The sequence below is a fragment of the Ostrea edulis genome, chromosome 1 (genome assembly GCF_947568905.1).
Source record: "Ostrea edulis chromosome 1, xbOstEdul1.1, whole genome shotgun sequence".
Lineage (NCBI taxonomy): Eukaryota > Metazoa > Mollusca > Bivalvia > Ostreida > Ostreidae > Ostrea > Ostrea edulis.
Genome location: NC_079164.1, coordinates 35,302,258 through 35,363,205, shown reverse-complemented (window position 1 = coordinate 35,363,205; position 60,948 = coordinate 35,302,258). Strand labels below are relative to the sequence as shown.

Below are 60,948 nucleotides of genomic sequence, written 5' to 3'. Positions count from 1 at the left end.
GTAGCATCTTTAGGACTTGTACCTGCAGAAGTGCAATTCTGTTCGACGCCACAGAAAGCTCTGTCAAGTTTGTTTCAGACCAGGGTTTCACATGCTCTTCTCGAATCTCGGTTGTCAATCCAAATGTACAATGAACTTGATTTACGACTAACTGCTGGATCGAAGATGGATCCGAAAATGTGAGGTTTGCAAGAACATCCAAAGTGAGTTGTTTGTTATTGGAGATGTCAAGATGTTGAAGCATGAACAAATGCTCAAATACACCTAAATCCACGGATTTTACTCCACAATATGACACAGATATAGACTTAAGGTCTGTGAGATTTTGAAACATATCTTTTCCTATGTGTTCCATATAACATGTTCCATCAGATCCCGAAAGGTCAAGTCGTTGAAGAGAATTATTATGGCCATCAAAAAGAGAAGAAACTGTTCCATGGTTGTATCCATTGTAGTCTAGTTGAGTTAAATGTACCAAGTTTTCTAGAAGCCCCACGAAGAATGAAGTATTTCTTGGAGTAAACTTATATTTCATTGAAAGCAATGTCAGATTTTCAAATTTATCAAAAACATTCTTTAAATTCGAAACATAGCTTAAATTGTTGTTATCCAGCTTAAGCGACTTCAGTGCGGTTCCAAAAGTTAATGTGTAGGTGTTCACTACATTTCCTTCTAAATTGTTGAAGCTCAAATTTAGATGGACCAAGTTGACAGGAAGAACAGTAGGAAAATCGGTAAGCTTGTTGTGACTCAGATCAATGGCTATTACCCCATTGTGGAACACTGGTAACCTTGACGATGTTAAATTCAATTTAGAACAGTCTGCAACAACACCTTCAATAGTTACAAAACACTTGCATTCACCCATAAATGTGCAGTTTTCTCCCGCCACAAAGAATTCCACAAAATGGAGTAAAAAAAGATACAACAGCATAACGAACAGTCAGTCCCTAGTCAGCGAGGAAGAAGCTTTCATTTGCGAAACTTGCGTGCAATTATCGGAGAAACTTGAAAGTATTTGAAGTCTTATTTATATCAAGACAAAGAACTTGGACTTTTTTAAAGCTTTTTTTTTTTTCAACTTCCTTATCGAGGTATGTAGAACAATAATTTGCAGTCGGGTAAACTTCCCTGTAACTTTTAATGTATCCTCTAATGGATATATCGTACTCGTATTGCCATTATATAGGTCATCTATAGTGGAAAAGAAATCAAGCACTTTTCTCATGCAAAAAGTGTGTGTGTGCACAAATATTGATGTCCATCTTAGTTACTATATGAATTAACCAATGGATATATACGAAATATGGTCTAGAGCAGTGGCGGATTTAAGGGGAGGGGCCACAGCCGGCGTGCGTCCCCCTAAATTTTTCAAATTTTAGGTAAATCGTGTTATCTTGTTTAGAAAAATGTACTAAACGATAATAGAAGCAATAATTTATTCCACTCTCGGAGAAATAAATGACAAAATATTTTGATTTCTTGAATTACTTTAGTATGAGAACTTAATTTTTGTTTCCAAAAACTCTTTAAAATTTGCGTCATTTTATTTTAATTTCACCTTATTAAAATTGATAAAATATAGTACAAATGACTAAATAGGAGACATATTTCAGGCCCTGTAAAATCCAGGAGCTTCCGGGGGCTTCGCCCTCTGGGCCCCCACCACCAGGGTTTTGCCCTGGATCCACTGAAGGGCTTTCAAGTTTGGTCAAATGAAGGACTATGCCCCTTCAAAGGGGAGATAAATAACAAAAATAGGGTGGGGTCATCTAAATATTCTCAAGAACCACTGGGTCAGAAGAAATTCATATGAATTAAAGCATCCTGACAGTGCAGATTCAAATTTGTTAAAACCATGCCCCCGGGGGTAGGTTGGAGTCACAATAGGGGATAAAAGATTTACAGGCAAATACCTAAGAAAAATCTTTCAAAATATTCTTCTGAGGAACCACTTGGCTAGGAAGTACATTTGCATGAAAGATTCATCAAAATTATGGCACCTGAAGGTACGATGGGGCCACAATAGGGGATTAAAGTCTTACATACAAATATACATGTATAGGGAAATATTTAACATTAATCTTCTTCTCAAGAACCGCTGGACTACAAAAGTTTATATTTGCATTTAAGCTTCCTGATAAAGTGCAGATTCAAGTTTGTTAAAGCCATGGGCCCCAGGGGTAGGATGGGCCACAATAGGGTATCAAAGATTTGTATTGGAATAACTAGGGAAAATCTTTAAAAATCTTCTTCTCAAGAACCAATGAGCCAGAAGAGCTGAGATTTACATGGAAGCTTGCTGACATAGTGCAGATTCAAGTTTGTTAAAATCATGGCCCCCAGAAGTAGAGTGAGGCCATAATAGGGGATGAAAGTTTTACACACAAATATATAGGGAAAACCTTTAAAAATCTTCTTTTAAAGAACCATTGGGCCAGAGAAAATTACACATATATAAATTAAGCTTCCTGACATAGTGCAGATTCAAGTTTGATAACATCACAGACCCCGGGGGTAGGGTGGGGCCACTATAGGGGATCAACCTTTTACATGAAAGGTGAAAATAACGAACAGTGATCAATTTCATAATTCTTATAAGCAATACAAAATAGAGAGTTGGGCAAAGACAGACCCCTGGATATACCAGAGGTGGGATCATGAGCCTTAGAGGAGTAAGCATCCCCTGTCGACCGGTCACACCCGACATGAGCCTTATATCCTGATGAGGTTATCCGTAGTCAAAATCAGTGTGCCAACAATGGCCTAACAATCAGTATGAAACACGTCAGACTGCAATTGACCTAATCATAATAGTATTGGCAAACCAGATCGTTATAACGACCATAGAATTTGCAAAATGCTGACTTAAAACGAGACTGTTGGAACCCCTGCACCATCAACTTGTTTGTCAGTAGCCTACCTCGATTCAAAAACTGACCATAAGCAGAACAAGTTCTTGCGTATTGAATCAGTTGAGATACATGTATATAAACACCAGATGCAGGTGATAATGAATATTTCTACATAAATATGGGAAGTTGACAATGGAAAAGCTATCTACTTTCAATAAAATATTGAAGTATGAAGCAGAAGTGGACGACTCTGTAATATCTTTTATTTCGAGATCACAGGGATATTTCGAATTGACATATGAATGAAAATTATTTTTGTTAATATATAAAACGTTGATATATATAGATGTCGAATTGAAGGCCACAGCAAGGAATTTTTTCTTCTCGCGTAGAAGATTTTGAATTAATTCTACGTCATAAGAATATAAAACGGGTCAGCTAACAAATATACAGGGAAAATCTTTTTAAAAAAATTCTTCTTAAGAACCACTGAGCCAGAAAAGTTTATATTTACTTGAAAGTTTCCTGACGTAGTGCAGAATAAAGTTTGTAAAAACCATGGCCCCCAGGGATAGGGTGGGGCTACAATAGGGGATCAAATTTTTACATACAAATATATATTGGGAAAATCTTTAAAAATCTTCTCAAGAACCACAGGGCCAGAAAAGTTTACATTTAAATCAAAGCTTCCTGACATAGTGCAGATTGAAGTTTGTAAACATCATGACCCCTGGGGGTAGATTGGGGCCACAATAGGGATCAAAGTTTTACATGTGAATACGTAGGGAAAATATTTAAATAGGGACCAAGGTGATTCAGGTGAGCGATGCAACCCATGGACCTCTTGTCTATGGATCCAGTCGTTGATGCATGAAGGGAATCTCTGTATTCATGTAATATTCAGCAGTGGTGGTTCAGAAAGTTTTCAAAGAGGTGGGTGTGGAAGGTATGCTAACCAAGTTTGTTCCTTTTCCGCCAAAAATGACAAAATATGGCAATTTTTGTTTAAAGTATTCAACCAGGTTGCAACCCCCATAACTCTCCTTTAGATCTACCACTGTCCCAAAACTTTCTAAATACATGCATTCTGAGTTCATTTACAACCAGAGGATCAATAAGTGTAACTTTTGATTATTATAAATTAACTTATCTTTTGTAGGAAAGATTTTGACATTTTGCAAGAACTATTAAACCATAAAAAAGTTAACAAAATCATGCAGAATTTTGTACCCTCTTTGGTCTGAACATTTCACCAAACAAGAGGCCCATGGGCCACATCGCTCACCTGAGTCACCTTGGCCCATATCTGAAGACTTTCCATATATATTTGCATGTAAAACCTTAGTCCCTATTATGGCCCAAACTACCCTTTGCAAACTTGAATCTACACTATGTCAGAAAGCTTTCATGTAAATGTGAACTTCTTTGGCCCAATGGTTCTTGAGAAGAAGATTTTTAAAGCTTTTTCCTATATTTGTATGTAAAACTTTGAACCCTCCCCCCACTTGTGGCCCCATCCTACCCCCCGGGGGCCATGATTTGAACAAACTTGAATCTGCACTATGTCAGAAAGTTTTCTTGTAAATATCAGCTTTTCTGACTCAGTGGTTATTGAGAAAAAGATTTTAACTATATACTTGTATGTAAAACTTTGATCCCCCCTTGTGGCCCCATCCTACCCCCGGGGGCCATGATTTGAACAAATTTGAATCTGCACTATGTCAGAAAGTTTTCATGTAAAAATCAGCTTTTCTGGCTCAGTGGTTCTTGAGAAGAAGATTTTTCCTATATATTTGTATGTAAAACTTTGATCCCCTATTGTGGCCCCATCCCACCCCCGGAGCCCATGATTTGAACAAACTTGAATTTGAATTATGTCAGGAAGCTTTCATGTAAATCTCAGCTTTTCTGGCTTAGTGGTTCTTGAGAAGATTTTTAAAGTTTTTCCCTATATATTTGTATGTAAAACTTTGATCCCCCCCCCCCTTGTGGCCCCATCCTACCCCCGGGGGCCATGATTTGAACAAACTTGAATCTGCATTATGTCAGAAAGTTTTCATGTAAAAATCAGCTTTTCTAGCTCAGGTTCTTGAGAAGAAGATTTTTAAAGATTTTTCCTATATATTTGTATGTAAAACTTTGATCCCCTATTGTGGCCCCATCCAACCCCAGGGGCCCATGATTTGAACAAACTTGAATCTGCATTATGTCAGAAAGTTTTCATGTAAAAATCAGCTTTTCTAGCTCAGGTTCTTGAGAAGAAGATTTTTAAAGATTTTTCCTATATATTTGTATGTAAAACTTTGATCCCCTATTGTGGCCCCATCCAACCCCAGGGGCCCATGATTTGAACAAACTTGAATCTGCAATATGTCAGGAAGCTTTCAGGTAAATTTCAGCTCTTCTGGCCCAGTGGTTCTTGAGAAGAAGATTTTTAAATGACCCCACCCTATTTTTGCATTTTTGTGATTATCTCCCCTTTGAAAGGGACATGGCCCTTCATTTGAACAAACTTGAAAGCCCTTCACCCAAGGATGCTTTTGGCCAAGTTTGGTTGAAATTGGCCCAGTGGTTCTGGAAAAGAAGTCGAAAAAGTGAAAAGTTTACAGACAGACAGACAGACGCCGGACAAAATGTGATCAGAATAGCTCACTTGAACCTTCGGTTCAGGTGAGCTAAAAAGCAACTCCCTTCTTGAATGGAAAAATATCATTTAATTTTGCATCCACCCCTGTCTGTCCCTTAGCTGCTATATACACAACCAACATAGTTTATCATTTAATTTTGCACCCATACCTTCATAATTTTCTGAATCTCTCCCCTGTTATATACACAACCGACATAGTTTAAACATCACACTTCCTATAGAACAATACGAATCTATAAGAAAATAACAATCTTTCTAGTGCATGTAATTTTATTTAAACTAATGCACATTTGGCACATGAAAGATGTCAAACTGAGTAATATCTTATTTATTATTACTATACTGCACTTCTGATATGTACGATATGAATAGAAGTGTTCCATAATAGCCTGATAGGTACAACAGTGGTTAACTCACTCTGTGTATAAATAGAAAGTAGCCTAATCAACAATGTATTGCAGCATCATTAACAATTTTTGTTTTAAATCCAACATAGCCAAACATTTTAGGTCTGCTTGTCTAGATTGCTGAATCTTTCAGAATCAATGATTTCATAGTTCCGGTTTTTATAGCGAACAATGTCTTTCACTCTGGTTTCATGGACATAGTCGTATAGATTCTGCACCACTCTAGGAATGAGTTCCACACCGGCTAAATCTGCCAACTCATCATTGTACCCCCACTGTCTGGTCCCCAGGACATGGGCGTATCGTACCAGTAATCCTTGGGACAACCTACTCTGAAAGTCCTGCTCCGTATCCAAAAGCATGTCTTCTTTTGATGGTAGTCTGAATTTTCCCGACAAGGAAGACAAGAAAAATCGAATCTGAACATCAAACTGGGGAAATGGGCAGATTGTTTTTGGTATACCAACAAATGCCATGGTGGGATGATCAATGTGAATCAAGTGTTTGTACAGAGGAGTAATTCTCTCATCAGAAATCTGAACCTGACAGTCTTCAGACAGGAACGGGAAGTAATAATGATATCCGGTACAAAGCAGTAGAACGTCTGTGTCTGTCTCGTCTCCGTTCAGGAAGGTGACAGAACGAGTCCCTAATTTCTTAATTCCCGGTTTTTGTTGCACATTGTCTGGGAGGTAGGTCTGTAGTGGGGGTTTGTTGTGGCTTAAGTAAACCTGACACAATAAATTAGAATAATTACTGGCATTGAAAACAAAATAACTACTCTCAACATATTGATCATCTTTGTTTCTTCCCCTTTTCAGCCCCTTACAAAACATGTACTTGACAATATACAGCTTTATAAATTAACAGCAGATATTAGATGTGCATTTGATAAACGAAAAGCATATCATTTCCTCAATGGTGTCAAGAAAAGAAGTTAGAGATATTTGAGGGTTCAAGATTATTGAGGTTAAAACACATCAAGACAACATAGTTGGGACTTCCAGCTCACATTTCGACATATCCACGGTATTCAAGACAACAATATTTGAAATACTCAAGTTCAACTGTAAATATTAATGGGAAATTCAGCCCTGTAAATTGCAGCAAGCATAGGCAGGAAAAAATCATTACTGTAATATAGGTGCATTATATCTTACTCAAATGAAATTTAGGATGACAGAAAAAAAACTATATGTGTCAGTATGACATGAATGGCTGTGGCCACAAACAAGTTTGAAATGTTATTGCTTTGTTTCCTTAAAATAATTGTTTTTAGTACAATTAGCAGTGCAAGGTGGATCTTATAAGTTAAACGAAGATGACAATCAAGATACTAATTACTAATTTAGTACTAATTACTTTTAAAATTACTAAGACACATTAATTAATCGATATTACATTTGCAATGTTTTTGCCTATAATTGATATCTTTACAAGCTGTAATGACAGTCATTTCCTCATGAATGTGTTACTGTACAATTATGTACAATGCATGTGTGAATCTTGATATTAATATAGTACATCTTATTTCAACAGATGGGAATTCAAAATAGAATGTAAATGTGAAAACGTACTTCATGAAGTATACCATCATGTATTTTCAAAAGTAAAATTTATTTCTGGTACATGCTAAAGTCCCAATGATACACTGATTCATGATTAAATGGGAAGGGCATAAAATTCCTGTTTTAAAATGCTTCCCTCAAAATTTATCAACTACATTTAATACATGTACAATTTCCTAAACTGTACCTTCCCCTGCTAGTTTCATAGCTGTAGTGAATAAGTAGAGTATTACAGAAAAACATTTTCCAAGTTATACAGCTTGTCATATTTGATTATAATATCATATAAAATGATACAGTTAAACTTTGGTATCTCAAACATCGATATCTCAAATACCATCGATACATTGAAACGAGCTGGAAGTCCCAACTATATTTTCTTCATATATTCAGTGTGCGAAATTAACCATAGACCGATAGACAATGTCTATAGAAAATCGAGTCGGTCTATAATGATCAAAATAGCTATAGACCGACTTGTCTATAGGAATTCTGAGTAAAAAAACTGGTTCCCCGCCACTTATTAAACATATATGAAAAGCAATCGGTGCACGCCCTGGAATCAAACGGAAAGTGGTCAGTACAACAAGTTTCAGCAAGGCTAAAGTCGCAGAAAATAATGAGAAAACGAAACGTAGTAGAAATGACTTAGATGAAGAATCAGACAGTGAAACTGAGCTGGAACAAAATAAAAAATAAAATGAAACTCTAATTGAAAAGCTTGTGCATGAAATTGAAAAAGAATATAATTAAACTATGAACAAATTACAAAATTGAATTTGTGTCTATTTATTTTATAATAACAACAAAGGTTGACCCTCTATTCTATATTTATTTGTAAATTTTATAGAATAGACGATGTCAAATTTTAATGAGAGAAAAATTTCCTGACGAGCCCATGATTACCATGATTACAATGAATATTGCATGTTAAATTTCAGTCTACAGGAATTTGTTGTGGTCTATAGGAAATGAAATGACTATGGACCAAAAGTCTATAGGACCTTAAAGTTACTTTCGCACACTGTATATTCTAACCTCGATATCGTAAACTTTTGGACATGTAAAAGGTTTTTCTTGGCCCCATTGAGATAATGAGGTTTAACTGTATATAATAGCTTGATGTGATTAGAGTTTCTATCAGCAATGTGGTTTTCTCTTCAAACCTTATTGATGCTGCATAAAGAACATCACACACAAAGGTCCTCCTCACCATTTCAGCTTTAGTAGAAACGTCCACCGCAATGTCTTGTCCTGAAGCGGCAGCTCCCAGACATACAACCCTTTTGTCTCTGAACGCCTCTGGGCTCCGGTAATTGTGACTGTGGATCACCTGACCCTGGAAGTCTTCCATTCCAGGAATTGTGGGATACAAAGGGATGGAATAGTGGCTGGAAAGGCATGTATACAGAATATAAATACGTCATAATATTCTCAGCTGTATAGATAAGTCAATCTAATTAAAATCAGACCTCTTAGATCCGAGTCATATACTCTGCATATAATATAGCTATAATTGTGAGCATATCTTAGGATCTGATTTTAATTAGATTGATAAATAAAAAATGGAGTTTTTAATTTCTTAAATATGATAAACTATTCCTACTCAAAATCAAATTCTTTATTAATGGGAAGTTTTCCATGGCTTGGATTCAATCCAAACTCGTAACCAGAAAAAAAGCTATTTAAACCTAATCTAATTAAAATTAACTGTTTTGAATCTGCTACCGCTTTTCTAACTTTGAGATGTGATAGCGGATTCAAAACAGTTGATTTTAATTAGATTGTTTAAAATCTACAGTACTAGAAGCATGTAGTAAAAATATTGTTTACATTTAGATTTACTGTAGCTTCCTAAATATACGCAAGGCCAATTTATCATTATTGCATAATTTAGCATTCATGAAATAAAATAAATTTACTTTTATTTATATATTACTGACATATATGTAAAAACTCTTGATCGACAGCCCACTCGCAAGTTCAGGTTCTCATGATTTGATGTCTAAAAATCATTTTGTGATCTGAAGCACTTGCGTAAAATAAGGAATCTCCATTAACAAGGTATGTATTATCTTTTAGATTATATTGCTTTCTGCTTTTTATAGTAACACAATGGTTAGAACAGTTCACATGAGCTCACCCATTACAGACAACAACAGCATCAAATTCCTGAGTGTGAACCTGCCCTCGGTCTGTGACATCACAGTATGACACGTCCCATGATTCTCTGTCTCCAGTGCAGGGTCTTGAATGAACTTTGGTCACCATTGTGTTTAGCTGTTATGATATTTTCCAGCATTTACAATAAACTCATACTATTACTATGTATCAGAGATTTTGACGTATAGTCTCCAACATGTGCAGATCCAGAATTTTAACTGGGAGAGGGGGGGGGGGGGGGGTTGTCCTGCATTGATCCAACCTCCACTTAGCTTCAATTTGCTTAGAATGGTCACAGAAAATTTCTTTCCCTGTATACTGGATCTGCACATATATATACTTTGATCAGTACTGTATGAAGTTTAAAGGCAATAGCATGATATCAAATTGAAAATTGAAACTCATGTATCAGTCGTTTGTAACAGAAAGGGGGAAAATGCAATGGACCAGACCGGGATTCAAACCCAGGGCCCTTGAATCTCTAGTCAGGTGCCCTACCAACTGAGCTATCTGGTCACCAGTGATTAAACCTGTCTGACCGCCTCATTCCTCCCTCCTTAAATTTCTTCACCCCTTGAAGACATCAACCCAGGATCTTTATCCCCTGGAAGGCATTTTCTCTTGTCATATCCTGGTCATGGCACCAAATGCAAACAAGGAAAAAATGCAACAGACCAGACTGGAATTTGAACCTGGGGCCCTTGAATCTCCAATCAGGAGCTTTATCTATCAACTGAGCTATCTGGCCACCAGTGATCAACTCCATCTGACCACCACACATAAATCATATGAGATACACCACTTTGTGATAGTGTGGTTTATGTAAGCATGCAGCAGTCAGACCTGGGTATGGAATCATGTTCAATGACTTACCTTGATAAATCTATATAGATTATAGTGAGCTGCATAACTCTGCAAGTATTCTAACACATCCTGATGCATTATATAGGAGGGTAGAGATGACTTAAATGGAAAGTTAGGGAAAGCCATCACTTCCTTTGGTAAATTTGTCCTGTAAAAAAATAATCAGAGAAACTCTATATTCTATCATCATTGTACACATGGAAAAGAGACAATTGATGGCTGAACAGGGACTCATACATAGGACCAGTGTAATAATAGTCAGGATTATAATTGTATATTGTTTAACGTCCCACTCGAGGATTTTTCACTCATATGGAGATGTTGCTGGTGAAGGGCTGCAAAATTTAGGCCTTTGTTAGGTGCTTAAGGCCTTTGAGTAGGGAGGGATCTTTATCATGCCACACCTGCTGTGACAGCTAGAGGGCCTAGATTTTTGCGGTCTCATCCAAAAGACCACCCCATTTAGTCACCTCTTACAACAAGCAAGGGGTACGTACTGAGGACATATTCTAACCCAGATCCCCACGGAATTTATTGGTTAGGAGCTGTAAACCACTGAGCTACAAAGACAGATATCCATGGTTCACTGATTTTACCACACCATACAGCAGATAACAAAGCCAAATTGAATAAATGTCAAAAAAATTCTGATTGGCTATTTATTTAAACGCCAAATATGGTCGTTTTAGTAACATGGGTTTGTTTTGAATAATTATTTCATTCTATATATACAGTGCTCCCGATATATCCCCCCCCCCCCCCTCATTATAATGCTACCCCCCAGTTATTGCCTGAAAATCCTGAAGAACAGATTTCTCCTATGTTAACTCCCCCGTTATAATGCCAACCCCGCATAATGCCATCTGCCACTGATTTTCACAAACAAATTGTCGAATTTTTTAGGTTTTACCCTGGATAATAATGCCTATTACCTAACTGTATCAACTACTATCTGTTATCACACCTGTACTTTGAGAGCAGTGTGGTTAAGTGTGATAATCTGGAAAAGGTATTCAGGTGTTCTGGTTAATTACAAATAATTGCTAAATTAAACTCAAGATTATTATTCTAAACGTTTATGCAGAATGGCATCCAAATAAATTTACAGAAATGAATTTCTTTTGACTGGTCAGTGAATTGTTTGTAACAGTGAATTCGTTATATTGCCATCCCCGCTTTATTGCCAAAATTGGTCTTGAACAAAAGTTGGCAATATATCGAGGGAGCACTGTATTTAGAATCATTCCAGGATCACTATCATTGCTGAATTTCACAGCTGATTATGTTGCTTTTATTCAGTGGCCAACTGCTGCAAGAGTGTGTGAATTAATGCACTAAATCTTTTGTGTGTTTTAAATATTCAGTGGCCAACTACTGCAAGCAGAGTGTGTTAATGCACTAATCTCTTTGTGTGCTCATGTTTAAATGGAAACATTGAAGAAAAAATGCATTGATAAACTAGTGCTGTAATAATAGTGTCATTATCATCTACATCAATTTCTAATTGCATAATCATGCTTAAAAATTAAATATAAGAACCACTGAGTCCACTTTCTCATGTGTGTGTGTACGTGCATGTGTGTGTGTATGTGCATGTGTGTGTGATCAACATGTATAGAAAATCCTTCATCAGAAGAACAATCCAATAGAACTGAACAAATAGTGTTGCTACTACCATGAATCTTGAACATTTTTAAAAGTCCTAACTAGCCAACCATTGCTACTAGTGCCCCCCCCCCCCCCCCCCCCCCCTGTCCCTTTATAGCCCTACAGGGCATCTGAGATCTCTATTTCAATGTAACTCTTTCCTATGTACAATCAAGTTATCATTTGATTCAGCCACTAAGCTACTTTGTTGTTTTATTACCTGGAGACATTTTACCTTTAGAAAAAAATTTTTACATCACAAGGTCAGGTTGTTTTAAGTAGGCAACAGTTTATTGGGGTGCTGTACTGTACATCAGTAAATCAGGGTTCTGTACTGAGCCTGCTGCTCTTCATCATCATCATCATGGAAGCCTTGTCAATGAAGCTGCGCACTGGCTGCCCTTGGGAGCTCTTGTACAATGACGACCTTGCCATTGTCAACACCTCACTCGATTAAAAACAGGAGGCATAAATAAAAATTTAATACCAAAACTTATATGTACAGAGAGCCTATAATCTGCCAGGGTTCTAACTGTGTCCACCTGGTCCACAGCTCCTCCAGTGAGGGTGCTGCTGTAACAGACTCTGGTAGATGGTTCCAGTCCCTAACTGACCGAGGGAAGGAGTTCTTACAGACGTGCTTACTTGTACGTGGACACCTATAGCGATGGTCTCCTCTAGTCCTGGTATCTCCAGGTGTGAAGTACTTGGCTGGATTGATGTCTAGTAGCTGGTTTGTCATCTTCTAGCAAAAGACAAAGTCAATGGTTAGACCGTCGATGCTGCAGAGAATCCCGGCCTCGTTAATCCAGTAGAGAAATGACACAGACTGGAGATGTATCTATATTGGTTAAAGACAAACCCAGCGGCTCTATGATGCACTTGTTCATAGTCATTAATCAATGTGGTTTGATGTGAGTCTCACACTGATGATGCATATTTGATGGACGGTCTGATCAATGTGCAGTATGCTGTTGCCTTCACTAATGGTTAACAATGTTCCTTCATACCTTGTAGATATCTCAGTAAGCGTGGTTTTTGGTTGGATTGCCTATCACTAACAATGTCCCATGTTCCTTCCTAGATATCCCAGTAAGCATGTTGCTTTCCCTATCGTGGTGTTAATGTGGCTCGATCACCCACTGTAGGTCTTGGTTGATGGTGATACCTTGGTATTTTCCACTTTCCACTACATGTACTTCCAAATGGTGGTTATATGCAGGGTTTAGATTACTTAATGTGGTTTACATCTGCAGGAGATCCTTATAACTGTACATGTCTCTGGGTGGAAGTGAATCTGCCACCTGTTCTCCCATTTCTCCAGAGCTGTATAAGGACCTTCTGTAAGGTATCAGCATCTCCCTGGTATATTATATTATATTTGTCTGTATAACTGTGTCTGATGTGGTGCACTATGGGTGATCGTTAATGTAAGCAAAGAACAGTAGTGGCCCTAGCACAGTCCCCTGGGGTACTCCAGACAAGACATCTAGAGGTGAAGAAGTGTGTCCTTCGAGGCCTGTGGCTGAGGAAGTCCTGTATCCATCTTAATGTGTTTCCTGACACTCCATAGTGGGCCGACTTCAAGATAAGCCATTGAAAACTCCAATAAGATAGCATTAATCTGGTGCCCCAGCTCAATGTTCTGTGCTATCTGGTGTAGTGTAGAAATGAGCTTGACTGAAGGGCCTGAAACCCATGTTCCTCATCACAGAGGATATTGTGCCTGTCAAAGTGATCCATAACTGTACTGTGAACTAAATGTTCCTGGAGGCAATGGATGTGAGGGATACTGGCTGGTAGTTTGAAGGTTGGTATTTCTCCCTTTTCTATAAATAGGAATGATGTTCAGGGCTTGAAACTGATTGTTTAAGTCACCAGCCCAGCCGGACTGATGGGGTATAATTTCAAACAGTCCGCAGAAAATTTTACCAGTTCACCACAGTTTTCCAGTAACAATTATACATATTTCGTTAATGTTATTAAAATGAAATAATGAAATTTAACTAGATATGCCTCAGACAATATTGTAACACTTACCGGTATGTGAGATTTATATTTACTAATCTGGTTTGTCTGATATCTACAGAGGAATGCCAAATGCATGTTAATTGGGAATTTCTCAATTAAAAGGAAACGCAAACCCGAGTTTAATGTAGCACAGGCGATGGAACACCACTGGCCAAGCACGATGCCAAAGAAGAGGAGATGTAAACAATGTACTAAATCTGGTGTTAGACGGGAACCTTTAAGTGGATGTACACAATGTGATGTGAACCTGTGTAATGACTGTTTCAGACCCTACCATTTGGACAACTTTCCAAACATTTATGGACAATAAACAGTGACATATGAAAATTTTTGTTGGTGAAAACTGTTTATTTTTGTTTTCTTTTGGGAAATGAACAAACACTTTTTATGGTAAGATAATAAATTTTATATGATTAGAATCAGCATTTATTCTTCTTTCTAACCTGAAAATTTCAAAAACATATGTGCATAATTAATGAAGTAGTGGCTATTTATCTATTGTCTGCTGATCATTCAGCAGCAGCAGGGAATCTGATAAAAATTTGCCTGGGGCACTCGCTGCAAAACACTGCTGGGGCTTATCTCAGATAACATAGCTGGGGCTGAATGAGTTAAGATTCCATATTAAGTATGTTTCCCAAAATGGCATTCCCAAAATGGCATTTTAGAAAATTGACCAGTCCCATTGGACTGACTAAAACAAATGTCAGTCAGTCCGCCAGACTTTTAACCAGTTACGGATTGACAGGCACATATTAATTTCGAGCCCTGATGTTTGTCTTCTGCAATTCGTCTGGTATCTTACGCTGGCCTAAAAATAGTTGGTATAATCAGGTAAGGAGCTACTGATGTTGTAGTCTGCTTCAAGGTGAAAGCTGGAATTTCATCCGGTCCAGTAGCTTTGAATGGCCATAGTTCCTTAAGTAATTTGATAACCCTTCTTACGTAAAGAATAATCTGGTTCATGGTTGGGTGGGGGCTAGGTCCAAGATCTGGGACTGCATGCAGATCCTCCTGCATACAAACAAATGGAATTGTTTGGTTGAGGATAAATGCTTTACTTGCTACATTACTGTGTAGTAGGTAACCATCCCTAGACTTGAGAAAGACAGTCTGTGAGAAGTCCTGCTTCCTGATTTTAACAACGGATTGGAATCTCTTTGTGTTCTTTTGAAGGCCTGGCTGACTACATCTTCCATGTAAGCATTGTGGGCTTGTCTGGACTATCTCTATGCAGCATAGTCAATCAACACTCTCCAGTCTTTCTGGTCTTGAGATCACTTGGCCTGGGTAAAAGCCAGCTAGCTGCTTTCTGTTGCTCAAGTTCATCCATGGATGAGTGCGCTGAGTGAGTGTACGTACCCTAGTGGGTCGGTACATGTTGCCTGACAGTATTCTGTATGATATCCTTAATTTAAGTCCACATGGATCACATCCCCGAATGTATGTAGTGTTGCAAACTGTTCCTCTGTGCCAGTAATAGTTATTTAATATTATAGCCTCCCGCCTTTGAGACACACAGAATTAAGGTGGCCTGGATGAGATGTAAAAAATTTAAGCAGGACGGTTCTAGAATGTTATATCTCGTTGGTTGGAATTATATTTAACAATATATCTGCTGCTGGTTGAAGGTCTGCTGACGTTCTCAAAAAGGCATCGTTGATATCGTTTGATGTTCGGGTACCTCCTACAATGGCATGATTATCCCAGCTATTTTTGTGATCAGATCAGAGTCACGCCTAAGTGACGCCTTTGAACCTCTCTTTATCTTTGATTCTTACATACAGTACATATACTCGGAATGACTGATCCTTTGAGTGATCAGTGAATTTTTATTCCATTTTTTATATTTACCTCTGAAAGAATATGACAAATTCTAACTCTATGTATTGTATAATAAGATATTGGTGTATACTATACATCTAGGCCTATATCAAATTACGTGTATTATGAAACTGACCTTACCTGAGATTTTTGTACATGGACGATTGGATTGGTAGACCATTTTTGTCTTTTCCTGTAGCGTCTGTATAGACCCACGTCCCTCCAACTACAGAATTTAGCTCAAAACAAACCACACTAAAGAGATCCGGGCTAGCACACAGATGACGGACGGCGCAGAGACCAGCTGCACCGGCCCCAATCACAGCCACTCGACTAGCCATTAGACAGCTGTTGGAGGGAGTGTAAAAGTGAAAGTAGAGCAAATTTAATGATTTTTATATCAGTACTCAGATACTAGACGAATTCATTCACATTAGAAAAAGAACTGCTGCACTTTTACATAAAAGTAAATTAGATATGCCAATATTTTTAGAGAAGTGTACATTTTCTTCACGAAATATTCCAAGTACGACAATGTACTTTCACTTTGTCAAGAACATCAACTGTCATGGCAGTTTGTGTAGCTGTCATTGCAAAAGAGGTAAAGTGTTAAGTAAATGTAATATTTTCAAACAGTGAGAGCAAAAGGGTCGAAATGAGCTGATTAAACTTCTACTTACTAAACACAAATGTGCACAGGTGTAAATGTATTCGTCTCTTGCTAACATGTAGATCTACCACTGAAGTTTTTTCATTGTTGTACACACTGATATTCTTATTTCCAGTTCTGTATCTGTATGGGGTACTGGAAAGTAGCTCACTACTGAGCAAAGTTTATCCAGGATGATTGAGTGCGCAGAAATGCGTTGTATTCTTTCATATTGATAATCAAGTTACCTAGATGTGTGGAACATTTCAAACCAACACGGCAACAGTGGGCATACTAGTCTCGACTTTTCTTTTCTTTCTTTTGTGATTCCAACTCCTTTACATTTGCCAACAGTGAGCAAATGTGTAACGCGATAGAGGGCAATCTTTTCTGATTTGTAAAGCAATAGAGGCAAATCTTTCTTAATGTGTAAAACAATAGGGGGCAATTCCGGCAAATCTCTTCTGATGTGTAAAGTAATAGGGGTGTAGTATTTAAAGGAGAGAGGAGAAAATCTTTTGGCTGGACCGGGAATCGAACCCGGGACCCCTGCATTACTAGTCAGGTGCTCTAACCACTGAGCTATCCAGGCCGATAGGCCACGGTCCGTATAGCCCTAATTACTACATTCCTCCCTCCTTAAATTGTCTTCGCCCTCAAAGACACACACAACCCAGGTTCTTTTCGCCCCAGGCAGGACAACCTGCAAGACCAGGGGTGGTCAACAGCACCAATGTAGTATTTTAAAGGAGAGAGGAGAAAATATTTTGGCTGGACTGGGAATTGAACCCGGGACCCCTGCATTACTAGTCAGGTGCTCTAACCACTGAGCTATCCAGGCCGATATCCACAGTCCGTATAGCCCTAATTACTGCATTGGCAAATCTCTCCTAATGTGTAAATTTTAAGCAATAGGGGGCAAATCTCTTCTGATGTGTAAAGCAATAGATGGCAAATCTCTTCTGATGAGAAAAGTGGTAATTAACTATTGCAGTTTTTAATTGTTTATGCTTTTCCTTTTCAGAACTACCCACTGTTTATCAAGAGCATCCCGACCGACAATGAGTTGAAGTTTTACTACACTGTGCACACCTCCCTGGATGTGGTAGAGGAAAAGATTTCCTCGGTGGGAAAGAATACAAATGACCTCCGTGAACTCTACCTCGGTCTGCTGTACCCCACAGAGGACTATAAAGTGTATCCTTCGCAGTCACAAACCTCAATCGTTCCTCTGCTCTTATAGATACTATTCACCTCAACCATTCCTCCACTATTATAGATACTGCTCACCTCAACCATTCCTCCACTATTATAGATACTGTTCACTACAACCATTCCTCCACTCTTATAGATACTACCATATCTTCTCGCCTATAAGTCGGTTGTATTTTTAAAGGTTATTTTGTAGGAATTTGCCATTGACCCGCTTATAAGTCGGTACAAATTTTAGTCAGATTCGGTTGACAATTTCAAGTCAATCCTCTAGTGTTTTACCTATGTTTCAAAAAATATTTTGAGAAATTAATAATTATGATGTGCTCAATATCCAAGCCATATCTGTTTGGGGTTTAAACGCAACCCTTGATCTATTATGGGCAATGATCCCTTGTGTACCTAAGCAATTATGGTCTCCTAATTTCCAGTACCTGACACCGTGTTTATTTAGTGGCATGCGTCTCGTGCAAACTGTTATTGTGGGATTCCGGTATAATTCATTGTATCAACAATAGAGTTTTTAAGAGTCAAGAATGATGATCTAAATTAACTGTTAACAATATTCAATCTTTTATGAAATATATTTCAGCCGGTATACATATGAATATTTCAATATTAAATCGGTTTCGTAATTCAATTTTACCGATAAACGGTGTGTAAATAATTTTTAACTAGATAAAAATATGTAAATACCTGTACTTTATACATAATTTTAAAATACATAAACAATACAATATGTCTTGATATTTGTGAACAATAATCATTTGTGTGGTAGTCCATGATAATCGTTGGAGTTGTTTAAAAAACACTACATTACGCCGCCCAGAAAAATACCAATCTTCTTAGGACGCGCCTATAAGTCGGACATAGAGTTTTGGACCAAAAAATGACTCCCAAAAATCCGACTTATAGGCGAGTATATACGGTATTCACTTCAACCATTCCTCCACTCTTATAGATACTATTCACCTCAACCATTCCTCCACCCCTATAGATACTGTTCCCCTCAACCATTCCTCCACTCTTATAGATACTGTTCACCTCAACCATTCCCCCACTCTTATTGTCTTATAGATACTGTTCATGAAAAGATTGGGATTGCAAGACCCTATATTTGCATTAAATTTTCATGCAACATAGAACAAAATATACAATAGCTGTCAAGGCACAGTGGATCAAGGTTTTTTTATGAATTCTTGTTCATTTATGATTCTTTTGAATAACTTCTCAAGGTCGTGTATGGAGCTTGTCATGTTTTCTTTTAATAATTCAAGATTGGTACACTGTAAAAGTGGTTATTTACGCGTGGGGAAAATTTACACTAATTATGCGGTCACGTAGTAAGCACATAAATTTTCCCCACGCATATAGTTATGAATAGTTGATATGATATATAGTATATTCAGTTCCCTCGTAATTTTTCCCCACACGTAATGTTGGATGTAGAAAAACACGTACTTAACCCCCAGCGTAAATAACCACTCTCACAGTATTATCTATCCTAGGGCTCTCTCGGCTCTTTCTCGATAGCCTTCTCCACCTCCTCTGATGTTATTGGGAAAGAATTAATTTAATTAATTATCTCTCCTTCTATACAACAGCCTTCAAGAATGTTGACATCTAAGTTTGCTGGTTTCAAGCAGTTTCTACTGGTTTCAAGCAGTCTGTGTCGGTTTCCAGCAGTCTTTAGTCTCTTCTAGTTTTATAATTCTCTTTCACCTTCATCCTCTGCACTAGAGGCAGATTTTGCTTCTTATCTCGCTCCCTCTCATATGATTATCATTAGCTTAGTAATGGCTATTATACTCTGTATGAGGTGGATTTTTTGTTCCACATTAAGATGAAGTTTTGAACTGGAGATCTTCCTTCTCTTTGGACATTGTTTCCAGATAAATTTTCTGCAATCTAACCATTCTATATGTACTAACCAGATGACGAAACCAGTCAGTCTGAGGGCCATATATTTTATTAGAACTATTACACGAAAACCTGAAATGAAATAAATTGTTAGATAGGTGTTTTAAATATGACAATGAATATCACAAGACATAAAATTAAGTTATAATGAATTGATAAATTACCAAACACTGGTACAAATATTCCCAGTATTGTATACTCTTAGATAAGTTAGCTGTCAACATCTTATCCCTTCAAAAGTAGTGCCGAGAGTGGGTGTCCTGGGTTAGTAAAAGCGGGAAAGTTAGTGAGTAATATAAACCGGTTAAACAAGTATAGGGAGGTCCATTGGTCAGTTATAAACACACACGTGGTCTGTCACACTTAAGCACAGAAATAAAAACACATATATGCAACAACAACAAATAAATTAATATTAATAATTTATTTACAGCTATTACATATATCATGGTCATTCCCATGTATACGACGCAATGGCGGTTTATATGAAACGCTCATTGTAGGTGTGCTCTCAAACAATATTCCCTTGTTTATTTTGCTGAATTTTTCTTCAGATCTTAAGGATTATATTAGCTATACTGATAGGTGTTATTTTGTGCATGATTGGATAGTTGAAAAAAATATCTGTCAGTTACAGCTTGTATTGCTTTAACTTTTCTTAACCGAAATATTAGATATGGCTATGTCACAAATACAAAAGTGAAATTCGTCATTGTCGTAGAATCTGTTAATTCCAATTTGCGTGACAATGAAATAAGAAGTGTAAGTATCGGAAATTTTATGTGGATCTGAATATGTCTTGCTGATATTTCACTGTCTTCTAAGCCATAGTAATGTTTTACGTGGAGTCTTTGTACTGTATATTGAATATTTCCAGATGTTTCGAAAATTACATAATGCATATGTGGATATGTTGTGTAATCCTTTCTATACACCAGGAGAAAATATTACGTCACAGTGAGTTACCTTTCATGTCATCTGTAGAATGAAATGATGAAACCAGTACCTTTTGTATATGTTACATGTTTGTGAATTGAAATTATATACTGGTACCTTTTATGCACAAGCTCGACATTTTAGATATCTTTAATAATAAAAAAATTATCTTCCTATCAACAAACTATTCACAGTTTGTTGGGAAGACAATTTTTTTATTTTAGATATTTAAAATGTCGAGTGCCTGTGTTTTTACGTGTTACATGTTTGTGGAATGAAATCATATTGGTTTTCTACTTCACTTGAGACATGTATAGGCTCCAGCTCTTCTGATCAACTGTTGTCTGGAATCTGTCTTTTGTCTTTCGTAAGCTTTCCATATATTCAACTTCATCTTAAGAATCATGGGATGAATGTCAATCACACTGTACCAAGTATCCTTAATAGGTGAAGGGTCAAATTAATTTACAAACATCCCCACATAATGCAGATTCAGTTTTGTTCAAACCATGATCTCTGGGATCAAGCCTCAATATGAAGTTTGACATAGAAATACTATTCGATTCCTATTAAAAATGGAGGAATTAATTTCTTCCTAAAATTGAGAGAAGCCACCCTAATGTATGCTAAAACTTCAATTTGTTTATTTGCAATTAGAATTATACTATTTATGGAATTATGATATGTGGATGGTTGAATAAAACTGCTAACACAGAATTTCTAGCTAGTCAACATTTGTTGTGTAGCAATTAGAAAATGAATTGAATATTTCATTGCTATCATTAATGATCATGTATTCATGGTAATTATTTATCATTGATGTAAATTTTTTAAATATACAATACCGGTAAGACTTTAAAGAAAATTGGTTGAGACAGCAATGCAAGAGAGATAACTCTTTCTTCCATTTTAAAAGATGCTTATAAGCGCCGGTAAGATCAACATCATATAATCATGCTTAATTAGATTATATTTGCTAAATGTATTCATATAAATTAGGAATGTCTCGTAAAACATTTCATGAAGGAGCTTGCCCCAAGCCACACTACTGTGTAAAGCAATTGTTATTTTCATCATATCCGTTCAAATTCTTGAAGATATCGTCAACTAACCTTTGTAATCCACCTAGCAGGAGTGTCTCGGGTCAACTTAAATGTCACCATAATTCAGGCTGTTACAAATAAGATGGATGACACAAAATATGAAGTCTGAATTCATAATATATATTTTATGTTCTCGCAATTTGAATAACAATAGCAAGATCTTGTGTAAAATTAAGGAATCAACAGTATAGAAGGAAATCGTTAAAAAAAATAATAATAATAATAAATAATAATAAAAAAACTACAAGGATAGAATATGTCAAATTAATGATATGCAAGTTTCATCATCAAATTTGCAAACTCCGATCCACCAGTTTTGTGCATAAAGTGATAAATTGAAAAAAAGATTCAATGTCAGTATTGTGACCATGCAATGTCATTGTTGTATATACATGTATATATGATACAAAAATGACTGTTATGCTGTTCAAAGTGAACATAACCTTGTACATGAAAAAAAAAAAAAAGATATAAAACACCCCTTTTTGATCTACTGTAAATTGTGGTACATGTAAATATTGAATCCCTGGTTCAGAACAATTTAATGTTAAAATCATTTTAAATGATGATGAAGTACATGTGTTCTATTGTACAAAATTTCAAGGCTATTCAATAAGCCATATAGGAAAAGTGTTCACAAGCTATTTTACACCCTCCACCCCTCTTAGATCTACTATAACTTTCAGGATAACAATTAATTGGATCCTCCTGTCCTGACAATATGCACATCTGCAAATGGCAATGAAGCATTGTACAAAGTTTCAAGTCTATCTAATAAGCCATATTACAGGAGGAGAAGCGTTCACAAGATTTTGTGACTGACAGAAAGTACAAAAACGATATCTTCCCTGAAAGAGGAGAGACGTGATTAAAATCTCTAAAGCACTTCCTATAAAAACATACAATTAAACACCAATCTAATGATTTTATTTACACAAATATGTAAAATGATTATAAAGGAACAATCAATATCAAAGTATCCTCATGTAGTTATGTATCCAAACCACGACCCCCCACCCCCCACCCCCCCACCTGGTTAACTTTTACAAAATGCAGTTCTTCCCATGTAATGTATGGAGTAAATTTTCTTCATTGTTTCACGACTCCCTGGGCAAAGATTTGAGCACATTAGGACATAACGTTTGAAATAAGACTTCTTATATATATATAAGAACAAACTTTTAAAAATACAGAGATTCAGTTTGTGAAGCTATTGATAGCATGTAGATGCAAGTAACCCAATTATAGATTTAAATTTGTTTAAACCACAATTCAAGAGTCCAGAGCTATTAAAAACTTTTACAAAGGATATGTTAGATTTTCTTTTTCAAAACTAGAAATAAGTCAATAGGACTTGACTGCCCCTCTGTGCTTGTTTAGAAAATAATTAAGCACAAAATCTAGACCTGTGAAGTCAAGGGCATAATATATGGAAGGTCAAGAAAAAAAAATTTAAAAATAAAAATGTGTGTTTATGGAGTATAATGAAAAAATCATAAATCATGAAAAGTCAATGTCCAATAAAATAGCAAGGTCAAGAAAAAATGTTCTTAAAGATAAATGTATAAAATATGATGAAAGTATCTTCTATATATTAATTCATTAAGTGAGCTAACTGCAAAATTGTACGTCACATGGTCTGGGCAGTGCATATAAGATTCAAAGTTTTAACTAAACTTACATTTTTTTTGGTACCAGTCTCTGTACAGGGTGAGCATTGTGGCCCGTATGAATAATGAAGTATCTTCCCATTTTACAGCAATGATTTCTATACAATAAAGTATTACTGTTTTCATCATGCCGATGCCATTGTTAGATGAGCATTCTGAAGCATTCTGAAGATCTAATTAAGCTACATACATTCTTTTTGACAGTAATATTGACGATGGTGTTTCTCTTACAGGACATTTGAGAATGTAGTTATGTCCATGATGCACGACTAGCAGTGATGTGGGACCAGAATTGTTTCCTGAGTTTGTGGATTGTGCAATAAAAATGTTCATAGCTGTACATAGTCAACTCTATCACATCAATAAATATCAAAACACTTCTCCATTGTCGTTTGAAGCTGGTGTGTACACTGCACTTTGAATGCATAATTTATTTTACATATATCATCCTCAAATAAATTGTAATAGGTGTCATCTACTCCTTATGCTGTACCAGTGTACCAAGTTTGGTGTCACTAAAGCAAATAATTCTTGTAACATAGGAGACAATATATTATTATGTCCAGTTTAACCTTTGACCTCAAAATCTATAGGGGTCATCTCCTGAAGATGTACCAGTGTACCAAGTTTGATGTCTGTCAAACAAAGGGTTCTCTAGACATTGAGTGGCCAGTATATTCCCATGTCCAGTTTGACACTTGACCATGTGACCTAAAATTCAACAAGGGTAATCTTCTCCTTGGGATGTACCAAGTTTGATGTCTGTCAAGCAAGGGTTCACAAGATATTCCGCGAACAGTGTCTTCCTATGTCCCGAGTGGATTGACCTTTTGACCTGAAAAACAATAGGGGTCCTCTTCTACTCATAACCAACCCACAAATGAAATATCATTATCAAGTGAATGGCTTAAGGATATGCGGGACGATGATAACGTGATGGTTGCGAATTTATTATAAATTTAGAACCGGACGCAGTGTAGTTAAGCTTCCCGAGAAAAATCACAATACTGTACAGACACACTATACGACGTCATAATAAAAAAAAAGTACCTCACGGCGTTGTATCGCGGGGGAAATGTCATCATATTTTGTTGTAATTTGCTACCGCTGTCAAGTGTTTTGTGTAAATCTGTTATTAAATGAATTCTTGTCAAATGATAATTTTCATTTTATTTCATAGTGATTACAAGTCTCTTTTTCATATATATACATTGCATATATTATATATATGTATAGTATGCGCCACAATAATTTTGATAGTATAGCCTACAAGTCACCGAAATCGCTCCTACATGCACATGCAATTTGCATCTCTAGGCATTTACAAAAAGAAAGTCAACCGTCTGTAAACAATGACTCAGTGCAAGTGTAAGATGATGATCGTTTGTTGATATTTACTATAGTAGTGTGAAACTAGAACTGGACACACATTTCTCCGAATCTTGCTTGGGAAACGTACAAACTATTCAGGTGCTTTTATAATCGATCCTTGTTTGCGAAAAATACCCCCCCCCCCCTTATGACGACAATCGTTACTTTTGGTCAAATATTAACGTCCATACTAGGAATGTTTAATTTTTGCAAGCATTCTCATAAGTACGCTTTATCTCTGAAACTATTTCATATTCCAAATTATTTTTACTAACTTTACGAAACACTGCTGCGGAAATGGTAACTAATTTAAAAAATATGACACACGTCGGAATTTATGCGAGAAGCAGACATGTGAAAAAGAAAAAGGTGCAAAGTCACAACATGTGCGATACATAAATACCTTGAAAAATAGCATGAAGACGATCGAGTCAAGCGACACTAGTTACCATGGCCGCGGAAATGCTGTTGATATAGTAAAGGAAGTAGTAGCTCATATTGACGTTAACTAGACCTAACCCGTGGTTTGAAAGAAGACGTATTGTTTAGAGCTAGACTAGACGTTTTGTTCGAAGCCATGTTTAATATATACTTGTATATTTAAAAAAAAAAAATTAATTTGTTTCCATTAACTCAATTTTTGTTCCATAATTATGAAAATTCTAAATATTTCAATAGGTTCAAAACAAATATAGTTTCTAACAATGTATTCCAAAACAGGCACGAAGAATTAGGCTGCCCCCCCCCCCCCCCCCCCCCCCCCTTTGTCTTTGATTTTTGCTATTATAATACATTAATGTATTATTATATGATAATTGATTTATCAAGTCTTTGATAATAAGCTTTTTTTTTTTAATTTTGTAGTGCAAATAAATTGAGACTGTCCCATCCCCCATTACTTTTAACAGTAGTTGTACATGAAAAGAATATAAGCTTGAAAGTTATTAATAACAAATATTTCGCCAAGCCTAACCCCAAGTGAACATATCAATGTATAACTTCAAGGACGCCTACCTCAAAATCAAGATTAGCTTCACCCCTTCATATTTCTACAGGAAGTTGGGTATATGAATAGCTTTTAATTGCAGTGTTTGCAAAAAATTTCATTGACAAGTTTTTGAGCAGTGCTTCATTTAGTATCTGGACTACCCTGTTTTTGAGTACCAATTTCCACCCCAAATCCTTAAATTTTCCCAATTTCTTATTATATGGTTATGTTTTAGCATTTTATTATTATATATTTTATATTTTACATATATTCTAAAAATTATTGTAAAAGATATAGATAAAAATTCCATCAAATTATTTTTTTGAATTGAAAATCGGAATAATCTTGTAAAATTCACAATTTTCGAAAAGGGGGGTAATTCAAAGCTTATTATCTCCCTTGTATACCTAGAAAGTGGCCATGAAATTTATACACATTGTACAGGACATCCTGATGGTGCTTCATGAAAAAAAGAAAAAATATTCATTGACGAGTTATTTTTGGCCACATCGTCCCGCATGTCCTTAAGATATTGAGCGAAAACATGTGGTCTACCGACTGACCGACCAACAGGTGGAAAGCAATATGCCCCTCTTCTTTGAAGGGGGCCATAAATATGGGCAAATATTGAACAACGCGATACTTGAAATGAAGAATTTCACTTGCCAGATATACTGCATGTATACTGAATATAATATCATTCACTATAATATGGTACTTTACACTCTGGAAATACTTAATTTGCTGTGCTACAAACTTTGTTTTCTTTTCCAATATCACTTGCTTTAGCGTAAATCATAGATTTCATTGTAAAGCTTTTCATCAGGTTGTAATATGACCCAATAACAGACTCTGCCTCAAGACCCTTAAAACAAGGTACCTGTAAAGTGCGAAACGAAATCTACTGAAACGAAACGAACACTGCCGAAACAAAACCTACCGAAACGAAACAGATTGTATAGCCCAACTCTTTTAATTAAAAATGGTATCTTAAGCCCCTGTGAAAGTTGCAACATATAAAATTCGCCTCCCCTTTGATGTAGGCTTTCGGCTTGACTGATACAAAGTTTTAAAAGTTGGAAGGGGGGGGGGGGTGAGTAAGTACAAAGTACATATCCAAAGTGGATTAAATACCATGTGCAATTAGTTTCGGATCCATAAATTTCAGAACGGAGGGTTACAGTCTCACAGGTCAGAAGTCTGGGGAAACACACTATATGAGGAGTGGGATTGCCGGCGTTGGATCCGCCTTTGGGCATATACATGTTTCAGTATTTTTTGCTCAGAAGACAAATCTATGTGGATATTGTGTATTTGTATGTAGTATATCAAACGGTGGATTTTGAGTATGTCCTCCCATTCTTTGTAATTTCTGCTTCCCTTGCTCATAAGCCCTTTGATTTTTACAAAATGCTGACCTCCTGATATTATTGCATAAAAAATTCCGTTTTCCATCCCGTTTTCTTCAATTCCCCTTATTAGCAACACCCCATATGTATAGAGTTATATTTAGACTCACTACATATCAATGATAATCTTTGATGATACATGTATATATACCTTAATACCGAATTGCATTCATATAATATGGTATACTATTTAATTTTTTCCATTATTGAAAGTACTCGCACCTCAACAGTTAGAGATAAAATATCAGTCAAGCTGAAAGCCTACATCAAAGGGGAGGCGAATTTTATTTATATGTGGTAACTTTCACAGGGGCCCAAGACACCCTTTTTAATTATCATAACTAAAAGCGTTTAGTTATACAATCTGTTTCGTTTCGGTAGATTTCGTGTCATTACGGCAGATTTCGTTTCGTTACATTTCGTTTTGCACTTTACAGGTACCCCCTTAAAACATTGCCATGGCATCATTTGTTCGTTCAGTCTTGGAATTTACCTTTGGACTTCCTGATATTAGTGAGCTGTCTGATGTTAATTTCATATCAGACTCATTACTAATAACCTTCAAAATCAGACTGTCTTGGTAAATCAACGAATGAAGTTTTACATACGATATGACGTACAATATCAAGACATTTTCCAGCCCCAATGGGCCTCGAACTATCCATTATTTTTTTCATAGGGAACTGTATTCTGCATATATTCAATGCATACATGTACACAAGACGATATAGTATGAATCAAAACAAGTCCATTTCATATCATGTTTATTTGGACAGTAATATTAGGAATTGCTGAACAATGCTTTGATATTCCATTGGTTGTGTGCATTCCATAACAAGGAAAACAATGAGCTTCAAAAATATATGTTGTATCACACAAATGATAACACGGCACACCATTAAGGAGAGCCATCACAGAGTTTATAACAACGTCATCATTTTGTCGTGGAATTTCATGGGATTTCTGATAAAAACATTTGACACAACCTCGTTATTTTCTACTCGGTACTCGAGCTACTAATTTTCAGAAATTGCGAGATCTACTTTTACGAGTCAACATGCAAAAGCTTTGTATGTTTGGAATAAAATAAATGAAAGACTAAATAGCAACTAGGAGTGTGACATGCAGTTCTGTCGTAATGGATACAGTGTATTAACGATGACAGGTGCCTAAATTTGAGGTAGTCTACCAAGTTGTGGGTTGTTTTCTTAATGATGAATAATTTTGTATGCTTCTCAGACACCCTGATCGTTGGCTTGGACATATACAAGTATAGTACTGATCAAAGACACTTGAAATGAATCTTCCAACTTTTGAAAGCAAATTAATTCATATACAATGTATGTAATTTTCAATGCAAGAACAATTACAAAACATAATACCAAAAGAATTGGTAAGTTATATTTCTAAGAAATCTTCATGCTGGTTTTTTTAAATAGTTTTTTTTTTTTAAAAATTCACAATTACTCATTTCACCCCATGACATTTAAGGACCCCCTCCCCTCAGTATGAACAGTAATTCAATTGTAAACAGAATGTGTTCAATACAATTCTTCAATTACCTACACTGCACCAAGATAACTTTTACCTCAATTGATAAAATGAGACCCTTAATAAAATGTGAATGAAGTTTGCAGAGAGGGGGAAATGCAAGTCTATGAAGATGACACTGGCGAGACACATTCCTCCTGAAATTTACATGTATACACATCATTCATATTCTCTTCACATTCATATGGGGAAAAAAAATGTGTTCAAATTTCACGCATAAATTACCCATTAGAGTGGCTGTTCACAAATTAGTTCATAATTACATGTATATTACCCAATTACTTTCTATACAATATCTTTAATCAGAAAAGTTTCAAATGATCAATTCCTTAAATATTCCAGTTCTTACATATTTAGTGAATAAAATCCAAAAATATCTTAAAATGGGAGCCACTAATCAAGAAAAATAAAATTTGCTTTCAGTCATTATTTTATATAATTCTACTTCATAACAGAGTGTATTTTTCTTTTAGTGCATTTAAAAAAAAGCCCAATGATGCATTAGTTTGCCTTCTTTATACACTTATTAGATTTTTTTTTTAAAAATTCATTTTGTAAAAGCATGATTTATGTCCAATATGTAGAAAGTATTCAATTCATGATTAAAACTTAAACAATTCATTGACATAGTAGACAATAAAATATATTCATGACTTTAAAAAAAACCAAAAACCATGCACATATTTCAACAAAATCATCCAAAATATGTACGACACGGATACACGTATTACAATTCTTACAAAATCTACAATCATCATGTTTGCCACATACTACAAAATTGCTGTTACTATGTATCGTCTAAACACAGGATCGGACCATTAACTCCTTATTTGACCTTTTTTCATTCTCTGATAATTTGTTTACACATGTAAAAAAGATGTCTATCATCTGCACCTCGTTTTTGGATCTGTATGAAACCTAAATACAGGCCATGCCCTTTGTATCCATAATAAATAGTTTATCTGCTAGCTAAAACTTCACTGTCATTAAAATTCAAAGTCAGCCTCTGCCATGTCGATTGCCCATCTAAACTTCTCGCGCTGAGTTTTGTTGTAGATTTTCTCTACAGGAACTTCCCATTTCTTGCACCTGAAATAGATTTAACAATCTGAAATCAAAGCAATACAAATGGAGCAACAAAAATTTGAGGAAATAGTAACTTTTTAGAGTTGACTAGGAGTGATTTAGCAAGCCAACGAGTGAAGAGAGGGCTCTACTCGTATCTTCAGTTCAAATGAATGGCTACTACTGGCGAAGTTCTGCATAAATAATGTTCTAGCAAATAAAATGACAGATCAGTATCCCAATTCAGACAATTAATGCAGAGAAATTTTATTTTCACCAATTAGTATTTGATATTAAATCTTGATTCTGTTTGATATATATCATTAGGGTTGGATACCATTTAGGGCGAAACGATACCATTCCAATACTTTACAAAAGATAAAACTTTTTAATATTTCAATCTATGATCAATAAATAATAGATACCTTTATCCATTATTATACGATTAATTCATAAATTTCAAGTTTCAAGTCTATCCAATAACCCATATAGGAGAAGAAGCGTTCAAATGATTTCGTGACAGTCAGAAAGTACAAAAACAATATGTCTCCCCCTGAAAAAGGGGAGACATAATAACATCAAATCAGGGACCAGTGCTTTATGCAGTTGCCATATCAGCAATATTATGTTAACATTAATAGACCACGATACAGGAAAACCTGAAGAGCTAATGTTTGTGTTTTAGCATTCCAACTTTTTTAAAAAAATATCTAAACGAAGACTTCAAGGGACTGATTCACGATTTTCCCCAAAATTTTGTTTTTCACTTTTATTGGTCAAAATCTACTGTCTAATGTGTTCAAAACATTTCACCAAAAAAATTAAGGCTACAAATTATCACAGAAGCTCATTTTAGAGAGTTCATTATTTGTTTTGTAAACAAAGATTGCGGTATGTCATTGTTTACGAATTTTTCAAAAGAAATGGATATCAATCTAAGTTTATTATATCTTTCACATTTCAAGCATTCTTGGGGTAAAATGTGACATCTAAAAGTTAAAATTTGGGACGATGCAAAATTAAGATGCTTTATATTACAAAATTGATATTTCACTGGTTTGTTTGTATACATATATAAAGACTCGGAGTCTTTGTTTTCATACCACAGATTTATGGCTAAAATATTGCTTTTATTCTTGAATTCAAACGGTCAAAGTGTTGGCTGTCAACATTGAAAGAGTTATATTTTCATTGTTTCACATCAAAAATAAAAAATATTTTGTTAAAAAATCGTGAACCAGTCCCTTTAACATAAGTAATGCAAATCTGTGTCAAATTACACTTTATTTTATCTTTAAAAAATGAAATATCAAACGGGTTTGGTTGCATTTCGTTAATTCATTTAGCATAATAATACTACCATGCACATTTGTGGACATTAAGTTTAAATGTATCAACTGATTCAACTGGAATGCATTAAAACTTCATGGGTTGATAATAAATTTATTGATATATAAATACCAATATTGATACCAGTATGAAATGAAACAGTATTACATTGGTAACTTGGTATCGATACGGAGCACAGTGTCCAACCCTAAATATTATTGTGATGGCAAACACCACAAAAGCACTTCACTTTGTGGCATTATTTGCCAAGTTCAAGGTCTATAACTCTTTCATAACTGTGCGTGCACATTTTTACCAATCTACATGTAATTAAAATCAGATCATTTTGATCTGTTCATGAAGAAAACTATATGTAATTGAGTGTATAAAGACATTATTCCAATTAGATTGCATTTCTAATTACCATGCAACTGAAATTCGGGGATCCAAATAGTTCAGTTTAGATGTTCCAAGGGCTATCTCCTTATTTTCTTCCTGTAAAATAATAAAAGCAAATAGATTAATCAATCCCATGCATCATCATACATTGCAATCATACAAGTGGAAAAAAACATTATAAAACGAATATATTCATTAATTTGGCTCTGGAGACAAGTAGTTATCCAAGACCAATCAAGCATGTGTTTAGAAAATAAGTTGCTGTACATGTATGTCTGTAAATGCTTTAATAATCTGATTAACATGTACCTTGTCAGTTGCCTGTACTTCAAGTTTGGTCAGTTGTTCCTCCAGACGTTCCAACTGGGCCTTCCTCTTGGTCAAAGCCCTAAAAATTGGAAATTTGCAAGTATTCAGGCTGCAACTCAAATAGTCCAGAAGACGCATTTGGAAGAAGAAAACCGCAAATGAAATTTTTCATAAACCACAGATTTTCTGAAGTCGGGAACACGTACAGAGTTGTAGATTTGATTTTCTTTATGTCTAAATTGATATACAGCATTGGTTATAGGTAGGGGTGAATCAATATATCGATATAACGAAATGTACCGGTATACGCCTGTCCAGCGATATACGATACAGTATTTCGACGATACAATACAATGTCGGGTTTAAAAATAGCCCTTTTAATAGTCGGGATCGAAGTTCATCATTTAAAAATGGCTTCTAACAGGAACACGATTCCTCAAACTTTAATACCCGCTTTTACATTGTGACATCAGAGATTCCTCAGACTTTAATCCTCACTTTTACATGGTGACATTGGAGATTCCTCAGACTTTAATACCCGCTTTTACATTGTGACATTGGAGATTCCTCAGACTTTAATTGTCATTGTTTGTTTTGTTATGAAAAAAAAAGATATTAAACCACTTCATTTTTTTAAATTTTGATATTTTACTTCAGAAAATGCTTAACTACATTGTATATCCAATATATCGGATATCGCATCAGAAAATATTGTATCGTATCGTATCGGAATATATTGAGCAATACACAACCCTAGTTATCCCCTTATAAGCTTTCTCTGACTGTATATCAGTCTGTCACATGTCCATCAATTTCATTTCTAAACCTTTCCCCCATCAAGATTCAAAGTATCGATATAAAGTATTGGTTATAGAGTGGTTTTTACACCCCCCCCCCCCTTTAGGATTATAAGCTTTCTCTGTCTGTCCATCAATCTATCACATCTTCTCATTTATACACTTTCCCCATCAGGTTGTATGTTTGTCCATGCTTACACCAAATTAACCAGGAAAACAATTTCTTACCAATAATAATTCAACTGAAAACAAGTCAGAATCGGTATTATAACTCAAGTTTTTCCAGTTTATGTCACTTACATGCAAGTATCTTACATTCATCAAAAAGTACTAGTCAATATCACTCAGTAATTAAGAAAACTCACAAATGTTAATGTTCAACCCTGATATCGTAGCTACCACTAGAACACAAAAACAGACCTTCGGGACCACTAATTCTACATTTCACTCAAATTTGGGAATAATCATATCTTTTCATTTGTTACTTACGATTATTCATGCTGATTCAACAGTCTCAAACTGAGTTTTACCGGAGATGTGTTAACTGAGCATGTAAACCAGATGTTTGATACTGTTAATTCAGCATTAACAATCGCAAATAACAAATGAGAAGACCATTATTCCCATTCTAATGTAATTTCGAATTTTTCTTGATGTTTAAATCTTATTATGTTAAGTTTTGCTTTTTCGCTCTATGAAATACGTTACGAAATGTTTACACTCAACATTATGTTTTTGTGTCATTGTATTAAGGCGTCAAAATTGAAAGATTTTCATTTCAATAATGCTCAAGCATTTAACTGCCTCAAACTTTAATGCATTAGCTAATCAAAATGCAGTTTAAAAAAAAACAGTTGCATCAGAATATTAAATTCAAAAGGAAATAATTTATATTCTGAACAGTGTGTGTAGGAAAATATCTGACTGTTGTGTTTGTCTTACTGTTTTGCCTTCTCCGTCTTTGTGGCTTTGTAATCAACCTTGGCATCCTTGACATTCTTCTTTGCTTCCTTGATGGCAGTCTTCTTGTCCTCGATCTGTGAAAATTAAAACTATATATCATACAAGTGCTTAACCAAAACAGAAAGCGCAAAAAATACTGCTATGATGGAGGAATCAAAACACAGTGCACATTATCTTTAAAGAAATGAAATCAATTTCTTTTATTCAAAGAAAAGGCACATCTAAGCGGACAATTCATCAAGGTTATACTGTATATGCCTGACCTTATTTTAGATATACATGTACAATTTAGTAATAATATATATACATGATTTAGGGACATAAGTATGAAGATTTACATTTGAAACAGTTAATACTATATCATTTCTAGCCAGAAAGAGACTCATTATCATCAGTACTTCAGCTGAATCACACTAATATACAATTGGTAATTAGCTTAACCAAGTTTTCAGCAGAGTGATGGTCCTACAAGATCTATTCTACCTTGTTTTGCAGGTTTTCCATCTGTTTGCTGAAGTTTTTAGGGGCTGCCCTCTGATGGTTACACAGGATTGCTACAGCTCTGTTCGCCCTGTTGTATGACAGTAACTTAGCAGCCATTCCATCCTCAGCTATAACAAAAACATACATCATTTATTAGCTGTGTCAAAAAATTTTGTAGCTAGAACGTAATATTGATATGAAACTTCTACTGACCTTCAGTCAAGATATTCAGTTGTTCTTGCAGAGTCCGTGAAGCGTTGTATGTACGGAATACTTTAGCTGTAAGGCCATCCATCAAGTCATGAAGATGCTTGTTCAGAATTGTGGTCTAAAAACAAACAATTCTCATGAATACACTACTATGTACGTGTATACACTTACGAAATGAACATCACATTTGAGCTGTTCATGGTCAGTATGAACAGATTTGGATTTGAGGCAAATTCTGTGAATCGCACTAGCGATTCACAGAGAATTTGCCTCAAATCCAAATCCGTTCATATTGACCATGAACAGCTCAAATGTGCTGTTCATTTCTTATATTTATATTCATTTACTATATCACCCTTTGTTTACATTGATTCTATTTTGTTGCATAAAACGAACTCCTGGCCTCTGTCACAGTAGGTATTGTGACGTACGTCAACACATAGACATGACGTCACATTTCGTCTCACCCTGCCTTTTATCAACATTGCAAGGTGCACTGTATTTTGGAGGTAGGAGACTGCAAGATTAGGATGATAATCCACGTAAGTTTACAATCTTAATCCAAAGGTGTGACTTGCGAGATCTTTGTAACAGTTGTTCTATTTTTTTCAAACCATTACGCTCTCTCAGTCGCATGCTTTAAGCTAGTTCATAATCTCTTCATAGTCAATGTGAACGGATTGTGTCGAACGCTGATATTGGTTGGTTCATAGAGGAAAATGCGATTTATAATATAAATATATGTATATGTACACTGTATCATATTTTTTTATATTAGAAGAGGCCCGTGGGCCACAACACTTGCCTGAGTCACCTTGTTATACAAAAATAGTGTCATACACTTTGGACACTTAGTGAAAATTCATAAAACTCCCGAGATTAAAGTGAATGGTAGCCCACTTGCCAAAGGTAATTAAATACCAGTAGCCCAAAATGTGAAAAGTTAATAGCGACAACCATCATGCTGACAATGTACAGATTTTGATGAGGAACTAAAAATACAAGGTTTGAATAACATACATTTAAGCGATCAAAGACATCATCTTCTCCGGCTTTGTTTTCCATAAACAGCTGCAAATTTTTGAAGACCCTCTTCTCCACAGGTATTCGATTGTAGTATCGGATGGAGTCCTTACCCAGGAAATCAAACTCTACCACATATTCCTTGTCGTCGTATTTCTCATGAAGGGTCAGGTGTTCCCTCCTTAAAGAGCAGCAACCCACCGTGTCAGCTGTCTCACCTTCTTCCTTCTCATTACCAGCTCTCAACGCGAGCTAAAGAGAGAGGCATTGTAATGAGTGTACTAGTGCATATTGCTAACTTATCATGCTAAATGTTGTCTACTTTATATCAAAAGTGCGAGTCATCTTACAACCTTCAGTACTACTTTCTTACATTTACTGTTTGCATTTTTCAAAACTTACATGTAGCAATAGAGTTACTACTGGAGGACACTTTTTTGAAAGAAAAGAAAAACAGGACCATACAGTTTGGGGATCTTACTTTGTCAATGAAATACAGAGCCACGGCTCGCTGTCGGATCCGCATTTCCTTAGACTTCCAGTCCTCTCTGTATGTAGCTCTGATTTTGTCCACACATTTATGCAGTCTTCTTGCCGTCTCGTATTTCTGCCAATCTTTCTCTCCCTATCAGTCCAGAAAAATTGGACAATCAATATCCGATATCAAATATGTATAGGTACATATAGCGCCTCCACTCAGAGATACATATCAATTCTTACCTTCAATCTGGAGGCTGCATTCAGCATAACATATTTGGTACTTCCCTGAATGTTCTCATTCCAACATGCAAGCCACGAGACCTACAATTGTGAGCAGGATTCCATTCAATAGTCTATATACAGCAAATAATAGGATTCTCAAGCTTAAATATTCCTCCCATGATTTCTTACCTTATTATCATGGCGAACTTCCTTCCATTTGTGACCAGGTGGTGGGCTGGGAATTTTCGCTGTCCTAAATTCAAATACAAGAATACATGTAATACATGTATATTTCAACTTCTGATGCACAGTCTATCTATATAGTATATAGTTCAGCTCTGATAGCTCATACAACAATATCTCGAATACCATGGATATATCAAAGCGAGACGGAAGTCCCAACTACATCAATATCCCGAACCCTTGGATAAAGTTTTTCCTCGTCTCCATTAAGTTCGAGATAACGAGGTTTGATTGTATGTGTACCTCGTTGGCCTGCATTAACATGAATGTGCATGTAATTTTGTTGCATCATGATTGTGATTCAGCTTGTAGAACACAGGGGATACAGCTTCCTTTTGACCTACTTGCTGCAGTTGATGATAACATCCTCCGGGAGAGTCCTGGTCTTCAACATGCCCTGTTTGGGATGGTCCCCTCTTCCTCTAAACAATCCTGGGGGTTCTATTTTGAAGTTTCCAATCTTCTCTTTGTGACCATCCATAAGACAAAATCCATACTCTTTCTGAATTTCATCATTTTTCAATTTCTCAGCCTGAAAAATATTGAATTAATGTTATGAACAATTCCAGTTGTTGCATTACAATGCGATACTTAAAATTTTGGATTTTGGATTAAAATACACCATTTACCCATCTACATTATTCTAGATTCTAGATGCCTCAGTATTACCTGGGGTTTTCCTATCATTTACAAAATGGATCCAGAGTCCGTAGAATTGGGAAAATTGACATGCAAAATGTTCAATTTGAGAAAATTTACAAGTACTACTTTGTGCTTACATATCAATTAAAGTGAAGCAAAAAATGTGCTGATGCATTTTAATGATCATTAAGCAAAATATGGTATACATTGATAGAGAATCTTTGTGAAAAATCTCATCCCCTCCCCGTCCAAAAAAAATAAATAGCTGAATGCATTTCTTTCAAATTTCTACACATGTTGAACAAAGTAACCATTTTATAAGATTATTACTAAATAAGTATTAAATTTTATTTTTATTGATATTTTATCTATTTAATATAAGAGGGTTTTTTTAATTGATAATAGTTAGAACAAGTTAATTTTAAATAAAATTTACCATGTTTAACATACATTCAGACATCTTGCCTGTGTTTTGATTTAAACAAACATAATTACTGAGAGACTGAAATTACTGGGAGTGATTTTCCTTGATCCCCAGTCCACTTTACCAATACCGCTTTACCACTCTTGAGGAAATTCGATTGATTTCATTGCCGCATAAGAACTGCTTCTTGGAACTTAATTCCTCATGTTTATGGTGCTTTAACTGTCCTTTTTCAATATTTTTTTTGTGTAATATTTGTAACTGTGTGACATACATGTAATTACAAGTAAACATACTAACCAAGCAAGAAATCTACATGCACTGAACTACTCAAGAGAATTATCTAATCAACGAAAAACGAATTTAAATCAAGCATAAGGACGCATATCTTACATGAAATACTAAAGATTAATGATGTTGATCATCAATATAATATTTCAACTGCAAGTAAAGCTTACAAATGTCTTTACAAGCAAACATTTTATCGGAACATTAAAATAGCCCAATATTTCATAATTGTGCACAGGAAAACAAATTGATATTAACTATTTTTAGCTATTTTAAGGACACGTAATTCAGAAAAAAGATAGAAAATTGGGAAAATATTGATGATTTTTAAATGAGGAATAGGTCCGGTCCAAAAATAAACTCCTGCTTACCAAGCTTATCATTCATTATATCAAAGTACACTAGTGATAAACTTTTTACTATCCCCTTGCTTTAAAGAAGAAAAAAATTGTGCCACGAGGTTTATCAAAGACTTTCACTTTGATAATGTAGAGTGATTGTCTGAAGAGAAACTGAACATGTTACCAAAATCTTCATAGAATACAAAAAAATTAATATAAATGACAACTTGGGAAGCATAAATTTGTTAACATTAATTCCCTCGGCTAGAGATATTACTGCAAAATAAAAACCCTGACCTTCAACGTTATTCCATAAAACTTTCCTCCTACATAGACATTATTTCTTAAACACATATGTACATCACTTTATAGTCATTGTTTCTTATAGGTACATCACTTTGTAGTCATTGTTTCTTATAGGTACATCACTTTAAAGTCATTGTTTATTATAGGTACATCACTTTAAAGTCATTGTTTATTATAGGTACATCACTTTATAGTCATTGTTTCTTATACATGTAGGTACATCACTTCATGTACATCACTTTATTGTCATTATTTCTTATATATACATGTATCACTTTAGCATCATTATTTCTTGTATACTGTACATCACTTTAGAGTAATTATTTCTTGTATACATCACCTTTTTCTCTTCTTTAGATCGATTTTTTCTTTCCTCTGATTTGAGCTTAAAATACTCTGCCAGTTCTTTGAAGTTGCATTTCTTCAAATCTTTAATCAAGTCCTTCTCCTTTGATGTCATTGTCTGTGAATATAAAGAATATTGTTTATGTTAAATATAGATTGCTAATATTCATATACAGTTAAACTTCAGTATCTTGAACACCACTAAAAGCATTCAATAAATGATAACAATCCATCCTTAAGACAATTACATAAAGAACTAGCTAAGAACTCCAATTGCCTCAAGATAATGTTTCCCACGTTGGATTAGACAGGTTTCACTGTACATATATTTTAATAACAACCCAAGAAATAACAACTAGTTACCTTTCTCCAGTCTTTCAGGAAGTTGCTGTTGAAGACATCCTTTGTGGTGTAGTCATGCTCTAACATCTTAGCATAAAACGTGGCTACTTCTTCTGCAGACTCTGACAGTTTGAACACTTTCCCTGTCAAAACAGAAATTTCTCTAAATTCAGATTTTCTCATGAATGCAGATATAAAAACAATGCCATGAAAATCCTTTTAAGAACAAACCATCATAGTAGAATCTGATGTCATCTGGCAGTGGTTCATAATCTGGAGCAAACAGCGGTCCCTTGTGTTCCAGGAATGTCCATTTTACCCCATCCTCGCGGCGTTCCTCCTCCCACCTTATAAAACAAGGTCATAGATATATTAACACCAAGATATTGAGCAGACAATATCTTCCTATGTCCAGAGTGGATTGACCCTTGACCATGTGATTTCAAAATCAATAAGGGCCATCTACTCCTTAGGATGTACCAGTGTATCTAGTTGGATGTCCGTCAAGCAAAGGATTCTTAAAATATTGAGTGGACAAGACTTGTTCTACAGATCAACCAACCGATAAGTGCATAACAATATGCTCCCTTTTTTTTTCAAAGGGGGGCATAATAAACTATGTCATGAAATGTCTGATATAATATTTTAGTGGTATTCTACAATGTCACAATCAAAAGCTTTAAATTTCATGTTACAGCTCAAACCTCTGCATTAGGCAATTAAAATGCAATTTACATAACAGCTACATTAGAATATTGCTTTTCATGTTTGTGGTAGTTCTAACACCTAGCTTTGACAACTACATGTGACATTTTAAAGACTCCATGAGATATATTACCATCTCCAGACTTCATGTGTCTCCTCTTCCTTGACACCTTTTTTTGTTACAGATTTCTTCTCCTGTTTCCCACTTTCAGGCTTCACTTTCTTTTTCTTCTTCTGTAAATTTAGATGAGAATCAATAAAGATTTCAGTCACTGTAGAGTAGGGCTGAGACGATTCAGGGTTAGCTCAATTCGGTTCGGATTCGACTCAGAACAGCACGATTCAATTTTTTTTCAATTCGGTTCATGTTAGGTCCAATTTATCTAATGAAAGCACAAAAATTAACAATTTAAATGAGTAGTATACTTTATTTTATTAAAATTTCGTATAATTATGTGTCGTAATTTATAAACATAGTATCTATTTATAACTGCATAACTTTGACAGAAAAAAGAAAACATTAACAGTCTATTAAAATTTGTTGTAATAATGTGCAGCATAACTTTTGGATTATTAATCAAATCTATTGACAGTCTAAAATGTATATGATATTGTTCTCATTTATATGTCAAAATTCAACAATTCTATCAATTAAGAGTCTTTGAAAATCTGTTGTTTATTGATTTACTTCTCTCTTATATTAAATGATCTTAACTGTCAAAATATTTAATCTGTCATCATCTAAGATGTTGATTTTACTCCAGCACTGACAGAAATTCTATATGTCATGTAAAGATAAACTGCAATGATCTTACAGACCATATCCTGTTGGTATCTGAGTGGTGAAAATGCCAAATCTCAACACAGTAGTAATTTAAATCTCTGTTGCATAAAAATCCACATGTTCTGCACATCACTCAGATTTGTTGTTTTTGGTGTTTTAAAATCTAAGCCGAACCGAAATCCAGAATTTGCAATCGGTGCATCGAAATTTTCGGTGCACCTTACAGCCCTACTGAAGAGATGTTGGAAACCACTGGGCCAGTCAATAAAATTGATAATAAATTGGCTAAATGTCAGATAAAAATGTCCAAATCTGTACAAATGCCTTATAATATTTGTTCTTTACATCTAAATGCATTTAATTTCAGTGACATTTTTAATTTCTATCCAGTGGAAACTGCTTCATATATTTCTATATATGGGCACTCAACAAAGGATTTTTCCTCTCATCAGTACATACCTTGGGAAAATCATCATCTGAATCATCCTGTTTTCTCTTTTTAGGACTGCTTTTTTCCACCTTTACTTCTTTTTTGATCTTCTTCTTTTCTTTTTCGATTCTAAAAAGATTTTTACCTGTGCTTGATAATAATTTAAAAATGACCTTAACCTTACTTTTGACCTTGAAATTTTATCTTATAAGAAGGCACCACTCGAACTATACAGTGCAATATTCTATCCATATTACTGCTGACTTTCTTTTAAATCTCTCATGTCTAGTAGGAATTTAGGAAGACCAAGCAAACACTGTATATAGCTTATAAATTTACTCCTGTTTATTTTCATGGTCTATTACCTACATGTATATCTATTCAATTTTTTAAGTCAATTCCATATTAATATGACAGTTAACTTATTTTCACTCCAGTTTCAATTTCACATTTATGACATAGTGAAAATTAAAACTGTAGTAATACCAAGAACGTAAAAAGCAAAACATCATTCATGTATAATGTTACAAAATAGGTAAGCTTGAAGTGATTATCCAAAACAAAAGTATGAGGATGATGTATAGGAAGTATCTTAAATTTCAGAATAAGCCATCATAAGTATCCCCCAACCTTGCAGACAGAGGTTCGTCATCGTCATCATCGTCCGATTCATGTCGCCTCTTCTCTGTGGGTTGTTCCTTCTTTATTCTAGTAGCCTACAATCATTACAGAAGAAATCACAGCATTCTTAAGTTAACAAACATTTCATAAATCTTACGAGACATTGAAAATTTGTAACAAAGTTTTCTTACCAAAGGTATTTCATCGTCACTCATTTCCTCTTCCTTGACAGACTTTATGGAATTAGACTGCCTCTTACTTGGTGATGAGTCCCTCTTAGTGGGTGACGAATCCCTCTTACTGGGTGACGAATCTCTCTTGCTGGGGGACCGACTGGGAGATTTTTCCTTTCCTGATGTCTTGACTGGAGAAGTAGGCTCAGTCTTGACCTTCACCTTTTCAACCTCCTCCTTTAATTTTTCTTTATGTTTCTGCTCAGAAGAGGAGCTGTGCTTGGAGCTGCTGCCATCTTTGTGCTTGCCCGAGGAGGAACTATGCTTGTGGCTGCTTGATGAGCTGTGTTTGCTCGAACCCTCTTTGTGACTGCTAGAGCTTCGATCTTTGCTGCTGCTTGAACTTTTATCTTTAGAACTTCCTTCTCTATGACTGCTGGAACTGCCTTCCTTATGGCCACTACTTGAGCTAGACTTGTGAGATGAGCTGGAATGCTTACTGCTCAAGCTCTTATCCTTTGAGCTTGAGCTGCTCCTGTCTTTATCCTTATGCTTGTGAGAACTAGAACTGCTGCTATCTCGGTGTTTGCTGGATGAGCTAGAGCTACTGTGATGCTTGTTAGAGCTGCTGCTGGAGTGCTTAGATGATGATGAGCTGTGTCCATGCTTGGAGCTTGATGAGTGCTTGGAACTTTTGTGCCTATCTTCATCTTTGGTCATTGGAAGGGTGGCATGTCCATTCTGTTCAGCATGGTTGGCATGGCTCATTTCACTGCTAACCATCTTGGCTTTCAGATCAACAACTATGTAACAAAAGTAATATATATATCTGTTACAAAATTTTGAGATGACAACCTAAAACACATGGACAACATAAAGGCTAAACACTTACTTTATACAGTTTACTAGACTTGATTTCAACATCACTTGACCAAACCTCTCACTTACTATATTTCTTGTTTCTCCCAGTGTCATAATTATATACTCTGTATCAATTAATTATGAGTTATGAAACTATTGACATCATAATGATGAGAATGCTGTTCTTCAGAGAATGAAAGGAAGTGAATTTCTTTCAGTATAAAATAGGTGTGATAAATCTGTTTCTACAGAGTACTTTTGTACCTATTTCAATTACCTTCTCATTACATTTAATCACAGATAAGCCAATTATGCTGGTCACATGTGTTTGGCATTTAGGTATAATCAAACAGAAGCTAATTATGTCAGTGTTCAGAGTGTTAGTATCAGCTTCACAAATCTAAAACCATTAACTCCCTAATTGCAAGACAATTGCCACTCATTCACAAAAATACTGACAGAATGAATGAAGAATGGCTTCCTACTTGCAGTAGATGACAATACCTTTTTTTTAAAAAGTTCTACTTTCTCCTCTGAAAGATTCACAAATTTTTTAGACATCATACACACTCGGTGAGCAAAATGACAGTGATTAGGTGCAGAAAAAATAATTGTGTAGTTCTGGTTTTCCCAACTTACCCCATGTATTGATCCAGTGATTATTTTTCCCCTCAAACTACCACCCCTCCTTATTAGCCGGACCCTACTTATAATGGCGGTCAAACTAAAAGTGTCAACCATATGGCTCAATGTGTATCTGGAAACTAAATACTGTGCTGCATATCTGCTTATATGGATGCTAGGGCTGTGTGGTGCACCGAAAATTTTGATGCACCGCGATTCATACCATTCGATTCGATGCACCAATTACAAATTCTGGATTTCGATTCAGTTTAGATTTTACAAACACCAAAACAATAAATATGGCATCCAAGTGATGTGCAGAACATGTGGTTTTTTATGAAACAGAGATTTAAATCACTACTGTGTTGAGAGTTAACATTTTCACCACTCAGATACCAACAGAATATCGTCTGTAAGAGCAATTAATTTATCTTTACATGACATATAGTCAGTGGTGGAGTGACATCAACATCATAGATAATGACACAGATTAAATGTTTTGACAGTTAATATGAGAGAAGTAAATTAATAAAGGAGAGATTTTCAAAGACTCTCAATTGATAGAATTGTTGAATTTTTACATATGATTATCAATGAAAACAATATCATATTCATTTTAGATTGACTATAGATTTGTTTAATAATCCAAAAATTATGCAGCACATTAACATGATTAATATAACAAATTATGAAATGCAGTTATAAATAGATATGATGTTTACAAATGACGACATAAGAGTTATACAGCTTGGATGAAATCAACACAGGTACGCTCAGTGATTTTTCTACATTTTTTACAAGGGTCCTATGGCTTTTGCATTGGGAAAAATTGTCGACATTTCAGTCAAATTGGGAAAAATCAATTTTATCGTAAATAAGTTTTAAAATTATATCAAACTTTACATTATCTTTATTTTACACATCTAATTTTCTTTAACCTTCTAAAATTTTCAACTATTCTATCCAAATCATCATTCCCATCACTCTTTATTAAGTCTTATGTATATAATTCACATCGAATGTTTATTTTTTTCAAATATATTTTCCTTTCATAATTTTATTATTGGGAAAAATGCAAACTAAATTAGGAACAAATTTGGAATTTTTTGGAGGAGAAAGGGCTGAAATTCGGACCCAAAATGGGTCTTAAAAAATCACTGATGCTACTCATTAAAATTGTTAATTTTTGTGCTGTCATTAGATAAATTGGACCTAACATGAACCGAATCGAAAATAACCAAACCGTGCTGTTCTGAATCGAAACCGAACCAAATCTATGTAACCTTGAATTGTCCCAGCCCTAATGGATGCCTCGATTGTTTTACATATTCTTTACAAAACCTTTTGCATGTGCAGTGGTTTGGAGAATAAAACTGAAGAAGAACAAGATGTGTTTGTGAAACACAAATGCCCCTGATAATGGCCAATTCTGAAGATGGCCAAGGTCACAAGGGCAAATATCTTGGTACCAGAAGAAAGATCTTGTCAAAAGAAATGCTCATGTACAATATGAAAGCTCTAATATTTACCATTTAGAAGTTATGACCAATGTCCAAAAAACAATTAAAAGTAGGTCAAATGTCAAGGTCAAAAGGTTCAATACCAACGGAAAGGTCTTATCACAAGGAATACTCATGTGAAATATCAAAGCTCTATCACTTATTTGTTCAAAAGTTATTAGCAAGGTTAAAGTTTTCAAAAAGTAGGTCAAACTCCAAGGTCACAGGGTCAAAAATGTTGGTACCCACGGAAAGACCTTGTCACAAGGAATACTCATGTGAAATATCAAAGCTCTATCACTTATTGTTCAAAAGTTATTAGCAAGGTTAAAGTTTCAGACAGAATGACAGAATTACAGAAAGGACAAAAACAATATGCCCCCTGATCTTTGATCTTGGGGGCATAAAAAAACGTATTTACTCTATGTCAGCAATATACAGTAACTTTTTGTTTAAAATGGCCTAATTTTCTGAGATCTGAAATTGAGAAAAACATATATATATAATTGGGAAAAAATAGCTAATTTTTGTGAGGGAAAACATCCGAATATCGGTGGCATTTTGGCCCAAAAAAATCACTGCTGATCCCTGACCCTATTTTCTTTTTTTTAACTTGGGATTGGGATAAAATTATCAAATCAGAAGCCTTTGGTTTCCCAAACTTTTGATGATGCTTGAAAGTTTAAGACATTAAAAAACACAGAAATTTATCATAGTTTTGAGTAACATTTACAAATTTCAGTATCATATCATGCATGTTTTTTTCATCCATCATCAAATATTAACAATAGGAGTCACAGACATTTTTAAGTACTACGTCCACAGGGCTTGAAGCTAACTTTTTAGGTCACCAGTTCAGCCAGACTGATTGGGTATAATTTCAACCAGTCCAAAGAAAAATTTACTAGTCCAACAGTTTTCCAGAAATATTAAACATATTTCGTTAATGTTATTAAAATGAAATTTAACTCAATATGCCTCAGACAATATTGTAACACTTGTGTGGGATTTATAATTTACGAATCAGATTCGTCTGATATCTAGAGATCGAAGCATGCCACATGTTTGTACAAGATTTCATAAGTATATTTTCCAAAATGATGCTTTAGAAAATTAACCAGTCCCATCGGACTGACTAAAACAAATGTCAGTCAGTCCGACAGACTTTTAACCAGTCACGGACTGATGGGCATATGTTAATTTCAAGCCCAGTGTCCACCCAAAAAAATCCCAACTTTCCTACCCTATACATTTCTGAAAAGCTTTTTAACTCGAGTAGAAGATGACCTCAATCACATCTCAACGAGGTTACATTTTATAAGTGGTGAATACAATTTGGGTTTGTAATAAATTAAAAGACATATAAATTATATATATATATATATATATATATATGAATGATGAAAGACACGAGTAGAACTACATTAGACTCACAAGATAATCACAACAAGTCATTCTGTGAAGTTTTTCATACCACGTGAAATGGTCTCAAAGTAGGTAGCCCCCTACCCCAAGTTTGTTTGTACATTAACTTGTTGCATACCTTTAAAAAAAAATATATATATATATATCTGTGTGTGTGTGTATTAAAAAGTAGTCATCTGAAAAATTTACAGATAGTGGAAACTGACAATTCAAAACACATGAAGGCGATTGCAGAGGAAATCACACATTTTGGAAAAATTATTGGTTTTATGTTTATTTTTTCATTTAGGAATAGGTGCCTGTATACCAGTCTACCTAAAGCAGTCTTTACGACCATTTTTTCAGCACACGCCCTTTGGGCAATTAACCCTACCAACTTATACATGCCCTATCCCCCCCCCAAAAAAAATCAAAAGTTTCTTCTTTTTTTAAATTCAGTACATCTACTACACATATATTTTCACTCCCTTTCAATTTCTATGTTTTATCAAATACCTTATGATGTAGTGTTTATGCCACATGTTGTCTTCATAGTCTTTCAGAGTCTAATCCAAAATTAATACTTATTAATCAAATAATTAAATATCATTGTTAATGTATTCAATGTTAACAAGACACTTGAAATTAATAGTGTGAATAAAACACTTCTATGGTTATGATTGACATTAGTTGATAGGTCATACTTAGAATGTAGACTGGCAATTCATTAAATAAATGTATGAATAGCTAGTCTACATGAATATCCAGTCTAACATCAAAGAAAATGTATTTCAAATGGCCTGCGAGCACACATGACTTGTCAACTTTTAATTCTACATGCCCTAGGATTTGTACTCTAACATTACGGTACCATACTGTCCTCATCCAGAAGAAGAGGTGCCCCAAATCTCCTAGCAGGCCTGCGCCTGTGGTACAAAGTTCTGGGGGCACCTGCCACAGAGTACCCAGGCTCCAATGTGGGCACCAAATGCAAATGGAGAAAATTTAAGACTGAACCAAGAATCAAACCATAGACTCATGCAAATGTAACAGAGTCAATTACATGCCTCGACTGAGGATCGAACCTGGGACCTCTGACACAATACACAACAGTTTGATGCTCCACTGATCTGGTCTTTGTAAATATGGAAATGATACCCATATCCATTCAACCGACAAAAATACAATCAAAATAAAAACAAATTAGAAATTTTCTTTTATGTCAAAAATGGCATTTATCTTGAAATGAACACTAAGTTAACCATGTTTTAAAGAATATTTAAACAAGAATTCATCAATTACACAAATGAGTGCCATTTTATTGACCTAGAGCTACTTTTTATTTAAAAGGCAGTGAAGAAATATCAGTTAACTATACAACATTTCATACAGAGTGAATTACAATTCTCGATTTATGTATGAAGTTATAGCAGTTTGTTACTGGACAGTTTTTAGCCTCAAAATGGAAAATTAATTGTATTTGATATTGGGAATGGTACCATTCAATATTGGTTTACCAGTTATATGAACAACAAGTTGCTGTCCTTTAAAAAAAGAAAGAAAAAGGACTGCAATAATAATATATATGGACCATAGGCATGCATTTCTAACAGGAACTTCATATTCTAGGTTGTAAAAAGTGTTTTAAACCAGATTTTTTAAATCTTGAAAAATGCAAATATTTCATCAGGGCTCGAAATTAACATATGTCCGTCAGTCTGTGACTGGCTAAAATTCTGGCGGACTGATCGACATTTGTTTTAGTCAGTCTGATGGGACTGGTTAATTTTCTAAAGCATCATTTTGGAAAATATACTTAATATGAAATTTCATACACATTTGGCATGCTTCGATCTGTTTAATCAACCGGACGAATCTGATTTGTAGATATAAATTCCACATTTAAGTGTTACAATATTGTCTAAGGCATAATGAGTTAAATTTCATTTTAATGATATCAACAAAATATATTTGATTATTTCTGGAAAACTCTGTTGGACTGGTATTTTTTTCTGCGGACTGGTTAAAATTATACCCCATCAGTCCGGCTGGACTGGTGACATAAAAAGTTAGCTTCAAGCCCTGTTCATTATAAACTAGATCTGCACTGATATATAGACCTAATGGATGAAATATTTGCAGCTTTAATCTCAGAATTAAGTCATCCTGATATTTGATGTAGACCTTAAAGATCATGATCTGCAGTGTTGACCTACTTCAGGACTCAGACAGCTTCCCATGTGCTGTCTGTCATACAGGTGTAGGCACTAGGCAGCAATAGTATTTTCTACAATGGCTGCAAGCACTGGGTGCACATGAAATGCAGTGGGCTCCATGCGCATGTTTGTGGACCCTGACTTTAAGATCCAGGGGAACCACTCGCCTTCTTGACGGCAGGCTGCAAAGTGATGTCCAAGTTATAGGTTCCTTCTGCTACCTTGGAGACATGCTTTCCACAGCTGGTGGCTGTGACCTTGCAACCACTTTGCGTGTGAAGACCGCTCAGAAGAAGCTCAAGGAGCTGCTACCAGTCTTCACAACACAGCACCTGTCTTACAACACCTGTGGTCAAGTGTACAACACTTGTGTATGGAGCGCTATGGTCCATCCCAGCGAGACCTCGGCACTGACCAAGCCAAATCTTCATCGCCTACAGCGCAATGACAGGGCCATATGATAAGACAGATCTGCAACATCAAGCCAGAAAATATGGCCTTTGTAGGTTCAATTGAATTGCTGGGGCTGTTTGGTATCGATGACCTCGACCTAACCTTAAGGGAAAGAAGACTGCTGGTATGGCCTCGTTGTCAGATCCAGCAGTGCAGTCAAGTACGCTCTCAATATACGAGTTCCTGGTAGGCGTAGAGTTGGTCGGCCAATGCTATCATGGAGAGAGCTGACGGAGAAAGATCGAAGAGAATGAAAGTCCTCTACTGCCGACCCTCATGACTGGAAAAAATGGAGATCTGAGGTGAGATCTCCCATGCATACAGCTAGTCATATACCTGGAAGGGGGCCCACTAGTGTGGACAATACCCATAAATAAAAAGGAACAGACTACCTTCAAGATCAAATTCAACAGGGGACAGCATTGATTCTAGAGAATTAACATATGCATTTCATACCTTAAGGTAACTCCAACCTCTCATTATTATCTGATAAAAGTTTAAAATGTGCATTTATTTAAATTCATTAGAGTTAAAACTAATAAATATTATCAAATAAAATATATATAGGTCATCTCACTTTTTAAGATGCAAGACATACACATACAAAATCCCATATCAATGTCAGAAAATAACAGCATTATCAAACTTTCATTAAAACTGGTTGAAACAATGTAATAGTATTCATAATATTTTCATGCAACTGTTTCTTTACAAAACTATTATAAAATTTTGTAAAAAATAAAGAAAATCTATCAGATAAACAATGAAAACAGAGTCATTGCCCTAATGGATTCAATATTTTCAAACATAACATAGATTATTTATATATATTAACTTCACACTTTTAAAATATTGATGCTTAACAAGATTTTTTTTACAATAACCACTGGAAAAGACTTCCACAAAACTTAATATGGTAATATCATGCATAAATCTAAATAAATCATTGATTTTGCAGGATCTTATGACATCACAGGAGGATGAAACTACTTTAATATAGCAATATAAATCTGGCAACAAAATATTGATGCTCACTGGCTTGCATGTCGCTTTACATTTCAAAAGCTTAGTAAAAATTTCATATTTAGGATGTCCATTTAAAGAAATAAACAACAATCTATATATTACCACTTTTGTTGAATAGTGCTGATCAGGTGAATGTTATAACTATATATGGCCATAACATTAACATTGATTAATCGTTTATTACTTTGAAAAATAAAACCTGTTTTTCACAAGCCCCAAAGAATTCCTTTTAAAATTCTCTTATTAAAAAAAATCCCTGATTTCGACAAACATGTATTTCTGCATGCACAAGTTGACCCCCCCCCCCCCCCAATGTGTATGGTCATGTGCTACCCTGTTATGTTCCAATCTATTAATTTTATAAAGGCCGCATCCTCAAGTTTCAGGTGCAATTGGAAAATCACTTGGTCTTTTCCATCAAGACCCCGTTCTTTCTTCACTACATAAATGGCTAAGCAATGTTCCGGTGAAACTTGTGCATGTGCAGGTTCAATTTTCCCCAAAGCTGCCGGTTAAACATCACTTTATATTTTTTATATAGACCTCAGGGTCATTGAGCTAAAGAGATAACTCAAATCAGAGTTAGTGATAAGGTATTTGTATCTAACACAACTCAATACCAATATTAATAATTCTAATTTTAGTTGTGCTGCTGATGTTACAGATGGTTCTGATACTAATCAATTTGTAACAACTTTGTGAGTCGGAAAAATTTGACACAAAGCTTTAAAAGGTGAAACAAAAATTCCTTGACAGCAATTAATTCTGGATAAACATATAAAAAAAATGTTTACTATCATTATCTTTGAGTTACCCCCCTTTGTCATAATTAAAAGCCACAAAATAATTAACATTCATCTAAATTCATCTTGTCAACAATTGTCTTAGTGTTTCTATTTTGTATTCTACAAATGTTGACTGAACGAATAATAAAGATCATTTTCACTGCACATGGCTTGATCGTGCAATGTTTATAAAATAGGTGTTTTTCTCTAAGTCTGAATATCGACTGGACTTAGTCTCCGCGCAGCCATTTCGCCGTCTTCGGCAGATGGAGAGGTTTTCTTACCTTTATCGTGGGCTCCAGGGGAGACGACGGGTTCCTAAACGATAGAAAAATAAAGATTTCAACCACGCCAACTTGTCTATTCAATTAGTTTTACTACAGGTTACTTTAACAGCTTGTAATATGGAATCAAAATTGGCTACAAAACAGACGGTCGATGCGGACTTAGAAAATTTGCGGCCATCTTGACTTAGTCGTTTTCATCGTCCTTTGTTAATACAACATTTCCTGGCGTAAGAGCAATATCGGCCGCAGTAAGAATAAATTTTTCTATATCAAAATACCAGGGTATGAGTAATTAAATCACTGACCTGATTTACACTTGATTCATCATCGTTTAAATCCATTATCCGTTAAAAATATTTTTGTGTACACTCAGCACGATGTGGACTCCTCGCCAAATGGCTAAGTACAAGATGATGTCTAGAACGCATGCGTAGATATGCTGTCGTCATGAGTGTCAGCACACATTGGACATCAATTTTTACACCGTGTTTTCTACATCTTTATTCAAAAATGAAAGAATATGGAATCAATATAACCGACAGAATATAATATAACTTTTAAGGATGCGATTTCTTTGTTATCAACAGAGTGAAATGAAAGAAAATTGATCAACAAAATCGACGGAGTAAATTGGCGGGAAAATTAAAATTCATTACTCAACTAGCCAAATGCAATTTATATAAGGTCTAACAAAACGTTCGTAAAAGTGTAAGGCTGTATCACTATGTTTCATGCAATGACAGGCTTTTTTTTCAAATGACTGTCTTGAAATCAGATGTGGTTCAATTTCAATTTATTTATTGATTCACCTCGCGCGAGCATATGTTGGCATGCCATCATATACAATATATGTCGGAGGGGGCGGACGGGGTGAGAGGGGAGGGGGTTCTTATACTTCTTTTTTATAACTCATTTCGTTTTTCCTTTTTTACCACTAATCTGCATCAAACTGATCGCACCAGGTATAGGCCAACGTATTCGATGCCGTGTTTCACTGAAATACAGAAAACAAGAGGCCCACAGGCGATATCGGTCACCTTAGTACTACACCCTTTGCTTGTGCACATAGGCCTAACATCGTAGGGGAGATCTTGATCGATATAGTTTTATGTATATGAAAATGTTTATTCTATTTACTACTTGTTTTCAACGTTTTTGTCATTCTAATCGCCATACTCAGATCTGATTCGTATTAAAAAAAAAAAAAATTAAAAACCTGATTTTAAGGTTACTCCCAAGAAGCTCTGGGCCGGGTAAGTGGTACAAAATCCTGCGTTCTGAGCATATCCTGGTACTACCTCTTCACTTTCAAATTGTCTAGGCTACATCTTGTGGTACCTTCACACTCACGGATTTTTCTTACGGATCCTTACGTATTCCACAAATCCGTAAAAGTAAACGGATTGTTACGATTTAGACACTTTAAAGAACTGTGAACGTTTTAAGAGTATTTACGGGCCATTTACGGTTTATTACGAGTTCTTGCGATGTATTTACGGCATACATTTACGATTTGTTCCGAGTGAACACGGATAAATACGAGCAAATTACGACATTTTACGAGCTTTTTAGGGATTGTTACGAGTATATTACGGACATTTATGATTTAGCTTAGCTTTTACGTGTAAATCACGACCTATTAACGTGTTGATAACGTGCTGTTACGAATAGTTAGGAGTTAGTTACGATTGTTTACGTTTTTGACTCAAAAGTGTTCGCAATTGGCTTTGTATCATCATTCGACAACTGACATTACTTGTAACAGCATGTATGTATATTGTATGAAAGATGTGTAACTTCTTTGATGTCTTGATTTTGCGTCTTTTATAACTTTCCTTAATCGTAAAGTTTAAGTATGTACTCGTAAAGTAATCGTGCCTATACGTAAAGTGCTTGTAATTACTCTGAACAATCCGTAAAGCGATTGTAACCCGACATGAATGAAATCGTAAATATCACTTAGGCATTCGTAATAATCCGTAAACAACTCGTAAACTATCCGTAACATATCGTAAACTAACCGCAAAGATTCGTAAGAAAAAATGTTACGAGTGTTTTACGGCGGATTCTTACGAACAGTTTACGTGTTCTTGCGACCAGTTTACGATACTTACGGATTGTTACAAGTTGTTTACGGGTTATTTACGGAAAATGAAATCCGTGGACAATCATGAATAATTTTTTTGACATGGCAAAAAATTTGCCCCTACTTTCACGGATCCTTAAGAGTTTGTGCGAGTTGTGACGAGTTATTAACGGATACCGACGAGTGATTTACGAATGCTTGCGATTAACTACGAGTCGGAGATCTGTAAGGACTCGTAAGAAAAATCCGTGAGTGTGAAGGTGGTATTAACCAAAACTTTTATGTTAGCCTACATATACTTTTTTAAATGATGCTTGTATCTGACGAAAATATATATATATCAGTTTGTCATCTTATTTATCCTTGAATTAAATGATATACTGGTGTTGATAAATTTGAATGATCAATGCAATTACGTGTAAGCATCCACCTTTCATATCATTTGACTCAAAGTCTCGTTAAAATTGAATAAGTCTTAAACTTTTTGGTCTGCAAAAACGAGGGGGGGGGGGGGTCCTAGCTGGACCCCACCCCCTCTGGATCCGCCCTTAAGTCCCAATACCTACAAAATCTAGAGAGAGAAAATTCGTGTTCTGAATATATCTAAGCTAAATTCTAATATTAGGCAACAGTATAAAACAAAGTGTGTTCTTTATGGTGGCTGATTTGTGCCACTTTACAATTTGTCGACAAAACGATAATTAGCGATTTTTTTGCCCCGAAATAACGAAAAGACGACAAAATGTAGGCGAAAAGTCGATAAATAAAACCCGCAAATTATCGACCAAATTTGTCGTGTTTTAGCTTGGCGTCTTGTCGTCTTTTCGCCTCGAAATAACGAAAAGACGACAAAACAAAAAATCGAAAAGACGACAAATTACAGGCGAAAAGACGACAAAACGATAATTAGCGATTTTTCGCCTCGAAATAACGAAAAGACGACAAAATACAGATTTTCCGGTTATTTGTCTATCTGATTTTCTAGGAATTCAATATGAAAAATGCTGTGTTTTCGATAATTATTGAAACATTTGCAGAAAGGAAACATTTAAAATTAAATCATATAGTTCTTATGTTCTTACACCCCCCCCCCCCCCTTTCTACGATGTATAGGATATTGTGATTTGGGCAGAAGTACCTAAATCCATTTTTTTCTTATTTGTCAAGAATTCCATTGCAAGTGTGAAGTGAACTCTGGCTTCCTCCTCCCCTACTTCGTCAGGGGGGGGGGGGGGGGGGGGGGGGTAGTTCATTGCACGTATTCTTCAATCAAGTTAACTTTGCATGTAGAAAGTATGAGATTTGTATGTGTAAAAAAACAACAACAAAAAAGGGAAAAGTAAATTGTAAAAAGGGGAGAGAGATCAGGGCCCCTGCCCACCCCAACCTCCAATTCATCCTGCCTGGTATAAATTTACAAACAAAAAAAGAGAGATTTCTTCAGTAGAATACGTCAAGTACATTTATAAGACAAAAACGACATTCTTCTGGAATACAATGTCATGGTTTTGAATATCAACCACTTTCAATTTCTAAAGGGTGGGCAGATATTCTTAGTTTTTGTTAATTTAGTGTGTACTACTTTCACGATTGGAAATTTCAAATAGTCTTGCAATTAACAGTTCTTCCAAATTTTACTGTAAACTATTCTAATATTCCAGTGTTTTGTAGTTGCATGTTAACATTATTAATATATACCGGTAGTAATATTCAAATATTGGTAAAATGTGCTTGCATTAACATCTAGGGATCGAAGATTTAGTTTATTTCTTAATTTTTTTTTATTTGTCCCTGCCAATTCTTCTATATGCCAGTATTATAAAAGTTATCGTCTTCCAATTTAGCAGCCATAAGTATTGGAATTTTTAAAAATACCATATTTTCATCGTCGTAGCAGTTTAGTCTTTTGTAATATATAAACGTAGAGAGGAGAGTTTTATCTCAGATGGGGAATGTTCCTAGCTCATATATAGTGGCTAAATTTGAACCTTTCTTCTGTACACCCAAAACGTCTTTAAACATTAATTGCTGTACTTTTTTCAAAGTCTGAACCATGTGTAAAATGATAGGTACAATAAGAGCAGGGGTCGAGTTTTTACAGATAATTTATCAAAATTTTTAAATAATATAGTAATAACCATTATGAAATCAGAAATAGTGGCGGATCCAGAAATTTTCGAGCAAGACCCTAATGAGGGCCCAAGGGAGCGTATGCGACACATTTTGACTTTTACGTGTATATTTAAGCGTATATTCAGAACAACGTATGAAATTGTCAGAATCATTAATGCCCAGTAGAACCACAGCAGGATTTTAAATTATTCGTAAACATTCGTGCACAATATTTAAACAAGCAATCAGGTTACAGCACTGTGTCCCATATCAATAATACTAAAGTTTATATTGCAATAAATCTCATTTCTACTGTTCTAAGAACCAAGTAAACACAACACTTCTTTGTTTTCATTATCAAAAATCCATACTAGTTTCTCAGCAGGTGCTATAAAAGAAAATTTTAAAATGATTTTTATAGTTTCCATTAATGTTGATGTCTCGCTGTTATATTTTAGACAAACCAGTAAAATTGAAGTTCATCTTCAACCTCCTTCATATTGCATTGAGAGCATAATTTCGATTCAGGGAGAAATCCTTTTTGAAAACCTCCGGTTTTTTTTGGGGGGGTGGGGTGGGGTGGGGTGGGGGGGTGGGGGGGTTTAATATTTAGTTTGTGAGCAGAAATTCTGTTCCTCTGACCAAAATTGTCAACAATGGAGAGATAGTGTTCTCTTACAAATCAGTTATTTTTTAATGTATGAAGGGTTCTTAATTTTGCCATTTCGCTATTCACTTTCTTTATGACACACAGTGGCGGATCCAGGTTTTCTGAAATAAAGGGGAGGGCACATGTGAATGTCAAGTATTAGCCAAAATATCCAGCCATTTTGGGTGCCAAATCTGGAGTTGTCGTCTATTTATGCCAGTAGTGCTTTGTAAATTTGTGACGAAAAAGAGGGGGGCGGGGGCTCTTTATCCGCCACTGCCACATGTTTATAAGATAATACTTTATACTATATGATCACTTTTTTTAAGGAATAGGGGCTTAATTTTGATGAATCAATATAATTTTTGAAGTCAGGAAATTTATCCAACAATTCTTGCAATTGGTTACAGAGGAAAGGGTTCTTTGAGATTGAATATGCTTCCGTGAGTAGAACAAGGGATGGGTGTAACTTTTCAAGTCGAAACAAATAATTCAAATAGTTTGAACATAACTTGTATAACTTGACAGTACATTGGAAATCTAAAAAGTTTGGATAGAACTGCAAAATTAGTGGCTTTTTTTATGCGTTTTATGTAAATTTAGTTTACATTTTGAGATGGGTATGAAGTATATGTAAATAAACATGTACACGTAATTATATTCATTTCGAGTTTCTAGATTGCCATATATCTTTGTTGAAATTTATTACAAAGTTAAATTTTAAGGTAAGATGTGAATTGGTTTTATTTATGCTCCTGGGTTTTCTTAAATCAGTATAGTACCTGTCCGTCTTATTTCATCAAATTAGAATCACAATATTCATAAGGTTGTTATAAAAATACAAAATATGTACATGAAAAAATCACGTGGGGCCTCACTTTTGCTACGCTGATTTCACCGTGTAACAAGCTTATTCACAGAAGTCGTGATACAGTGTATTGCAACATATACGCATAGATGTATTCAAGGTGCGTGCATCTGTTGATACGAAAACATTTTAAAATGTCCATCAAGAAAATAAAATTGGAGCCGTGGGGACCTAACCCCCTTTCAGGAGGGGTAGGTTGATATATGTAATAAACAGAATTTTTTTTAAATGTTGGATATGAAATTTATTTCACTCGTGAAACAGGATTTTTTGATGTTTGCACTCGTGAAAAAAAATCCTGTATCACTCGTGTTCTATTATTGAATATCCCTCTCTCTCTCTCTCTCTCTCTCTCTCTCTCTCTCTCTCTCGCTCTCTCTCTCGCTCGCTCGCTCGCTCGCTCGCTCGTTCGCTGGCTGGCTATCTATTTTCTATCTATCTATCTATCTATCTATCTAATATATGTAGCGGTATAAAATTTATTGAATACAGGCACTATTCTAAAATATTTTCATAAAATTATCTAGCGTAAATTTATCGTAACCTTTACACTAAATCTGCAGTTTAATGATAACAATGGCGTTAACAAGTTAAATTATTCTGATTCTGTTAAAATTGAAGCTTTGTATGTACATGTCTACCTTTCATCATTTTCAACCATTGATGACACCAATGAAACATTACCAAACATGTATACTTTATGTATTGATTCCCAATGTAACATTATCACTGACGAGCAAATAGTACTAGATATTATTACAATACTTCCAGTCAATAAAGCTGTTGGCCCAGATTGTATTAGTCATAACATTTTGAAATAAACTAAATCCACCATTACTAAACCACTTACTATGTTATTCAAGAAATCATTGTCAGAAAATTCGCTTTCATCTTTCTGGAGAATTGCTCACGCGCCACTCTTCTTTTTAAAACGGAAGACCCATATAGTACCTAATGATAGACCTATCTCGCTATTATAGAGGGAACCATTTTCAAATATGAGTATCATTCTGATTTATTTCATCGATATCAAGCCGGATTCTCGCCAAGACATTCTACAGTTTATCAATTATCGGAAATATATACCATTGTATCGTTCAAAGTGTTGACGAAGGAAAAAACATGTATATCTTTTGACCTATCAAACGCATTGATAGAGTATGGCTTAAGGGTCTCATTTTAAAATTACAAACTTATGGTATATCTGACAATCTTTGTAGAAACTATGTATGTCACAGATCACAAAAAGTAATATATAAGGACCGTTTCTCGTTAAAACTTGATGTATTTGCTGGTGTACCCCAAGGTTCTGTTTTAGGATCTTTACTATTTTTAATTTATGTTAATGACATTGCTGTAAATATGCTATCAATGTGTAAACTATTTGCTGATGACAACTCACTTCAACAATCTTCATATAATGTAAGTAAGCTTATGATTTACATGAAAGGTGAAGATAACGAACAGTGATAAATCTCACAACTCCTATAAGCAATACAAAATAGAGAGTTGGGAAAACACGGTCCCCTGGATATACCAGAGGTGGAATCGGGTGTCTGGGAGGAGTAAGCATCCCCTGTCGACCGGTCACACCCGCCGTGAGCCTTATATCTTGATCAGGTAAACAGAGTTTATTATTAGAAACATCGTCAAATAAGTGGTTACTCAGATTTAATCCACCCAAAGCTAAAATTGTTTATTTTTCTACCAAAGCTATTTTTCAAGGTGATGGGCTGTAGTGTGTTCCAGTCAATCGTCAGTTAGGCTTAATTTTGTCACACAACCTTATTTGATCTCTATACATCGATTCCATAGCAGAAAAAAATTATACAAAAATTGGATTTTTAAAAAGCTTCTGTTCAAAATTGGTAGGAAACACCTTCAAAATTGTACATAACATTTATTAGACCTACTCTAGAATATGCTTCAATTGTTTGGGATGGCTGTTCTGTTCACGATACTGACAAGCTTGAAAAAGTACACTGAATTGTTACTGGTCTTCCTATTTTTGCATCTAGAGAATCCCTTTATTCAGAAACAGACTGAAAAACTTTACAAAGTAGACATTAAATCTAAAAAATAACTACCATCTTCAAAATTTGAAATGTAATGCACCGGACTACTTTAAATGATATTATTCGAAATAAACGTGAAAATGTATCTTGCTATGATACACGAAACAAATGTCAGTTCTATATTCCAAGATGAAGGCTGGAATTATTCAACAAAAATCATTTGTACCTGATTCCGTGAAACATTGGAATTTATTATCAAATGTAGAAGCCAGAGAAGTCACCTCAATCATTTCATTCCGCAAAAAATAACAGAAATCATGAGTCCGCCATCATATTTTTCTGTTGGAAAACGATTCATCAATACTATTTATACAAAACTAAGGCACAACTGTATATATTTCATTTATTTGTGATCTTTATAACCGTAATACTACAAATCCTCTATTTTGTTCATGTGGACAAGAAGAAGATGTATATCATCTTTTTCTTTTCTTTTTTGCTTGTAAAAACTGCTCTAAAACTAGAAACAATCCTTTTAATCACCTTTTAATTATATACTTGACTTGGTCAATATTGATACAAATCTATTATTGTGCGGTGATGTTAATTTGCTTCTGTAGACTAATGTAAATATTTTTTCAGCTGTTCGCAATTTATAAATGCAACTTGTAGATTCGTCTAATTATTGTACATTTTACCATCTCGCATGCCATATTGTATTTTTAGGAGAGGGGCTAACTAGTAAGGTGTTAGAACTTGTTCCCAATCGTTTGGATTTTAAAATCAATAAAATATGTTCAAAAAATAATATATACATACATGTATATATATAACCTGCAGCTTTGGCCTCAATTTCTTCTGTTTTTTCTAAACAACCATACATATCACATGACATTCAATTTATAGCACCATTCAATATATAGCACCACTCAATTTATAGCACCACTCAATATATAGCACCAGCAAAAGAAACAATTCTAAAAGAAAGAACTCAAGCACCATCCCACAGATACAAGATCGCACACTAACAATCAACTAATATCACAAGAGGACACAGGTCTAACATCTGATCCACAGACACATCTACTCAAGGAGTAGGCGGGGCACCTGACATACATGTAGATGCTAACAAAGTATATATCTGCCCTTTGAATGCGAAAGGGAAATAAAGCAATTTATTTCCTTACGTTTTACATTTCGTCATTTGAATACATTTCGCGGGTTTCTGAGCTCATGTACGAGCGCTTTTGTGCTTAGTATAAATACTACGACTGGTCAGTTTTTCGGGTAGTGCGAAGTTCGTTACAAGCAACAAAGGTCGCTTTTGAATTTCTGTGCCTTAGCCTTCCCTCCCACCCAGCTCATTTTCAGTTTGGAATTTCATACGCTTTCATTTGTGATTTTTCAGCTTTGTCGATTTGATGTTTGCTTTTTAAAAGCGATCTTGCAGCGAACGCAACCAACCTTTTCACTTTTTCTGTTTTGTTTTATTATTAGATAGTCAAGAAAACATTTATTTTTGGACGAGGGCACTGAGTGAGAAAATAAATATTTTTAAACGCATACAAAACTCATCAGACACAGAGGTCTCTTACAGTGTATCCGCTCTGTTCTCCATCACACAAAATAAATACACGTATGCATGTGCGTGTAATAAATACACGTATCAATGTGTGTGTAATAAATACACGTATCTATGTGTGTGTAATAAATACACATATCTATGTGTGTGTAATAAATACACGTATCTATGTGTGTGTAATAAATACACGTATCTATGTGTGTGTAATAAATACACATATCTATGTGTGTGTAATAAATACACGTATCTATGTGTGTGTAATAAATACACATATCTATGTGTGTGTAATAAATACATGTATCTGTGTGTGTGTAATAAATACACGTATCTATGTGTGTGTAATAAATACACGTATCTATGTGTGTGTAATAAATACACGTATCTATGTGTGTGTAATAAATACACGTATCTATGTGTGTGTAATAAATACATGTATCTGTGTGTGTGTAATAAATACATGTATCTATGTGTGTGTAATAAATACATGTATCTATGTGTGTGTGATAAATACACGTATCTATGTGTGTGTAATAAATACACGTATCTATGTGTGTGTAATAAATACACGTATCGATGTGTGTGTAATAAATACACTTATCGATGTGTGTGTAATAAATACACGTATCTATGTGTGCGTAATAAATACATGTATCTATGTGTGTGCAATAAATACACGTATCTATCTGTGAGTAATAAATACACGTATCTATGTGTGTGTAATAAATACACGTATCTATGTGTG

The 60,948-nt window shown here is 35.1% G+C and overlaps 3 protein-coding genes and 1 non-coding gene across 4 annotated transcripts; 1 reads left to right on the top strand and 3 right to left on the bottom strand.

Annotated features, from left to right (window-relative positions):
• Positions 1-5,754: 5,754 nt before the first annotated feature.
• On the bottom strand, positions 5,755-16,549 carry LOC125658271 (uncharacterized). Its single transcript, XM_048889494.2, has 5 exons — positions 16,148-16,549; positions 10,514-10,652; positions 9,621-9,757; positions 8,691-8,868; positions 5,755-6,640 (listed from the first exon to the last, which is right to left on the bottom strand). The coding sequence occupies exons 1-5, from the start codon at positions 16,345-16,347 to the stop codon at positions 6,008-6,010; spliced, it is 1,287 nt and encodes a 428-aa protein (XP_048745451.1). The 5' UTR covers positions 16,348-16,549; the 3' UTR covers positions 5,755-6,007.
• LOC125658289 (trafficking protein particle complex subunit 2-like protein) lies at positions 16,543-23,876 on the top strand. Its single transcript, XM_048889512.2, has 5 exons — positions 16,543-16,607; positions 17,680-17,852; positions 20,462-20,549; positions 20,665-20,744; positions 23,730-23,876. Exons 1-5 carry the CDS (start codon positions 16,575-16,577, stop codon positions 23,767-23,769), a joined length of 414 nt encoding a protein of 137 aa, XP_048745469.1. The 5' UTR covers positions 16,543-16,574; the 3' UTR covers positions 23,770-23,876.
• Positions 17,175-17,248, bottom strand: Trnat-agu (transfer RNA threonine (anticodon AGU)). The gene has a single exon. It is a non-coding gene; the product is annotated as a tRNA-Thr (tRNA).
• Positions 23,877-28,011: 4,135 nt separating the features above from the next.
• Positions 28,012-51,313, bottom strand: LOC125658310 (DNA topoisomerase I, mitochondrial-like). The gene is made up of 20 exons (XM_048889536.2): positions 51,200-51,313; positions 50,892-50,925; positions 41,758-42,542; positions 41,576-41,661; positions 40,975-41,074; positions 39,865-39,965; positions 39,258-39,373; positions 39,048-39,169; positions 38,680-38,802; positions 36,683-36,870; positions 36,285-36,348; positions 36,114-36,194; positions 35,875-36,018; positions 35,391-35,645; positions 34,374-34,488; positions 34,161-34,288; positions 33,657-33,751; positions 31,918-31,996; positions 31,634-31,704; positions 28,012-29,904 (listed from the first exon to the last, which is right to left on the bottom strand). Exons 1-20 carry the CDS (start codon positions 51,233-51,235, stop codon positions 29,802-29,804), a joined length of 2,826 nt encoding a protein of 941 aa, XP_048745493.2. The 5' UTR covers positions 51,236-51,313; the 3' UTR covers positions 28,012-29,801.
• Between the last annotated feature and the right edge of the window lie 9,635 nt (positions 51,314-60,948).

Coding starts and splice junctions, on each gene's coding strand:
- LOC125658289 (XM_048889512.2), top strand. CDS start 16,575: ATGGCAGTTTGTGTAGCTGTCATTGCAAAAGAG. Junction 20,550..20,664: donor GTGACAATGAAATAAGAAGT/GTAAGTATCGGA, acceptor GAATATTTCCAG/ATGTTTCGAAAATTACATAA. Junction 20,745..23,729: donor GGAGAAAATATTACGTCACA/GTGAGTTACCTT, acceptor TTTCTCTTACAG/GACATTTGAGAATGTAGTTA.
- LOC125658310 (XM_048889536.2), bottom strand. CDS start 51,235: ATGGATTTAAACGATGATGAATCAAGTGTAAATCAG. Junction 41,075..41,575: donor GACGAACCTCTGTCTGCAAG/GTTGGGGGATAC, acceptor AAATCTTTTTAG/AATCGAAAAAGAAAAGAAGA. Junction 35,646..35,874: donor CTCTGTATTTCATTGACAAA/GTAAGATCCCCA, acceptor CTCTCTCTTTAG/CTCGCGTTGAGAGCTGGTAA.
- LOC125658271 (XM_048889494.2), bottom strand. CDS start 16,347: ATGGCTAGTCGAGTGGCTGTGATTGGGGCCGGTGCAGCTGGTCTCTGC. Junction 9,758..10,513: donor ATCTATATAGATTTATCAAG/GTAAGTCATTGA, acceptor ATATCATAACAG/CTAAACACAATGGTGACCAA. Junction 8,869..9,620: donor GCTGTTGTTGTCTGTAATGG/GTGAGCTCATGT, acceptor ATGCCTTTCCAG/CCACTATTCCATCCCTTTGT.